This window comes from Gadus macrocephalus, chromosome 1, assembly GCF_031168955.1.
Source record: "Gadus macrocephalus chromosome 1, ASM3116895v1".
Lineage (NCBI taxonomy): Eukaryota > Metazoa > Chordata > Actinopteri > Gadiformes > Gadidae > Gadus > Gadus macrocephalus.
The window spans coordinates 12,116,308-12,186,477 of NC_082382.1; the positions used below are offsets into that span (position 1 = coordinate 12,116,308).

At 43.0% G+C, this 70,170-nt stretch overlaps 6 protein-coding genes across 8 annotated transcripts in view; 3 read left to right on the forward strand and 3 right to left on the reverse strand.

The window, feature by feature from the left end:
- LOC132448130 (cadherin-4-like) overlaps window positions 1-9,169 on the forward strand; it is a 12,590-nt gene extending 3,421 nt beyond the window's left edge. Inside the window, exons 2-6 of the mRNA XM_060039205.1 lie at window positions 2,158-2,397; window positions 3,014-3,250; window positions 5,347-5,486; window positions 6,201-6,365; window positions 8,878-9,169. Of these exons, the coding sequence (XP_059895188.1) occupies window positions 2,158-2,397; window positions 3,014-3,250; window positions 5,347-5,486; window positions 6,201-6,365; window positions 8,878-9,084 (989 nt within the window). The 3' untranslated portion in view covers window positions 9,085-9,169. The remainder of the gene's footprint in view (window positions 1-2,157; window positions 2,398-3,013; window positions 3,251-5,346; window positions 5,487-6,200; window positions 6,366-8,877) is intronic.
- Window positions 9,170-21,925: 12,756 nt separating this feature from the next.
- LOC132446959 (transcription initiation factor TFIID subunit 4-like) lies at window positions 21,926-35,374 on the reverse strand. Its single transcript, XM_060037602.1, has 16 exons — window positions 34,804-35,374; window positions 33,907-34,641; window positions 32,841-32,995; window positions 32,626-32,745; window positions 31,971-32,117; window positions 31,529-31,651; window positions 31,298-31,387; window positions 30,663-30,872; window positions 30,377-30,509; window positions 29,316-29,436; window positions 27,868-28,037; window positions 27,640-27,770; window positions 27,406-27,531; window positions 27,190-27,246; window positions 26,976-27,095; window positions 21,926-26,827 (listed from the first exon to the last, which is right to left on the reverse strand). The coding sequence occupies exons 1-16, from the start codon at window positions 35,159-35,161 to the stop codon at window positions 26,660-26,662; spliced, it is 2,964 nt and encodes a 987-aa protein (XP_059893585.1). The 5' UTR covers window positions 35,162-35,374; the 3' UTR covers window positions 21,926-26,659.
- Window positions 35,375-35,960: 586 nt separating this feature from the next.
- LOC132448548 (protein LSM14 homolog B-like) lies at window positions 35,961-38,424 on the forward strand. 2 transcript variants are annotated; one of them, XM_060040071.1, is made up of 9 exons: window positions 35,961-36,207; window positions 36,350-36,513; window positions 36,588-36,720; window positions 36,818-36,946; window positions 37,127-37,222; window positions 37,521-37,676; window positions 37,830-37,956; window positions 38,074-38,227; window positions 38,349-38,424. In XM_060040071.1, the coding sequence occupies exons 1-8, from the start codon at window positions 36,087-36,089 to the stop codon at window positions 38,219-38,221; spliced, it is 1,074 nt and encodes a 357-aa protein (XP_059896054.1). In that variant the 5' UTR covers window positions 35,961-36,086; the 3' UTR covers window positions 38,222-38,227; window positions 38,349-38,424. The 2 variants fall into 2 exon arrangements, with proteins under 2 accessions (XP_059896054.1, XP_059895977.1); XM_060039994.1 differs by having other exon boundaries at window positions 35,963-36,207; window positions 38,078-38,227.
- A 4,609-nt stretch (window positions 38,425-43,033) lies between these two features.
- mtg2 (mitochondrial ribosome-associated GTPase 2) lies at window positions 43,034-46,056 on the forward strand. Its single transcript, XM_060038932.1, has 6 exons — window positions 43,034-43,519; window positions 43,612-43,759; window positions 43,926-44,041; window positions 44,145-44,363; window positions 44,899-45,037; window positions 45,128-46,056. The coding sequence occupies exons 1-6, from the start codon at window positions 43,292-43,294 to the stop codon at window positions 45,499-45,501; spliced, it is 1,224 nt and encodes a 407-aa protein (XP_059894915.1). The 5' UTR covers window positions 43,034-43,291; the 3' UTR covers window positions 45,502-46,056.
- Window positions 46,057-53,140: 7,084 nt separating this feature from the next.
- Window positions 53,141-61,395, reverse strand: LOC132447089 (cadherin-like protein 26). Of its 2 annotated transcripts, XM_060037789.1 has the most exons (20): window positions 61,219-61,395; window positions 60,011-60,130; window positions 59,764-59,910; window positions 59,482-59,626; window positions 59,150-59,322; window positions 58,890-59,021; window positions 58,583-58,765; window positions 57,080-57,387; window positions 56,766-56,908; window positions 56,435-56,665; window positions 56,059-56,295; window positions 55,821-55,939; window positions 55,645-55,716; window positions 55,305-55,349; window positions 55,129-55,170; window positions 54,971-55,012; window positions 54,848-54,868; window positions 54,695-54,736; window positions 54,538-54,606; window positions 53,141-54,428 (listed from the first exon to the last, which is right to left on the reverse strand). In XM_060037789.1, exons 1-20 carry the CDS (start codon window positions 61,252-61,254, stop codon window positions 54,222-54,224), a joined length of 2,514 nt encoding a protein of 837 aa, XP_059893772.1. In that variant the 5' UTR covers window positions 61,255-61,395; the 3' UTR covers window positions 53,141-54,221. The 2 variants fall into 2 exon arrangements, with proteins under 2 accessions (XP_059893772.1, XP_059893781.1); XM_060037798.1 differs by lacking the exon at window positions 54,695-54,736 and having other exon boundaries at window positions 61,219-61,387.
- A 5,462-nt stretch (window positions 61,396-66,857) lies between these two features.
- Window positions 66,858-70,170, reverse strand: part of cdh26.1 (cadherin 26, tandem duplicate 1) — a 22,315-nt gene continuing 19,002 nt past the window's right edge. The window contains exons 16-19 of the mRNA XM_060037702.1: window positions 69,564-69,650; window positions 69,387-69,422; window positions 69,194-69,259; window positions 66,858-67,238 (exon numbers count right to left, since the gene is read on the reverse strand). Coding sequence (XP_059893685.1) covers window positions 67,041-67,238; window positions 69,194-69,259; window positions 69,387-69,422; window positions 69,564-69,650 — 387 coding nt within the window. The 3' untranslated portion in view covers window positions 66,858-67,040. The remainder of the gene's footprint in view (window positions 67,239-69,193; window positions 69,260-69,386; window positions 69,423-69,563; window positions 69,651-70,170) is intronic.

Below are 70,170 nucleotides of genomic sequence, written 5' to 3' on the forward strand. Positions count from 1 at the left end.
AAGAATTTACACAAACATAATTATTTATTTAGCTGGATGAAGACCCACATAATTCTCCTATCAGCAGCGGCAGGCTGCTTCCAAATGTCCCCTATAAATGGTTGGGATTAACGAACCAAGTGAACAGGGAAGCCCTTTAGTGTGTTTGCATTTATGTGTGTGTCTGTGCCTGTGTGGGCATGTCTTCCACTATGGGCTGATTAAGGCATCTACTACTCAGCGTTACTTATATGTGTATATCTTAATACATGGCAGGTATTTTTATTCAGCCCCTCTGTTGTGTCCAATTTAAAGCTTACCAATCTAATGCATTTTAGAATAACATTGCCAGAGTACCACCCCCATCTTTTATCTCAACCTCCCCTCCTCCCTCTCTCTCTCTCTCTCTCTCTCTCTCTCTCTCTCTCTCTCTCTCTCTCTCTCTCTCTCTCTCTCTCTCTCTCTCTCTCTCTCTCCATCACCCTCTCCCTCCCTCTCTCTTGCCTTCCTTCTCTCCTTTCTCTTTGTCAAATGTCTTGCTTCACTGCCAGGTTTAATTGGCAGATCTGTCGGCTTTGCATAAATCGCTGTACACTATGTAGGCCTTATCCCCACCAAGAGCTAGGTTCCTGGGGCAGGAGCCCTCCAACTATTGGCTTAGTCAGTGGGGCGTGGCAGGGAAATGGGTCCTAATTGGACGCCACCAGAATGTCTTGGTCGTTGACACACGCTTTGATAAACAGCTCAGGCTGCTGAGGAATCACTCCTCTCTCATTGCCATTTATGTACTTTGGATTTTTCCTTTTGTGAGTGAGACCCACACACACACGTACACACACACACACACAGCTTTTAATATTTTGGAGAATGTTTGGATCTTTGGGTATGTTTGTGTAAGTGTGAGCGAATACGCAATAGAATGAAACACTACGTTGGGCTGATTATAGTACATTGATGCAGCAATCACAAAGGCGGTAGTGTGGACAGATGGGGTTCCACTCACTATAATACACTCAGATTACAATTTGTGTTTGGGTTTGTTTCATGATGTAACAGTTGCTTTGTGTGTGTGTGTGTGTGTGTGTATGTTTGTGTGTGTGTGTGTGCACGTGCGTGCGTGTGTACTCATGTGTGCATGCATGTGTGTTTGCGTGTGTGTGTGTCTGTGTTGGTGTGTTTGTGCGTGTGCACTCGTCTATTAGTGCATGGACACATTCACACAGATGCGCAGGTATAAATGTGCATCTCACACTGTAAATACAGAGTGACAGAGTGTGAGTGTTGTGTTGGTGTGCGATGGGCAGGGAGGTCGTGCACAACACAGCTGTCAGAAGCCGTTCCGTCAGCAGTGCATAAAGGTGTTGCAGGCGCGCAGCTCTCCTTCAGAAAAACCTTTTCATCAACCGAGAGAATGTCAACTCTTGACCTCACAGCGGGGGCCCTCGCTCACTCAGGGGCCCATGCTGCATTCAGCTCGTTGCCTCGCCCTCACCTCTCATCCCTCTATGATTGGCCTTTCCCTTTGTCTCTGTCCAACTCTGCCCCCATCTCCACTCCTATCAATTATCCCCATTGGTCTCCCTATCTATTTTTTAGCAAGAAAGCCTGTATGTACACACACACACACACACACACAAACACACATACAAACACACACACACAAACACACATACAAACACACACACACACACACCACACTTATGGTGCAAGAACGAACACTTTCTCCACCCTGCTCATAACAACCCAACTCACATACACACACACACACACACACACACACACACCACACTTATGGTGCAAGAACGAACGCTTTCTCCACCCTGCTCATAACAACCCAACTCACACACACTCTCAGGGTATACCTGCTCGTGGCCACACAACAAAGGCCCCCCCCACACATACACACACACACACACACACACACACACACACACACACACACACACACACATTGTCACAACATCTCCCTGCTCGCACCACCCATCCACCCCCACACACACACACACACACACACACACACAAACATCCGCACAGACTTACCTTCCTCTCTCCCCACCTCCCGTCCAGACTCCTTAGCCAAACACACAGACTAACCTCTCTCCCCTCACCCACCTCGCGGTTCTCCCGCGGCCAAACACACACACTAACCTCTCTCTCCACCCCTTCCGGCCCCTCCAGGTTATCCCCCGGCCAGCGCCACCGGCACCCTGCAGATCTACCTCAACGACATCAACGACAACCCGCCGGCGCTGGTGCCACGCGAGGCGCAGCTGTGCGAGCGCGTCAACAGGAACACCAACGGCGTCAACATCACGGCGGCCGACGCCGACACGGACCCCAACGCCGGGCCCTTTGTGTTCGAGCTGCCCAACTACCCGCCAAGCATCCGACGCAACTGGACCATCTCTCGCATCAGCGGTGAGGAAGAGGGGTCACGGCGGGGGAGGAGGAGACCTGTAGCAGCGGATGGAATGCGTTGTGTTATGTTGTGTCCTTGTCCTGCACTGTACGACATCTAACCCTAACTGCTCCCGACGAGCTGGCTGTCGCCTTTCATGGTCGACACCGCCGTCGGGGTGTGAATGTGTGCATGAATGGGTGAATATTTGCGCTTTGAGTGGCCACTGGTTAGAAAAGCGCAATATAAATGCAAGCCATTTACCTTTTACATTGTGTTTACCTCCATCCACCTCCGTCATTCAGGAAATTTGTATGCTTTTGTTCACGTTTTGATATATATTGAAAATGATGATAATATTTTGACATTAGGTAAATGTTTGAAGTAGTCAAGGTAAAAGCATTCGTATTATTATTCAGTTGTTCATTATTTATGGATAATTATTTGGAATTTGTATTAGTTATTATCATTCATTATTATTTATTCATGTTTTCGTGATGGTAATGTTGCTCTGAACAGTTGTTTGACTTGAAATCTCTCCCTCCCCCTCTCTGTCTCTCTCTCTCTCTCTCTCTCTCTCTCTCTCTCTCTCTCTCTCTCTCTCTCTCTCTCTCTCTCTCTCCCTCCCTCTCACAGGCGACTACGCCCGCCTGGGCCTGCGCTACCAGGTGTACCTGGAGTCGGGCGTGTACGAGGTCCCCATCGTGGTGTCTGATTCGGGGAACCCTCCGTTGTCCAACCGCTCCGTCATCAAGGTGAAGGTGTGTCCATGCGACCGCAACGGAGACTGCACCACGCTGGGGGCCGTGGCGGCCGCGGGCCTGGGCACCGGCGCCATCATCTCCATCCTGGTCTGCATCATCATCCTGCTGTGTGAGTACCGGGGGGGGGCGCTGGCTGGTGTTCTTGATGTGGTGGTCTCTGACTCCGAAGCTGCAAGCACTTAAGCACTTGTCAGACCATCTGGATATTCATGTCATGTGATCAGCAGTGCATCAGTCTGGCCTTGGCTGGGCGGCCATTGATTGTCAAATATTGCCACAGCCTTTGTGGGTTAAAAAAGTTCAGCCAATCAAAGCGGCGCTTGTGCTTTCTTCAGTCACACGAGAAAACATATTGTAATCTGAGAAAATTCTTTTGTGCCGATTTCTGTTTCGTCTTTTAAAATCATTATTTAGTCTTTGTCAAATAAAAACAGTTTCGATTGCGACACTTTCCTGTGCTTGCCGCCATCGTTTATTTCTATTTGACAGACTGCAGCATTCCTTTTACTTGGGGAACAGAAATCCGAGCAATGAGTGGTACCATTTAAAACGTTCGAGGTCGAGGTCAGACTGATCTGCAGAGGGAAACGAAAAGTGAACTTGTAAGATAAGGATGGTCTCACTAAGAAAGGGTTGTGGTGTCAGAAAGCATTTTCCAGTCCTGCATGATGGCATTCTTGAGCTACATGTCCCTTGACCCCCCTTACTTGCTCCTGACAAAAGTGTACTGCAGATTTGGATAAAAGCGAAATGACTGTTGGGTTCCCACAAACTAAAGTAAAGTTAAGGTGTCTTTCAATGGAAATGACCAAAAAAGCATTGATGAAACACTGAAGGACTCATCACGGAGACAGCAATGAGCCTAATGGGTTCCTAAAAGTTTCCATGGTGATGCCACATAGACAGTTTAGCAAAAGGATAGAAATGATGATGCAAAATCCCAAACCACGACTCTGTATAATCCCACCCAACTGTGAATGCTCGTAACACACGGCAAATATTAGAACTGGAATCCGTAGCTCAAGTCAAACCGAAAGGATAATGTACTAACCAGGTGACTCACCAAAACCACACACAGGAATGGAGAGGAGGAAAACCAAACGTTAAAATGTCTACTCTAATCATAACAATAACAAAATAGCTAAATCAGTTAAAGGGAAGAATAGTCTGTTCACACACACCCACCTCTCCTTTGACCCTCCCTCTATCTCTCTACGGTATTTTTTGCCGCTACTTTCCAACACATACATAAATGTGTAGATAAATCTAATATATGTTTCTCACACATGGGCCTATCCGTTGCTCTCTGTGATGGTCCTAACTCCCTGCAGCACAGTATGAAGAGAGGATCATGAAACATTCACCAGAAATACATAAACATGTGCATTGCATTTTGTATTATGGATGTAGTCCTTGGCTGGTGGTTTCACACCAAGTTCTCTTGGTTTCCTATAAGGGAAAAGTGATGATCTAGATCTTGGAATGCATTATGCAGCTGGGCGACTCTTGAAAACGATTACGATTTTATGGACAGATAGACACAAATAGATGCATTCCAGTTTCCCTTGCGCATGTGTCATTAAACCACTGATATTTTCAGTATAGATTCCCAAAGGGGCATTCTTGAAATTTTATTTAAAACATGTGCGTAAGCGTTTCTTTCATCCAATTCCTAAATCAATAGCATGATATATAGTGAGTTATGAAACTATGAGATACTGACTTCCAAAGTAGTGTAAATTCTCTAGGTCGGCCATGTTGTTAATGTCAAAAGACAGAAGAAGCTGCTTGAATTTTTTCAGATTCTAGCTAATATTTTCTACCCATTTCTTCATTTGAAGTCCATGAAATGCTTAACATGTTGACTCCTCCATCAGCCAATGCTGTCCCTCCCATGCCAATGTTGATCCCTCCCACATACACACTGGCTCCTCCCACAGCCACTCCCTCCCCTCCCCACATTGTACCAAATCTGTGATATTTGACCCACAACAAGGTGTTGCCAATGGCTTAAAAAGCGACTGTTCATAGTTAAAATCATAACAGAATTTGTAGCCCTTAAGGATTCCAGCGGCACAGACAGAATAACACACAGTGAAGCCTGAATGGCGTCCACGAGACCCGGGCGTGGGCTCTGCGCGGGGGTCGCGGTGAGGTCCCGCGTAGTGACGGGCGCGTTGCGTTGTGCTGTGTGTGGCGTGGCAGGCATGGTGCTGCTGTTCGTGGTGTGGATGAAGCGCAGAGAGCGGGAGAGGCAGACCAAGCAGCTGCTCATCGACCCCGAGGACGACGTCAGGGACAACATCCTGAAGTACGACGAGGAGGGCGGGGGGGAGGAGGACCAGGTGAGACCCCCAGCACACACACACAAACACCTGCCAACGCGTGAACACTGCACATGCACACACACACATCTATGCATACACGAAACCCATAAACACTGTACATACACATGCATGTACAGTAAAATACACAAACACAAACACACACACACACATTCAAACTACACACACACACACACAAACAAATATAAACATGCATACAGTACACTAAATATACACACTCATAAATAAACATGTATGTACCATACACACTACATACACACAAACAAACACACACACACAAAACATACCTTTCACATACACATGACACAGACAGGCTGCCTACCTGTGCCGCGGTTACATCCATCTCTCTCTCTCTCTCTCTCTCTCTCTCTCTCCCTCCCTCCCTCCCTCCCTCCCTCCCTCTCTCTCTCTCTCTCTCTCTCTCTCTCTCTCTCTCTCTCTCTCCCTCTCTCTCTCTCTCTCTCTCTCTCTCTCTCTCTCTCTCTCTCTCTCTCTCTCTCTCTCTCTCTCTCTCTCCCTCTCTCTCTCCCTCTCTCTCTCTCTCTCTCCCTCTCTCTCTCTCTCTCTCTCTCTCTCTCTCTCTCTCTCTCTCTCTCTCTCTCTCTCTCCCTCTCTCTCTCCCTCTCTCTCTCTCTCTCTCTCCTCTCTCCCTCTCCCTCTCTCCCTCTCTCTCTCTCTCTCTCTCTCTCTCTCTCTCTCTCTCTCCGACTCCAGGACTATGACCTCAGCCAGCTGCAGCAACCCGACTCCCTGGAGCACATCATCAGCAAGCCCCCGGGGGTCCGCCGGGTGGACGAACGCCCCATCGTCCCCGAGTCCCAGTACCCCATCCGGCACGTCCTGCCCCACCCTGGAGACATCGGGGACTTCATCCACGAGGTACGCCCACAAACAAACACCAGCCACACAAACATACACACACCCCCAGAGCGGAGCGGTCCTCTGAGATGATTGTCTTGTCATCGTCCTGATGGGATTCCCGCCTCTGTGGAGCTCCATGAATGGTGCCTTTTGTTTGAAGGGCGATGTATAAATAAACTTGCCTTCCAGAGAACAAGGGCGTGTCCGCAAGACACTGGCTTACGACTTGCGTATGCAAGCAATATTAGGATTTCTTTCTTTTTATTATTTTTTCGCAGAGTCAAGCTTCATGAACACAATTCAGGAGCCACTGCACTAAAGCCACTCAGGAATATATAAATATATAAGAGTGAAATCTGAAGTCCTTCAGCTTTTGGAATGCAGTCCCATGTTGAGTTGTTTGCTCAATCCTTGAAGGCGTGAACTCGCCTTGATGTGATGTCTGGACCACAGCAGGGGAAAGGCTGGTCCATGTTGTTGCAGCAGTGTGAAAACACTCCCGTCTGGGCTTTCGGTGTCGGGCCTGGGGAGTGACAAGGCAGATCTCGACGGTAACCTCCCAGTGGTTCCAGCTCGAACATGAGCTGAGGGTAGCGGTGCTTTCAAGTCTGCTGGACGGTTGGGAGGGTGCATCTTGAGAAGGACGGTTGTTGCAGCAACTGTTCTGTGTTATGGCTCAGCTTGGTGAGAGCATACCCCTTTAGGGCACAGTCCTCATTCACCCCAGTGCTCTTCACTGCCTTTTTCTGGATGACTTCCAGCTGCCTAAGAGTGGTTTGAGGAGCATTTATTCCAGCAAGGCAGGAGTACTCCATGATGCTCCTGACCTGGGTTTTGTAAACGTTGACTCTGCCTCTAGGATCAAGCTTTGCTGGCCACCTTCTGCAATGCTCAGATACGTAGTATCGTAGTATACGTTGTGTTGTCCAGGTCTGCAGGTATTAGACTGTTTTCCGAGGAGTACTCTGTTAATGCACTGTCCTAGTCCCTCCATCTGCTCACTGAGCTTGATTGAAGTGTTCCCAGAGAAGTGAGCTGATGGATTTCTCTTTGTGGACAGGATCATTGCCTTACACTTGCTGGGCTCTTGGGTGAAATCCAAGCATCAGCTTGGATTTTATCATCTGTTATGAGTATGAAGATGGCGGAATCGCCCACATAGAGAAATTTGTTATTCCCCTTAAACACAAGATCATCTATGAAATTGTAGAATAATGATGGCTCTGTGATAAAGTGACATGGAACGGTACTTTGATGGTTTTGAGTTTGAGTCCCTCTTGTGGATCGGGGTCACTCTGGCAGTCTTCCATGTTTTTGTACCCATTCTACCAAGGGAACCCGGGAACAAAGCCACCCAGATCCATCGCAGCCATCTGTCATTGGAGTCTTCCTTTGTTGCCGTCTTGCCCCCTATCCTTTTTGCTTTCCATTGATCTCCTCGTTAATGAGATTAAACATGATCGAATGCTACTCAATTCGGTATGCAGGTAGACACAACAGGCAAGTTCAATTGAACTCGACAGCTGCTGTGCCATGTATGCTTGTACTACACACACACACGCACGCACACACAAACACACACCCTCACACATGCAGTTATACGTAGATATGCGCACACATGCAACGCATACACACACACTCAGACAGGTACGCACAGGTACACACTCTGCAATGTTGGCACATTCATGCGAGGAAATGCTGATTGACAGAATCATGAAAACACGTTCACACTCGAGAAGTGATGGCAGCTGTTCAGCTTTGATCCGTCTATTCCCGATTTCCACTCTCCCACTCTCTTTACATTTCTTTCTCTCTCTCTTTCTCCCTCGCTCTCTCTCTCTACCCTTCTCTCTTACAACAACCAACAAGCACATGGTTCTCCTGGCACCTATCTTACCCCTGGAGGCTGAGCCATGTCGGACTTCCTATCTCCCACGGTGGAGAGAGGGAGAGGATGTAGTGGTCCAACCTTATCCTTCAAACTAAGGGTTTTCTATAGCAAGAGGGGGAGTGTTGGCGATGGAGGGAAATGTTGAGCCTGGTGTGTTCATCCACCGGAATAACAATGCAATCATCCATGGCTGAGAGAAAATGACAGGAAACGCCTGGTGAACACTCGACTTGAAGCAGTGCAGCGCAAAATATTCCCACAAAAAAATGTAAAATGTCGGGTAGAGCGCGTACCATATAGGCTCAGTCCGGATCGCAGAGACCCGGGTTCGAATCAAGCCCGTTCTCCTTTGCTGCATGTCTTCCCCTCTGTCTCACATTTCTTCCTCTCTATCTCACTCTATATTAAAGTACAAAAAAAGGAAATCAAAATGTATCTAAAAAATTATCAAATGTCAATTTCTTTTCATTCCTTTGTTCCTCATCGAGCGTTATATCCTTGCGCTTTTATTTTCTTAAATCCATCTCTCTTCTAAATTCTGCTGTGTAACCGCCCACCTCAGCTCAAGATGACCATTACTATTATGCCCATGCATGTGAACCAATAATAACGCAGTATAACCCCCCCCCCCGGCTGCAGGGTCTGCGGGCGGCGGACAACGACCCCACGGCGCCCCCCTACGACTCCCTGCTGGTGTTCGACTACGAGGGCAGCGGCTCCACGGCGGGCTCCGTCAGCTCCCTCAACTCCTCCAGCTCCGGGGACCAGGACTACGACTACCTCAACGACTGGGGCCCGCGCTTCAAGAAGCTGGCCGACATGTACGGCGGAGGGGACGAGGATTAAAACAAAACACAAACGCAAAAGACGAAACGGCAACGGAATTGAACTACCGCGCTCGAGTGTGCACTTCGACGTCGAGAAGGGGGTGGGGTCGAGGGAGGGAGGGAGGGGGGATGGAGGGGGGGGGGGAAGAAAAGAACGTGTGCAAAGAAAAACACACACACACAAAGAAACACAGACGCGTGCACTCACATCACGCATTACCACTCCACATACTTGTTTCATAGTCGCTGGGCTGCCACACTCCTCCTGTCCCGACTGAGACGAGGTCCGAACGAGGCTCTTTGATGAACACAACGCAACCACGCCGACGGATTGACTTGATCCCCGACCAATCACATTTGGCCCGTGGATGTCCGTTTGTTTTCTGGTGAGGCTCCGCCCTCCAAACTGTCCTTAGGCTTAAACTGAGACTCTAAACTCCTTGGTATGTCATCTGGTTTGGTTCAAACTATTGTTTGAACCAGACCATTGGTTCAAACAATATTATTTTTTGACTCATTGATGTATGTTACAGGTTCATAACTTTATCCGATTTTTTCAGTAGGTTTTGCCTTTTTTTGTTTGTATGCACCTTTACTCATCTTTCCCCATGTACCTTGTGAGAGTTCACCTGTAACGCGCTGGATGATCTCCGCCATGACGGGGGGTTTGGTCCACTGCTTTGCCTCACTGCCCGTTAGGGGGGGTTGGACGGAGATGGGGGCCAAAGTAAACACAGAACAAATGTAAATGTCCCTTCCCACACGGAAGGCGTGGATTATTCTGTGGGTGAGCTGGAGGTCCTGAGAAGAGAAGCACTGGTGTGTACGAAGTGCCTTCAGTGGTGCGCATCTGGTAGACTCTCCGCCGTCTCAGGATTGTCACTTGATCCCTGACCCTTTACCGCAGACCTATCCATCTCATCGGGATGAACCCCATGCAGGGCGAGCTGTACAAACAAGGGGAGGGTGGGGGTAGCGTACTATTCGACAGACATCGTTGGCGTAAAAGGGGGCTTCATGTTGACGTTGAAGTGTGTGAAGACGATATATGTTTTGCTAACACATTACCAGTGTTCCTGTCTTAGTTCCTTAGTTCACAGCAAACTCCTAGTAATTGAGGATCCCGAAATCACAAAATGAAAGATGTATGTTCTTTTCGTCTCTCATTGCAACTGGGATTGTTGGGGCTGTTGTCACCAGCTAGCCTGGTCCTACCAGAATCTCGTACGTCATTTCATTTGCACAGAGAGTCTGGACCTAGGCCTACTCAATTGACAACGTTAACTCACTTGAAGGCGGGTGACCCACTAACATACCGCAGACCCAGACGTAGTACAGAAGGGAAATTCTAATTGAGCGGAAGTACTTAGGCGGGCGGAGCCAGGCTAGTCACCAGCCACGGTTGTCGCCATTGTCACAGAATTGTAAAGGAATCACCAGTTTTCCTCTATAACAATCACATATACAGTTTGTTTAACAGGAGTTTATTCCTTCATGTAGCTGTGGAAGGCTTATTTCCTCAACCGTAATCAAAACAATATCAACTATCCTTCATGTTCATTTTTACAAAGGATTTTTTTTATATGTTTCCATTATCTAAAACGGTGAGATCAGAGCATCAATTTAGCAGCTCCAGAATCTGCCCCCCAGGCAACGTCTTCATTAATGTCGGACTACAATTACTAAGATGTATTAAAAGTCTGTGCAAGGAGCCTCTGTTTTGAAGAAAAGGTAGCGATGGGCCCTCTATCAAAAAAAAGATGCATAACTTAAGCTTCAGATAACACTTGTGATAAGGGTTGACAGTTTAACACTACCTACGTTTTTTTTTTTTATCAGATGTTTGATCTCAACTTCAATTAACATTGTTGGACCAAACCAAACGCTTTTCCGTTGTGGTTAAATGGTTCCACTTTGTAAAATCTATTTTTTTTAACAAGCGAGGCAATGGTGAGAATATATCATACCAGAAGTATTCAGTGCTTAATGCTAAATGTTTTCCCTTCACATCTCTCGCTGCCATTTCTATTTTTGGGAGAGCGCTTTCTATCATTAAATCTCTTCTAGCGTCAGCGCTGGGAATTCTGGCCATCTATCTCTCGCTGCTCTCTCCTGGTGGATTATATTGGGATTGGCCAGAGTTGTGTGTTTAATCCACTTTTAATTAAAGGAGATGATGAATCCCTAAAGGTAAACTCTTTGAAGAGTGAGATTCGACCAGGCTCGCATTTCATAAAATGGGGCAGGCTACTCCGCTTCTCTCTCTCTCTCTCTCTCTCTCTCTCTCTCTCTCTCTCTCTCTCTCTCTCTTTCTTTCTCTCTCTCGCATTTCATCTACAACTCAACAAGGAAGCACTCACAGTGTACTGAATTAAAGAAAAAGAGTGTCGGCGGGGAGGCGGGTGTGTGGCCTTCGACGAGCGAATGCTGAAATGGTTTGATTTTCATTGTGAACAAACTAAAAATACAGGGGAGAACTAAAATCGGATTGTTAACAGAGAGTTGCCAATTCTATGTTGCGTTGTGAATAAAGTTTACAGCGCAGGTTGTCGAAGCGGTGAGGACAGAACAGAGCAGGACGTGGAGTGGTATCCGCAGGAAGCAGGCTGCTGGTGGATACCACCTCTTCTCTCCCCGTGCTCCCGCACTGCGGTGTGGCTTTGCAGAAGAAAACCTTAGGGAAAACAAATACAGCACTCACAGACGGCCCATCCTACCTATTTCAGATGTTGTGGTTGATTTTGTTTTCGATAATGTGCTCGTCGTTATGCCAATGTTCTGTACGTGTTGCTGGTTGTGGATTCACATTTTATGGCTTTAATTCGTTGGGTTTCGTTTCATTCAAATCAGCCTTTCTTGACAAAAAAATAGAGCCATGGGGTTCAGGAAGAACCGCGGTGTTCCTACATGAGCTTACAGCCATACTTCCCATGTGGTCGGTGTTCACGGTCTGCTTTTATAGTCCAAGGGAAAGGTCGCAGTCTCACTATAATCCAGCGCGTGTCATCACCCCACCTTAACCACCCTTTCACCCTACTAGGCCTTACTGTAAATACGTGGGTGTGCTTCTGTGTGTGAATCCCTTTCGGCGTCCTTCACAGCTCGACGAAGGAACGGTCACGATGCTGACCCGGCATTCAAAAGAGAAGCTTAATAAATGGTGTGTGTTTCTTTATACTTGCGTATTCAGTTGTCACATGCGATTCTGGGGGAGTGCCGCTGCGCAAGGCACGCAGGTTAAACTAGCCCACCGACCAGACCTTCGTGTGTGTGTGTGTGTGTGTCAACAACCCAAAGCCATGCCATTACCGAGAATCCGTGGTTAGCGATGAAACAGGGCGACCGTTGGACCCCGTAAGAGACACAACCTGCCCTGACCCCTCGGAATCTCTAATGTTCGATGTGGAGGTATAGAGAACAACATCACGGACAGTTTTATAATTTATTGTTCCTCGCTTTATCTTTATCTATCCATTCATCCGATCTGATGTTGGCGACAGACTCACTTTTTGTACAAACGCAGTGAAATGGAACATGTATAAATGACTACCTTAGCTTACAGCCCCAGGACCAGATGTACCTAGCAGAGGGTTGCGTTGTGTCTTGGGTTTGTGGATAGCAAGTCTTAGCAGGGATACGGGCTGATCATGTGGTCATGCATAGAGAGTGGAGAGAGGTGGGGGGGGCGGGTCCAGGAAGCAGCCGGTGTTTAGAATCTTCTGCTCCAAACAGAACCACCGACACAGCAGCAGCGGTGTCTGGTTTGAATTGTCCTTATATTGCTCAAGCCTAACTGTACATAATAAAGTATTTGCTTGAAGCTACAAAATGGAACCACTTAGACAACGTATACTGTACAACTGGAGCTTTTTGCATGTGTCTTTTTATATCGGACAGAAGAGTTCTATAACCGTAAAACCATACAATGTTTTCAATTGTGTCGCAGCCCGCATGACCAAGGTGTTTCGGTCCAGACGTGATTCTGGTGTACATACTCACATAAGATATGACAAGGGGGGAAAAGACAGACAAACAAAAAGAAAAAAAAAAAGGTAAAAAGAAAAAAAAGCTGGGAAAAATCACTGCACAGTTGTCGCGTCAAAATAACCTTTTTTGTAAAACTGTCAACAGCACAACTATTTTGTATTGTTGTTTGTACCATTTTTTAAGAAAACTAAAAAACGGAAAAAAACAAGAAAAAAAATAATAACGTGTGTTGTTTTAAGCGTGTGTTTCTAGTGCCACTGCAATTTTGGTTTTCAAATACTGTATACGACATACGCAGCCTTGCAGATCACCTTGTAATATAGTTTATGAGCCGGCCACTCCCTGCCGGCGCACCCCCATGTTATAAATAAAGTTTCCCTTCCTAATAGGAATCAGGTCTTTCTGTCTCATCTTTCTCCGCTCTGAACCTCCGCCAAAGAGGCCTTCTTTCCTTCTTAACACTCATTGCAGTCATTTCCCAAATTGATTTCACAATTATCAACTGGCTAATGGCTAATGGCTGTGTGAGCATAAATCCACACTAACAAAGTTTGAGGCTTAGTAATCACACCTCCTCCTTCCCGCCCTTCGGCTGTGCTTTCACTGCCAATTAGCATGAGTTGGTGGTTAAGCTGCAGCGTTGCGGCCCTGTGGAGGCCCATTCCACCCAACACTAACACGCTCACCGGTGATTAGAAGCACAGGGCCACTCCGGACAGCACATTTGGTGAGATGAGATGAATCAATTTACCATTTTTCTGAAGTGGACATTACGATATTGCTTGAGCTGCTCCCCCCGCGACCCGACCCCGGATAAGCGGACGAAAATGAGAGAGACATTACGATATTATCTGGTGCCTTTGTAAATGTTGCTCAATTAGAATTAAGGTAATCTACTACAAATGGCCCTAATTTAGTGTTCGGATATTGAATTTCAGGGTAAAACGATTGATTTGCTTTGCTGGTAATTGGAATGTATCAAAATAAATCGAACAGGGTAGCTTTCTTTTGTTTAGCGCTGTACTACAGTTGAATTGGTCTTGTGGAAAAGGTTGCTGTGTGATTGCAGCACTGCAACAGGTCAAATAAAGGGTAATGTTGTGCTACCTTATGAAAAGCTCTTCCCTAGTGTATAATATAATACAATCACCTATTTATAAATGTATTTATACATAATAATCACACGTAATTCTAATACAGATAATTTACGAGTTAAAGGGCTTTATAGGTCTACAAAAAGGTGAGCATTAGCTCATAAATAATTTTGTGATAAAACAAACAAGCTAAGAAATACTACAGAAGTAAAATAATATGCGTGAAGAAAAACATCTATGTAATGTTATGTAGCAATAGAATTTATCTTTGGAGAGCATCTGGCCTGGTCCATCCTTGGCCAGGAGACTGTGATGGACTGGGAGGGGTGCTTGAGGGCCAGTAGAGGGTGCTCATCCCACCGGCCTACGTTGTCTCCCCACTGCCCCAGGACATGCCATGGACGGGCTGCGTTGAACAGATGAGACGTCAAACCGAGGTCCCCACACAAACACACACACACACCACTCACTGTAAAGCGCTTCGGGCTCTTGAAAAGCACTAGCAATGCAATGAATTATTAGCATCATCATGCTTCTGTTATCATACAATTCACTGTGATATACGTTAAGCACGTCCCGTGAGTGAGATTGCGGAAAAAAACGTAAATACTACTATTCAGAAAAATGAATGAAACAATTGCTGACATTTAAGCGTGTTTTGCTGCTCAATGCGAGGTTCATTGGGCAAAGAGAGAGACAAGAGATGCAGAGGGGGAAGGAAACGAGCGAGAGTTGGAGAAGCCGAGGCGGGCGAGCAGATGACCTCCGGGGCTACTCTTTCAGCACAGCGGGTCAATGAAGCAGCAGCAGACTCCATCTCCTTCCCATCGATTGGCCTGTCACACCGTGTCAATGTGCAAGTGGGAAAATTAACCCCTGCTGTCTGCCACTGGGTGAGGCCATGAGCACACACATACACACATGCACGCAGACACGTACAAGCACGCAGACCCGCAAACATAAATGCAGACACGTGCATGCACGCAGACACACATAAACGCAGACACGTGCATTCCCGCAGACACACACACATGAACACAGACACACACATGCACGCATACAGACACACATGAACACAGACACATGGATGCAGACAGCCGCATGTAGACACTCAATCTCTCTCTTTCTCTCTCTCTCTCTCTTTATCTCTTTTGTTAATCTTATTCTCTCACTCTAGCAGTTTTTCTCTCTCTATCTGTAATTATCTCTCTCCTTTACTCCCATTAATTTAGTCTTTCCGTCTCTTTATCTGTATTTCTCTCTTGCTCTCCTTCCACCCCTTTCCTCTCTCCATCCCTCAAGGAATATCCCTGGCAGACTGGAAGAGATCTGCTCCACTAAGCGTATACTTGGAGAGCTAGGTATTAAAAGCTCCAACAGTAAAACACCACCTGTAGCCAACAGGATGGGCCGGTATTGATTGAGCCAGGTAGAAGCTTTGTGATTATTAGAATTGCACCATGTGGTATTTCTATGGATTTAGTACAAGGCGGGTAGCTTGTGATTGTATTGATCCCATCTTTCACAATTTTTAGAACACAACCCCTAATTGTGCTGGTCTTAATCCATCCTGTCAAACATAAGGTAAACATTTAAAGAGCTTACTTTCCCAAAGATGTGAACAAGAATACGTGTGTGTGTGTGTGTGTGGGGGGGGGGGGGGGGGGGGGGGGAGGTATGTGTATGTACGTGTGTGTGTGTGTGTGTGTGTGTGTGTGTGTACGTGTGTTTATGTGTGTGTTTGTGTGTTTGTGTGTGTATGTGTGTGTGTGTGTGTGTGTGTGTGTGTGTGTGTGTGTGTGTGTGTGTGTGTGTGTGTGTGTGTGTGTGTGTGTGTGTGTGTGTGTGTGAGTGTGTGTGTTTGTGTGTGTGTGAGTGTGGTGTGTGTCGATCCTCCACACTACTGCTTCTTCAACAGAGACCTTGCCTATCGGATCTGTGTTCTATAAACTGCAGTTCTATTTCAGTCTTGGTTTTTGTAGCGTTGACATGAGACCAGTATCACAACCTGGAGTGTGTGGATTTTTAGAAGAAGAAGAAGAAGAAGAAGAAGAAGAAGAAGAAGAAGAAGAAGAAGAAGAAGAAGAAGAAGAAGAAGAAGAAGAAGAAGAAGAAGAAGAAGAAGAAGAAGAAGAAGAAGAAGAAGAAGAAGGAGGAGGAGGAGGAGGAGGAGGAGGAGGAGGAGGAGGAAGAAGAAGAAGAAGAAGAAGAAGAAGAAGAAGAAGAAGAAGAAGAAGAAGAAGAAGAAGAAGAAGCATGATTTATGTAGTAATACATTAAGGTTTTCATGCCTTGAACTGGGATTCTATGGTGGCAGAGTGTTTATTTTGAATAAAATGGATTTGAATGTACTTTGTCAGTTCTTTAGACGCAAGCATCCATTGTAGCTGGGAAAGATATATTCTATATGCTGCTGTTTACCGTCTCTATTCACTGACGGTCTATGTATACACACAGCAATGGCAACTCATTTGCAGCAGCAAAGGAACTGTTTTTCTTCTGGTCTGGGAAAAAAAAGGAGTTTGTATATCATAGTTTGAGACGGGTGGTCTCACTGGGTGCATCCCTGTCCTGGGGGACCTCCACCACAGCAGTTATCCATCCATCCTATCTGTACAATTTCCCCATATTCTCCCAGTCAGTGGCTTTCATTTCCCCTCTGTTGGCCTGAGGGGTTGAGGGATGGCGTGAATAGGATGGGAGCTAGGGGGTGGAGGGGTGGGGTGGGATATGGAACAACCAAGGTGATGGGATATGCATCTGATGGCTGGTTTATTAGACAGCCTCTGGATACGAAACCCAGAGAAATACAGAAGCATTGGACTGCTCTGTACTTGCATACTCCCAACCCATACACCATCATAACCACCGCTGCAGAACCAACACACACCACACACACACACACACACACACACACACACACACACACACACACACACACACACACACACACACACACACACACACACACACACACACACACGCACGCACGCACGCACACACACACACACACACACACACACACACACACACACACACACACACACACACACACACACACATGCCTGACCAGTAATGCATTTACGACAAATGATCCCAGGCATGTGCTTCATTCTGCATAATAGGAATAAACGAATGACCCGGCAACATTGGCTTTATTGTCCTACATCAAAGTTGATTTATTTAAATTCTTAACAGCGCCTTACTATGCAGATTGGCCGATGACCCGGCGGTGAACCGATCGTTTAATCCTCTCACAGACTGATCCCATATCTGTGGTGGCAGGGGAGCGGCCTCGGGATAAATAAATAAATGAGTGAATGAAATGACAACAAGGGTTCAAACAGTCAAACAGTCCACAGTCGGCGGCGGGGGGGCACGCCATTGGAACTCTCTATTGCTCTCCCACCAGTCAGCACAGAGCTGCACGGCCTCGGCCCAGACACAGGGGGGATACATTGGGGGTCACATGGCAATCGGTCGCCATTACAAGTGCCCGTTTTTCGCAAAAGATGATTCTTATGATGGGCAGTTCCTGAGTACAAAAAGGGAGGGAAGTGTTATTTATTTTCTTCGTTGGGGGGGGGGGGGGGGGGGGGGGGACCATGCCTCGAGGATTGAATGACTGGAGCAGAGCACGTTATGGTTGAGCACGGGATGGGGGATAACGGAGTAAGGAGTGGAGCGCTGGGCGCATAACCCTGGCCCTCAATGAGATCAGTCTTCCACTGTTACATCGCAATTACATTAGGCTCCACAGTTATGTTGTCGGTGGCCATCTATCACTCACACACGCTGCCAACAGGATGCGGCGGTCTGTCAGTCCACTCAGAAACGGTGCGCAGTATTTGAGGAACGCAGGGTGGAAGACGGGGCGACAGGGCGGTCAGAGTTGCTACAAAAGTCAACTACGATCCAGCAGTCCTGCTATGGGCGGGGGGGGGCACAGAGCCAGAGCCGGAAACCAGAAACAGCAGGGGAAGAAGTTGGACTTTGTTTCCTGTTTCGTTATGGAGATATGCTTTGAAAGTAAACTCATTTGCCCAAGTGGATGAAGCTTTTAGACAAGGGTTTTAATAATTGTTTCTCTGCAGTGGCCAGTATAAATGGTGTTGACTCATCCAGATTGGTCGCGTTTACCATCAGAATTGAGATATTAATCTAAAGTCTGATTTGTGATATTTCTATAAAAGCGATAGCGGTGTCTGTGTTTCTACCAAAGCTATCTGCGATATTTGAGGCCACTTCAGGTCATTGAAAACATGCATACATTTTTAATGATTATCATCTTTTCAATTGATAAGTTATTATGTGCAAGAGAGACAACTATTAGCATCAAATGGATTTCTCTCTCAGCAGGCCGGGAGAGAAATCTCTGCTTTCAGGGAGGATTATAGAAAAGCAACAATGTGTTTGATTTATGAGATCTCAGGCGGAGAATGAATGTAACTATTGCTTTTCCTGTATTTCGAAGACATTAAATATTAATGTTAGGACGAAAAATTACATGAAGGAAGCGTTGTACCCAAGGTCTTTATAATGAGCAGAGGATATCAGAAAGTTTCTCATTATTTCTAGTTTCTTAAATAGCTCACTTTCACACCCCTCTCGTACCTTTCCCCTACATTTCCACAGTCCTCTTTGTAAGCAAGTCTTCTTGTACATACATAACATGACATACATAAATACAAACATGTGTAAGCCCGTCTGTGATGCTGTTGAGTCCTTCTGTACACTTCTCTGTGGGATCTTTTCCCATGTACTCATTAGAGAAGAAGAAGAGCATCTCGTCGTTGCATGGGGTTGCTTTCACACTCATATTCTATGTTCAGTGTTTGTATGAGTCAGAGACCTGTGACTACAGAGAGCCAGCTCTTGCAAAAAACCTTTGTTATTCATCCACTTTCTCCATAAGTTGGACAATCATATACATATGACAGTAGCCTATAACTGAACTGATTATTTTTATCCCCTAAAACAAATAGTGTTTGCAACCTAATGTCAAAATAGAGAAACATAAATTTGGATTTTTGTACTTTTTACATCAATTATTTTCACATTGTTTATTTCTCTATCTACCACCCAAGCTGTTGTCCTGTGACACCTCCATGAGCAACTCTTTTCACCATGAAACAAAAAGTAGCTTCCTGCAACGACAGTGAACACAGCTCAAGGGAAAAGGCTGTATTTGCTCCTCTAGAAAACCATTAAATCAAACTGCATCCTCACACTGCATTTATAATCTGTGAGTGGAACCAAGTGAGAGTTATGTTGTAAAAGTAAAATGACTTGATACACCAAGCTTCCTCTCCATAGGTATTTACCATTCTTAAAATAATGAATGAATAAAAGCTTCAAGCGGAGCACATAATCATCTAGAGGTGCCATTGAAGGAGTTTTACGCTAATGGTAACAACCTTCTTCATTATTTTATTTTTTAAGTTAATGACGCTATAGCGTTTAGATGACACACATTACCCATTATGGGCTCTCTGAACTGGGGTGTGGTTTGATAAAGTCTCGGCAAGTCAAGTGGACAGAATACCAGCAGCAGACCGCTCGTAATTGATGCCCAATTGGCGTGCCGGTGTGTGCCTGGCGGATGTGTAGAATCCATAAAAAGAGATGTTGCCGGTAATTACGTTTGTCATGATATATTGAAAGCGGGATTCGCCGAGCTAATCACAACGGTTGACAGCTGTAGCGTGCAGATGCTATCGGACCTCTTGTCCTACGCGGTGATGAAATGAAAGCGGGTCATTTTAACAGGTAACAGCTGCTCGTGGCTAATTTGTTCAATTACACGCAGAGGACGCATGCGGAGGATGTTTCACCGTCCCGCGGGACCTTCATTCCTGTCTCCTCCACAGCTTGCTGGCCCTCAGCGGTAAGGAGAATAAACGCCTTTTTTTTTGGTCTGGGTATGGCTTTTTGGATTCTCTTTCAGCAATGATACCAACACAATGTTATCTTTTTGTCATAATGATGGAGGTGATGGGGTCGGTCATGTGATTGGTTATAGTGAACCGGCTCATTCAATGCTCTTCTTACAATTAATAGGAAACTGGTTGAGTGGGCCTAATTGTTCATACAAGAGATAGGCCTATCATAAAGGCCTATCTATCAAATTATCAGAGACAATTATTTCTGCATTCTTTGTTTTTTGCCTCACATTATATCTTATTTTTTTCCCCTGAAGTGAATCAGGCGGATAACGTAAAAGAAAATGCCGACTAATTATCGGTTAGCAATTTATAGCTCTATTGCCTTCCACATTAATCATTAAAAACAGACCTCCCTGCGAGGCAATACTACACACACTATTAGAGGAAACAATTGATCAATGAAGTCATAACAGCCAAAGTAATGCAACAATATAAGAGCCCTTTAAGAGCCTCTGTTTGCCAGTCTCCCACTGGGGCCGGCCCAAACGTAAATGCACACATAAGCAAATCACGGCTTATATGGGTAACACAAGCCATGCCTCTTTCCACTTCCTCCGTCCTGAACACCAGGCAGCCATCGCTCGCTGTTATGGTTCCTGAGCAGCAAGGCAAAGGTGTTAAAGGGCTCTCCTCTTAGCAACATAAATCTAGTTATAAATACATAATATGACATCATATGTCCCATAAAACATGCCCTTTAAGGGCTCTATTGGTTCAAAGGTAAGGCTGATGAATCAGCACCCTGCTGAACCGGTAGTGTGTGTGTGCGTGTGCATGTGCGTGTGCGTGTGTGTGTACTGTTGGGTCTCCGATGGCAGTGAATAAAAAGGAAGCAACTTGACAACATGGGTTTCACTCTTCTCACTAGTTTTATTCAAGGAGGGGGGGGGGTGGACGATGGTGAAATGATGTGTCACGTTCACAGTGCGGTCTAGCATCTGAATGGCAGAGGACACTTCATGGTCTCACGTTGCGGTTCTCCACCAGCGCTGTCCATGGTGCTAAATAATATCTGAACGTCAAACAGCAACAACACCGCTCTGTTAATGACACATTTGTTTATCTGATCATTAAGTCATTTGAGTGACGATAGTTGTTGGATCATGTGGGTGACTGAGGATATATATAGTAGATGCTATTGGGGTGTGGATTGAGCACCTTCCTTCGCCCTTCCTTCTCAGCACACAGGTTTCATTTAAAAGCGTTTCTTAGTTATTTTGTCCTATTTATGTCTGGCCAATCACTATCGATCACACATCTAGTCATCCATAGACCATCCATAGGTTGTGTCTCTCCCCATTGAGGTTTAAAGTCCACTGTCACTGTGATAAAAGGTTGTATGGATAAAGCTGGCCTAATTCTGATGATTATGGGTTAGTAATTGACACACTGAGGAGTTTTGTTCTTGCGGGACTGTAGGACTTTAAGGCCCACAACTCCTGAAGTCCCCTGATCAGTGAGCTCAGCGTAACAGAATCACAGTGGGACCCTGGAGGGTCAGGCTGTACCGTCTCAGGCTGAAGCCCAGGAGCCGTGCAGTGCTGGTGACCCATCTATTCAGCATCAAATTGGCTTCAAGCGGGATAGTGCCTCTGGATGGACAGTTGGACAGATGGAAGGATGGAAGGATGGAAGGATGGATGGACTTTTCTTTGTAGCAAAACTTATAAACTCAAAATGAAAACCTCTTCAAAGGTCTCAATTGCTAGATAATTAAAAATGTTCCAAGTTAGGAAGTCAGATGCCTGGCAACATCTCAACAGAAGCCACTTATGGCACACAGACAAGAAAGTGACGGGAAACAGCAACACATTGTGATGCTTTAACAAATACATTTCAGCACATTCTTTTAATTTGTACTCTCTCATGCACTTTTCTCAATTGCACAATCCGTCGATGAGTCTAGCTTTTATAACTAAGTGGCATATGAGCTCATATGAAATTTTGTCTTTAAATTAATATTGTTTCCACCATTTTACCAGAACCCTCGCACAGAATTTAAACACTGAAATGTCCAGGACTGCTCTACTTAGGGACACAGCACATTAAAACAATTCCAATGAAAGACCTGACATCTGCACCGCCGCTGCGGCTGGAGGCCGCAACTTGGCTTCCTGCTACGCCCACTCAGACTCCGCTGGTTCCGGGCCGCGTCCAGATTTTCTGATTGCTTTTGGAATCACTAGCAATTGCTTCAGCTGTTTATTTCCTGCTTGGCTGTTGACGCCCATGATGTCAAAAATAATAGCGTCAGACTGTCCAGCGCGCAGCCTGATTAAACGTGGTGTAAATCCTCCGTTATCCTTTGAAACAAAATGGAATGACCATGAGCTGGCATCGGCTCCGTGGGCCCCGACAGGCAGTGTGGGCCGGGGTTACTGCGGGGTTACTGGAGTCAAGGAGATGATCTGGAATAAAATCTGATATTGTTTTATTTCCTCCTCAAAGTACATACCGAGGTCTCAGCAGAGACGGAAGTAAGAGTACACGTTGACAAGGCAAAATAAAGTGGAAGGACCTAATCCTCCACTACAGCTGGTTCCGGATCCGCCCAGCCTCCCCTGGTCACGCATGACAGTCCCGCGAAAGGGGAGGCTGCACTCTGCTTTGACAGAAATTATAAAATTGCATTTCGCGCTCCGTCAGGTATGTCAAAATGTGCATATTTGATTTACTCGTCTTCAAAGCTGTCACTCAAAGACATTATCGTATGAGCAGCCAACAGCGCTCTCTCATTATGCAAAATCCAACAAGACATTGGAATTGAGTTCCTCCACCGCAGTCCCAGAGAACCGTAAGCAAATATAGCCCGACAACTCATACCGGAGAGGACTTAGAAGTCTGCTTCGTACGGGATATCAGTACAGCAGAGATGATGATCTGGGAAACCAGAGGCACGAGTTACCTTGTCTGCAGAAGGAACAAAACAAACAACAACGTAAGCCCAGAAATCCACCCAATCTGAACGAATATGAGCTCACGATTTGGATGTTGTCCCTACACACACATAGATACCTGTGTGTGTGTGTGTGCGCGCGCGCGCGCGCGTGCGTGCGTGCGTGCGTGCGTGCGTGTGTGTGTGTGTGTGTGTGTGTGTGTGTGTGTGTGTGTGTGTGTGTGTGTGTGTGTGTGTCTGCCATTGCGTATCAGTATGCATTTGCTCACTAGAGCGTAGGAAAGACATCGTCTTTGCAATAACACAGCATCATCTACACCTAAAATCAACCCAATCACGGTCATAGGGCTTCACTCCATTGTTTACCATTGATGGAATACCTACGAGCATCCTAAGAAGGATGGAACGGCCCACCACAAGTCATCCTGCACCAAGGTAGGGTTAGGTAGAGTTCTCTTAAGACGATGGTTCATTTGGTCCAACAGTGCCCCCTATTGATATAAATACTCCCTGCACGACGGGCACATCAGAGCAGCCTTTCCATTACCAGGAGCTGTCAAAAGGGATGTGACTTTAACAGAAGAGTGCCATTCTTCCAGCACATGCAATGATGCAAGAGTGATGTTTCAAGTCAGTGAAGATGGCAAATGGTGTCTTCCACTTAAGGGGCTTATAGTAAAAATAAGTCACCAGGGATATTAAATAACGTGTCTTTACGTGACTCATTTGTATATCATCTTTGGGAAATGTTTGTGTCTAAGAGTTACACACTTGTATGTAAGCAATACATCTAGAAAGATGTTGTAATTGGAGAATTAATTGAAGGTTTAAGATATGGCATATGAAAGTAGGTTCTAATTGATGTTGAAAGTGAATTATGCATACTATGCTTGCTTTAAGTCACCAATAAGCTCCTTTATAACATTGGCAATATCAATTAGTAGTTTATATTTGATGAAGTAATGGCCACTTGTTTCGTTTTTCCCAAGACTTTCACAGACATAATACAGAATGTAGTTTGTGATTAAAAAGTACAATACTATTTTAGCTTGATTAATATTGAGTTTTAGGTAAAGAAGTAAAGCTCATTGTAATATCCGGGCTGCTTCATTCTTCAAGAGCTGGTTCCATGACTAGTTAGTAATTTGATATCACACTTATAGTTCCAATTAAATAACAAGTTACCAAAATTATAAATAACAATCCTAAGAATCCCTACAATAATAATAGGTATCCAAAGATAAACTGTGAATAACTAATAATACTTTTTTTTTTTCAAGACACCTAAAGTGTTTGTTTGTGTATGGGAGGGACACCGCATCCCGGCCAGTGTTTAGCACCCAACTGGGTGACGTGTCTGTGATCTGTTGTATCTGTTAACAGCTTTTAAAAGTGACTATTTCTGAAAGCTAATGCAGGGAACAAAACAAAAACAACCTCTAACAATGCCAGCTGTACTGGCCGGGCTGTTGGTAGGGGCCCTTGTGTTGGGGGTCTACCCTCGCCGACCCTTTATAGACTTGTCAGACGATGAGGTCATTAGCCTTACCTCAAGAGCATGGGAAATGTAAGCGTGACCAATGTAAACACCTATTTTTATGCCATGTTTGGACTCAAATTATGGAATACAGATAGATCAGTGGTATGCTCTGAATATAGCCACACAGATTTGTACAACTACCATAATCTAAGACACATTAAAGATAAAAGGACAAAATCTTTTTTTCTTTTTTCTTTAATGAAAGAGACCATTCTCCCTCCCTTGGTTATAAAATAGCAATTAGAAACTCTTAATCAGAATATTTACATATGAACAAGTAGCTGTGCAAAATGTACATGATATATATATCCATATCTATATATATCTATATAGCTCTATATAGATATAGAGCTATATAGATGTATATAGATATCCAGAGGAAGGCATGTAACAGTTAATTGGGCAATGGTGATAACACAGACTCAATGAGCATTGATCCCTATTACTCCTACATAGACAAACTCGCCAGATGTGAAAACATCTTTTAACCAAAATATGTCAAATCAATAAAAAGTATATACAGTCACAAAAATGTGTCATTTGACCTTCTCTGATAAAGCTACAAAAGAAAGTATTGAGAAATAAGTATGTGCTCTAAGAATTGTATAAAAGATATAAAGGGGGCTTTGCATTTTTTTGACAGACTAAAAGCTGATCTGTGGTGCGGGGGGGCAGTCAGTGCACTGCTTTTAATCTCTATAGTTACAAACGGCGGCCCCGCCCCAGTCAGTGATATCAACATTTGTACAACCAACATGAAGAAATTATTCCAACTAAAACTGCAGTTATTTAACTTAATATTGCCCCCACAAATCGTTGGTATTTTCTCCACTCCTTAACTCTTCCTTTGCTCATCTGATAACTTAATTTCCATTTAACAACAATAACGACAAATTACATTTCGCAAGACATTAACCAAAAATACGTGGGAATATAAATATGCAATCATGCTTCGTTTTTTGTTGTTGACCGAATTGAACAGATACAAATTAGTGCTGTCAGTTAAACGCGTTATTAACGGCGTTAACGCAAACCAATTTTAATGGCGTTAATTTTTATTTTATTTTTTCTTTGACTCAAAACAAAGAAGCAGTAGCCTGACTGCTATGTTCAAGTCAGTATGTTTGTATGTTCATCGTTTGATTGCAATATAGGATATTTTTTTGTATCGTCCTGTTTTGATCAGTATAGGCCAATGTTGTTATCAATAAAAATACATTTGCACAAGGCAAGCTGATGCACATCTCCATGTTGATAAAAGCATTAAAATGAGAATAATTAATGGGACAAAGAAATCAAGGGATATCTAGCCTAGAAATTGTTTTTTGCGATTAATCGCGATTAATCCTGAGTTAACTATGACATTAATGCGATTAATCGCGATTAAATATTTTAATCGCTTGACAGCACTAATACAAATATAACAATACTGCATTGCTCGCATCCTACAAATCCAACAAGAACATTAAAAGTAATATGGAGCAAGAAACTTTGATCCAATCGTTACAATGCGTTATGGCTTAAGTTTGGGAAGAAGGCAGGAAATGTAAAAACCACAGACACATAAAAAACAAATGTCCATCAACGAATAACCTCTGAACAATTCAAAATCGGGTCAACAAAAGGAGTGTCAGGGGAACATGTTAAATAATCTTCAGCCGTGAAGTTAAAAAAGCCCAACCTCAATCCGTCACGCGGTCAAAATTGGGACGTAATAATGTGTTATATTTTTGTATCATTTTGTTTTACTTTGCCATCCCAGCAATGGTTCTGGTGTTTTGGATGCTGCGTTTTCCAACGGTCACATGAACGCACCGCACTGGAGTTCAGGCAGCAAGGCAGCTGTGTACGAGGGTGGGGCGCTGGAACCGGTGTGTACTGGAGCAGTTTGTCAGTAGGCACAAGTATCACAGAGCAGAGTCTGTTTCCTGCCACGGTCTTAACTGTTCTTCCCCGGAGCTGGAAGGGGGCTGTAGTTTAAGAGGTTGTTGGAGCCGACATGGGGGGGGAAACACTCTGATGCTCTGCTCCATGCGCCGTTCAACCTTTATTCCCTCATTCAGGAGGGAAGGTTGATTATTGCAATCTTTTTGTGTGTAATGTACACCTGTGTGTCTGAGTGTGTGTGTGTGCTACTTGAGCAGGCCTTTATAGAGCAGGTGTGAGTGGCCGGATTCCCTCTCGTTCTCCAGGCAGAAGAGCAGGTCCCTGAGGTTGACCCTGGTGATGCGCTGGCGTGTGAATTGCCTGGACCCTCCTCCGTTTGACCCACCTGGCTGAGCGGCACCGGACCCCGAGCCCTGCGGGACATAAACAACGATTCATCCCGTTAGGCCCACATCAACCCCAGAACAACCCCCATTGAAAAGTCCAGCGATTCAACAGGAGCCGGTGGTTCAGCCACATTCATCGGTCGTTCTGTAGCCATGAGGATGTGTGTGGCCGCACCTCTGCGACGGCGCCATTGGCTGGCGAGCCCATTTTGCGTTTCTTCCTGGGCCCGATGGCTGCCAGCGCCGTGAGGTTGGCCTCCCGCTGCCGGATCTGCGCCAGCTCCTGCTGTTGCATCTGAAAGGAGGATACAGACGACACCGCAGTTGAGCGGGTTCACCGGCCAGAGCACAGATCGATGGGAGCGGCTAGCTGGAAAACAGTCCCTCACCTCTTTGGCCTTTTGCTTCAGTCTGAGCTGCTCGGGATCTTCTTGTCGCGACCGAGACTGCAGAGACACACGGAATGAAGCAGAACCGAAAAAATTATGTAAGAGGGCAAAGATGGATCACGCCATCAGCTTTAGAACGGAAATGACACCATCAACACCATCAGGACATGGTGGGGGTGGTTCGTATTTTTCGGCCGGCAGAGGCCCGGGGCTTACCTTAGCGGCCTTCATCAGGATTTCTCTCTCCTGCTCCTCTTTCCTTTGCTTCTCCATCTGGTCCAACTGCTCAAAGAATTTGAGCTGCGTTCGCACATCGGTGACCTGCTCAAACCGTTCATCTTCCTGATGGACAGAAAAGGACCAGTGGGCAAGGAGGAAAAAAGAGAAAATAAGATTGGAAAAAAAGAATTGGTTGACAAAAAGGACATTGGGTCCAGGTAGAGAAAGTACCTTGAAAGTTAGGTTTTTCTGCTGCGCCACTTCCGACACTTTTTCCAGCAGATTCTGCAGTCGCTGCTTGGTCGCGTGAGAGATGTAGTTGATGACCTCTTGGCCCAGGTCAAAGACACCAAACTTCCTCCCTATCACGGCCCAGGGGAAGCGAGACAATGTCTGACTGGACAACACTTTTTCCTCATCGCTGTGTACATTTTGTCCGGTGCAGGGCTGAACTCTCACCCATCTCCAGGACTCTCCGGGTCAGCAGGGTGGTGGTGAGGAAGGGCTGGTCCTTACACGACCGGGTAACGGTGCCGACAAGGTCCGAGTTGGTTGCTAGGATACGGGCACTCTCCTCTGATAAGTCAACTCCCGCCATGGAGGCCACGTCGTTGATGTCATCGTCATCCCTGAAGTGGACGACCCACAAGCAGCAGACAATTTTTAATATACAACTTACACATACACAAACTTTCAAGAAATCAGTTTTATAGACGCAATTGTACTGTGGATTATTTTAAAAGCTGGAGAAGGATTTCCCTTCTATTCATACAGTTGCAGGATATGTTATCACTAGATCTTTCTCTAACGTTTATAAGAGTTTATTACAATGACAATTGACAGAGTTTTTGATACTGCTTTTCAAGACACTCAAAGGACTTGACAAAGTAATGCCTGACATCATCCTTTAGCACACGCTGTCTCACACCGGCGGCAGCGTCAGTCATGCAAGGAAGCTACCAGCAGTGAGCCTCAGAAATCTCACACCAGGGACAGCTCAACAGTCAGGAGGACCCGCCCATCCAACATGGCAGATGACGGTTTCTTCTCCTCTGAGCTTCTCCTGACTCATTCGTGACAGTGAACGAGCGCTTTTCCGCTGCACCAAGTAGCACGGTACAGTACACATTGGAATACCATCCGTGTTGATCCTCAGAAGTGAGGGTAGGAGTTAAATCTTGTGATTTAGTTATCCACGCCACTAGCAGAACACTGAGCTCTGACTGTCATCTACACTCTGCTCATTGATATTCACTGTTTATGTTAGGCTTCTTTGCACTTGCTGTCGGTGTCCCCGTGGCTTTAGGTTTAGATTATTTTCCCCTCCACTCAATCACTGAAATTTTTCCACTTTCATGCCCCCTCTCTGGCTAAATGATTGCCTAAATAAATGAGTCACAGAGCACTCCTGGTACTTCGGCTAGAAGAATTATAATTGATTGACCACTTTCTTTTAAACATGAACGTTTAGGAAAAAGAACGAACAGAAGATAAGATAATCATTTATCGAGCCAGTTGGGAATTCAGGTGCCATTGCAGTGAGTAGATGATTGAGTAGAATACCATTTTTTATTTAAATCTACAAAATAAATAGAGAAAACTTAACCAGGCGCTTTGTTATAGCTCAAAGAACAGTGAACAATCTCATTCTCTCTTGATCTTGTTTTAAAAAGCGGTAGAGCCAATATAACAAATTTTTCTGACATAATGTATTATTGGTACCGACTATTCCTGTAAATTCTGCAATAAAAACCTATATGAAAAAATTAGGACGCATTACAGGCAACTAAACTGCAAAAGAGCCAGAGCCTCCTGCTTATATTGTTGACAAGTGAATCCTTTACAAGCCCCAGGAACTTAACAGAAGTGCTAAAGGTCATGGAGTGAAGCTCAGAGTTGAAGCCTACCTGTAGGTTCCTCCACCTCCTTCCTTCAGTTTGTTCCTCTGAGCTGCTGTTAAGGCAGAGTGGGCGGAGAGCACGCCCCTGGTCCCTGAAGCCAGGGGCTGCTTGACCACTGGCACTGAACCTGCAATCGATCAGGGAGATGGAACATTAGCCAAATGTGGCCAAATGTGTCATGGCACATGATGTGTAGCTCAACCTTTACTCTTGTAAAACCTGCACACTGGCTCATCTGTACCTTCCTTTGTCTTCTTTTGGGGGATTTAGTTTCCTCATGGATGCATTCAGTCCCCCCCCACTCTGTATTCACTTCAATTAGTTAACCATCAGTTACACATATAGACCACAAGATGGCGGTGTTTCTCCATCGTTCTCAGGAAAGGAAATATAAATCAGAACCCTTGCAAATGAAACAAGATGAGTATGCAAGCTCATCTTTTATTTGCCTTGACATATGCGTCTGGCCCCCCTCCCGTTCAGATATATTTCCAGCAGCCCAATCACAAGCGTTAATCTAACATGGGGATGGTTAATTAAAGTGAAGGAGGAGCGCCCTTTTTTCGTAAACAACCGAGTCACATGTTTCGTTGCTCTGATTGGTTGAAGGTCTATCATAGAGTCCGGACTCCGGAGGCAGTTGGAAAACCTCTTGCAAATCGGACAAATTCACAGAGAGGTTTCAGACTAATACGCATTTCCGAATTGGTCTGGCATTATCAGGCTAGAGTACCCTCTCAAGAGAGAAGGAATTTATATTTATTGCAATCTTTCTCAAGCAGATTGCCTTGGAAAGACACAGCACAACCGTGTACCGGTGGCCATGCTCACCGCTTTTGCTCAGCTTGAGTTTAGAGTTTACACTCACAGCTTTGCATAAGCCACCGCCGACTTAGGATATGTACAACCATACCAAATAGGATTTCACCCTTCTACTCCATTAATTACCAATGGGAGGCACACCACCAACATTGCATACCACATATTAATGAGGATGCGAGACATATTTTCTAACCACTAACTAAAGTGTGTCTGCATGCAAGAGGCAGTCTGTGGGCCACACGCACCTTGCAGCTGTTTGACTACTTGTGGCTGGCTCATGATGACGCGAGGCTGGGGTTGTCCTCTGAGCGCAACCAAGGAGGGCTGAGCCAAAGTCACCTGGGGCCTCACCGTCGCCCCCTGCTGCTGGGGTGCGATCTGTGTGGCAGCAGGTAGACAAGACAGCATGAGCCAGACAGCAAGAGGCACAAAGAACACACCCACAGGAACGTCTCCCAGTCCTCCCAAAGCCTCAGAGATGTGGCTTCTGGCCAAAGGTCCCCGACCTCTGGGCTGAAGGAGGGGACTTACCGAGCCTGCCTTGCAGTGGGGCGACTGGGTAAGGGTGACGACGGGGGTTCTGGTGGAGGCGGTGGTAGTGGTGGAGAGAGGGGGTCGCAGCACCATGGCGGTGAGGGCGGCGGAGGTGGAAGAGGGCTGAGTGCAGGGCAGGGGGAGCTGGCTCTGGTGGATGAAGGCGGTGGAGTCCGAAGTCATCTGACGCAGCGCTGGTAGACTCCTCTGGAAGCGGGGGACAGAGCAACGGAGGGATGGACCTTTGAAATGGTCACGAACTGTACTGAAGTGCTGAACTTCAGCACAGAAACGTTGTCAGCCGCATAAGTATTTTGTGTTTCCTCTCCAGGTTTATACCGGTTGTATTTCTTTCAGCATGATATTCACACAATCCTGAAGTAATGCATAAAGAAATGAGAATAGAGATAAATCACCAGTTAAGCTAAACTTTGCAGTAGAATGCCTCATGATGATGTTTACTGCTGTATCACGTTCGTATTAATTACACTAAACACACCTTAAACTAAGATGAATACCATAGTGTGTGTGTGTGTGTGTGTGTGTGTGTGTGTGTGTGTGTGTGTGTGTGTGTGTGTGTGTGTGTGTGTGTGTGTGTGTGTGTGTGTGTGTGTGTGGCCGGTGGGACTCACCTTGAGGAAAGGCACAAGGTAGGGCTGTGGTGAAGAGTTGAGCTCCTCATACAACCTACTGGTGAAGGCCTCTGGCTCAATCTTCCCCTCCTGCACAGTGGCAAACACACGGGCAGGCTAAGATCATGCAAATCACCCGGCAGAACTTGGCTATTAAATCACCTGAAGGTTAAGAGAATTGCAGGTGAGTAGAGTCCTGGGAGAGAGACAGAGGGCGAGGAGGAGTCATACCAGCAGGTTCTTCACCAGCTCCTTGACATTGGCCGTGGTCTCGGGGGTCTGCTTCCCGCTAGAGGCCAGCTTGATCAGAGTGGACAGGAAGTTCCGACACTTTTTCACGTTCTCCAGTGTTTCCTGCGAGCATTTCAATGTATGCACACACAAAAACATGAAGACACATTTCAAAAACGAAACCTGATTTCATCGTCATCGTGCAGGACCCATGAAGTTGAGCAGGAACTAAAAAGGCCCTCATCGCGCCCGGTTCACACGGCTTTATGTCGCGCACCTCTATAATGTTGAAGCTTCGCAACCAGAGTGTGCAAACTGCGTGTCGACAGCCTCGTTACAGTGACTATAAATCGTGCTTAAGAGTGGGAAAATGAACACATATATACTATATACTGTAAAATAACTTCCCTCGGCCCTGAAAAGGGACGTTTGTGTCTCTCACCGCGGAGATGGGAGTAGGGCCCGGGGGGGTCCCAGCGGGGCCTATCCTCTGGGTGACGGCGGGGGCAGCAGAGCCGGGCTGCCCCGTGGTGGCGGTGCCCAGTGGCTGCCCCGGGGTCGAGGCACTCCCTCCCAGCATGACGGTGTTCTGTTGGGAGTTAATCAGTCTGTTACCGTCTCAACCACCCACTGGCTGCACAACCCAACTACTAATTGTGTCGACAGCTAGGACCAGGATGTGGGTCGTGGCCCGTGTACACTATTAATTGTGAATAAGAGAGAGGTTTTAGACGGGTTAGGCTTTTAATGGTCAACAACCGATGGCGCCATGTATCTGTAAAACAAATATTCCCCTTTTGACTGAATCAGCCACCCCTCGTCACAACGCCAGGGGCCAGAAAGATGGATGGACACAATGATGGACACCAGCAAAGAGGCTCAAACGACCAAGAACCATTACATTTAATTGCGATTACATTTTTATAAACCAAATCTTAATAATCCAAGATTTAGTCTAGAAAAGTATCTCAAAAATGATGTCTGGAAAAAGGGGGGAGGGGTGGTGTTATAATCTGGTTTGTTCGGGGCAATACTGTTTTTGCACAAAGAGAAGACTCCCTCTGTTAGTCACGACGCCGAGTCCTCGGGCCAGGTACCTGCAGGACGGGCGGCCTCTGGAGCGTGGTGGTGGCCTGGACACTGGTCTGGACACCAAGGCCCTGCTTGATCAGATTGTTTTGGGTCACCTGGCGAGCCAACAGGGAGCCCCCGGGAGCCTTGAATAATGAAACGAAACAGAAAAAGGTTTGATGCAATCAGTTGATTTGAAAATACATCAGGAAGATATGGATCACGTGTGGAAGTGCAGTACCTGTAAAGAGGCTAGCTGGACCGATGGAGTGCTGGTGGGGGTGGCGGGGCGCGGCGTCATGGCACTCTGGGACTGGGACTGGGCCTGCATCTGGGCCAGGGTCTGGTGGTGGATCATCAGGAGCTGCCCGCTCTCACTACGCACCAGCACCATGCCTGCAATTAGCCCACGCCAGTTAAAGGGTGAGAGGTGAATAAAGTGTATTGAGGAGTGCTTGGCGGTAGCAACATCTACCAGTGTAAATATGGTAGCATGCCGTTTAAAGACTAAGCAAACACTTTGGTTGCTGAGGATGGAAAACCAAAAAAATTGATAGCTTTTTGGCTACAGCATTGAAGCAATAATTCAATAGTTGTTGGTCTTAAAGAAGCAGCAGTTGAATATTATCTATATACTAATGCTATATAGTAAAAGCCTATTGTGCCATAATGTCTGCATTCTGTATTGATGTGAATTTTTTGACAATTTGAAGAGTAAATCAACAGACAACTGTTTGGCCCCTTTTATGATGCCATGACGAGTAGCAATTAATACTTTTGTTGATAAAGAAAAAAAACACAATAATAACATAATTATAATTATCCTATTAATTATACTTTTGAACAGAAACAGAAACAACAAAAGCATAAAGAAGACGCATTTTCAAATAAACAAAACAATAGGGATCCAACCTGTTGGCTTGGACCCCTAACTACTTGCTGCTATCTATCAAAAAAAGGGGGGGCACATGTGGATTCCCGTTTCAAAACACTGCTCGTGACTGTCCCTAGAGCTCGCAGTGAGCTGCAGGTCTTTCATCACTCCAAATTTCAATCAATCATAAAACAGATGGACGCAAAAACGGTTAGTAAATTGTAGGTGTTTTAACTTACACCTATACTATTATTCTTGTTTAGCTGTCATAATGCTCTTTATCTATGTTGTTACTTGTTACGGATTAATTCACATACATTAAATAAATAATAAATAAGAATATTAAAAGATGAACATAAACAACACATGCATTCAATTAATCGATAAATACTTCAAAAGATGAACAAGTAAACAGCAACAGTGCTGCTGGTACCTGGCGGCAGTTGAATGTTCTGGACGTTTGGGGCGTTGGGTTGTTGCTGTCCAATCCGTGGGGCCAGCACCTGAGCAGCGATGGTCCGTACCGCAGCTGACCCGGGCACTGCGTTGATGGAGGACGGCACCGACGTCCGCACGTTCTGCAGAACGGTCGGGCTTTTGACAGCTACGGTTGCTCCCGTCGGCACAGCGGATACCATGGATATCGGCGCCGTGGTCTGTATGATGGTTTTGGGTGACTCTAATGTGTTGATCCCAGCACCAGGACCTTGAGTGCTGGTGACACTGGCCACTGTTGAAGTGGAGATGACAGCGCCCTGAGAGGAAACCGAGGGAGTTTGCATAGGTGGCCTCACCAGTGTCACTGTGGGCACACTGCTCGTAGAGGACTGAGGGGCGATCACCGTCGAAGCGACAACATTATGCGCACTGGGTAAATATGTCGGATTATTAGTGTTCGCAGTAGTGGACAGAAGCGCATTTCCTTTAGGCACACAGGGCACGCCTCCAGGAATATGCGAGATTGTCACCAAGTTACTTCCATTCAAAGTTTTGACAGCAATCGCTGCTGGTGCACCGATCGCTGGATCGGTGGTGTCCGTAGCAGCATCACTGACGGCGCTGGTCTTGGTTGGATTCGGACCGGCTGTCATACCCGATACCGCGGCCGCTGTGGTTCCGCCTGCTCCATCCATGGGTGAACCGCTGCTGATGACACCTCCTTGCACCCCTGTGCCCACAATCATACAACAACAACCACCACACAAATGTTAGCTTTCTTATTGCTTTTCCAACACATTGGTGGATTCAAATACTTATTAAAATGCATTACAAGAGTCAAAGGGCATCAAACATGTACAGAATTCGCCATCTGGAGTAATGTATGTGTTACCTGTTTTTGCGAGCTCTTGTGAAATTCTGCTGGACTGGACATTGGAGTTTGCTGCTGCAGCAGAGTTTCCGACCTGTTTTTTTGTGGACTGTAAACTGGCAGTAGCGCTCGTTTCACCCGCTCCTGTGAGTTCTGACTCTAGAGAACCAACTAGATCACTAACTACTTTTTCGTCCACCTCTGTGTTGAAAACATCATCCAGGCAATCGGAGCCCGCCGCCATCTTTGCACAGCTACGCTCTCTCGTTCGACAGAAGCGCCGATTGGATGAGTCCCTGCTGACGCGCCGTCGCCAGATGCTGTGATTGGTTAAGCTGAGACATAAAGCTGGAAGTAATGGCGGATGGTTGCATTTCATGAATGTCTCCTCTGTAGATAAACATGAGTGCGATTTTAGACAGAGGGCTGCTTTCGACAGAACTTGGTTCTTTCGGGACTCGTTTTTACACGGAGGTATTCCAAATAAAGTATAATCATATGCTCGACCTTCAGTGTCTTTTTATGATTCATAAAACGGACGACACAAAATGGCTGCGTATTTTTCCAAGCGCCAGCTGCCGTGTCCAGTACCGCAGCTAGCGCTGCTGGTACTGTCAGTGCTCTCTCTGCACCACCACAACCCCCTGCGTTCTGGGCTGGCTTTCAGATCATTTGAAAGCGTGCACCATATGTCGGGAAAGCCTGCTTAATCGTGTCCGTCACATAAAATAATACTATTTTGGTTATACCTTATCACTTACTAGTTCAGACACAAATAAATAAAAACGTCTTCTGTAAATATTTAAATAGATAATTATATATTTCAGGAACCGCCAAATGGGTGAAATGTATGCATCCATGATAAGAAAAAAGAACGAAATAAAGCATAATTATAAGGCTAGGACGGGATGAATGTATGGTTCAGATCATATGTCTTTAATAGACCTCTGAAGAATAAGTCCCGCCTCCGAGGCTCCTGCATGGTTCCATCGGTCAAATGTCTATGGGAAATAACATGGGGTTTTTGAATGATCGTACATAACCAACTCTGTAGTTGGCGAAGAGGTTCGCGCAATAGACATTTGACCGATGGAACCAGGAGCCTCGGAGGCGGGACTTATTATTCAGAAGTCTATGCCAATCAATTATGACCAGGTGCGTAAATCTTGATAAATGGGCGTGGTTATTGCTCATGCGTCGAGTTGCAATTTTATAAATCTCGCTGTGTTGGTGTAGTTAATCATACGTTTTTGTCGAATGAGACAAATAGGGAATTTTATTGGTCTAAAAACTTGTTTATAACTATGAGCAGTGGAAAGCCCTACATTGGATGCAAACTGGGCCTAATTTCAAAGGCTCAGAATCGTTATGAGGGCATTTTGTTTACAATTGATACTATTAACTCAACTATTGTACTGGAAAAAGGTGAGTTATATTGGACTCCTTCTTGGAAAAAAATTGGCAACACCATTTTGTATCTACATAAAAATGGCAGCAGTGATAAGGGTATAGGCCTAGTGTTTGATTGCAGTGCTTCACAATCAAATGCACTGCATTTTTTAAATAGTGAAGTGTTTTGGAACAGAGGGGCGACCAACACACAAGCCAATTCCTCCCAAACATGATATCTTTGAGTTCATTACCTTCCGGGGAAGTGACATTAAAGACATCAAACTGTGTGAGCCTCCAAGGTCACACCACAGCCTTCCACATGATCCCGCAATCATACAGGTAATTATTGTCTGTTTAATGTAAAAACTTGTGAGCTGTATTGGGTCTAGAATCTAAAAGTTATTTTGGTCCAGTCATCAGATGGGATCTCATCAGGAATCTACAACCCACAAGAAGGGCCGTTCAGTCCCCTAAGGATGCCCTCCTATAACCAGCTAGCTAGTAGCTGTCTGCTTAACCAACAGTTGGCGGCTGTGCATGGCTTTGGTAAGAAAATAAGAACACATTAGATATAAAACACATTTCCATGTTAACTCGTTTGTCGACTATGATGGCCCCTATACTGGACCCTTTCGGTACACAGGGCAGGTTCCGGGCCAGCTCGTCAGAAGGGCTCCCATGGTGGAAAAAGCCGTCCAGACCTCGGATGGCTGGAGGCCCCAGGGAGCAAGGCCGATGCCCCCTAGGGATACTAGGGACACTAGACCCCCAAGTAAGCATGCAATACAAAGCGAGACAAAACAATCAATGATGCCAAATAAAATCCTAACTAAATATATTATAGAAATGCTTTTTAACATATTTGTTTTTGAAGCATGAATGGCTATTACAATCCAACAGTCAAGTGCAACTTGTTCAATCTTTTTTCATATATTTTTTTTATTGCTAACAGGAAGGAACCCAACCCCTGTGTCCAGGCATCAGGAACAACCTTATCGAGGACAAAGTGGATATTTTGAAACTGGACCTCCACCAAGGAGAGGTCAAGGTGAATAGTAAAGTGTATTAAAGAGCTTATTCCCGCTTTTTTTCTCGGGTATGTTTTAGACTAGGGGCTTCAGTCTTTATTTTCTTAAGGAAAACCTGTGGTCGGCTTTAAATATGGCTGGTCTGTAGAACTCAATGTCATGCTAATATTTAAAAGGAGTATTTTCTAGAGATTGTTGTCCATATCTTTGTGCCGTCACTCCTGAATAGCACCTTGAACAGTCTTTCAACCATTTCATTCAGAATTTGGAATGAAAGTCTTGAATTACATAGCCCTCAATCTTTGTATCATATTTTAGGTAGGCGCCGAAACCAGGGGAGAGGCTGGGAGATGGCTGAATTTGTTGCGTCTAGCACCCTGAAGTTTGATACCGACTTTGATTTTGATTCCGCAAATGCACAATTCATTAAGATGATGCTGGAACGAGAGATGCAGGACTGGTTGAATAGAAAAGGTTGGTGGCAATGTCAAGTAGAAAATGCCTGCGCCTGAGCAGATTTATTTTGAAAATAATCATAGGAGTATGGAATTAAGTCTTAAAGCAGTTACCCAGTTCCAGGGTTGTTATCTCACATGTTTCCCTGATACGTTTCTATAACTCATTCAGAGGGGAAGGAAAAGGCTGAGCAGGATTCCCAAACCGATAAAAATCTGGAGGATCCTATTGGCCCAAAGTGCTACTATGACAAGGGAAAGTCTTTCTATGACAAGCTGTCATCAGATAATGACCTCAGGTAACCATAATAGTCCACTCATTTCAGATCATCAACATATTATGGGCCTGGCTTTCCTTTTTAGGGCTACTGTGTCTTGCCCTCCTGTTTGTATTATATCAATCTGAAATGACTCAGGCAGTCCTGGGCAGAGGAGCGCAGGAGGAACATCGAGACATTTGGAGTTCCACGTCTGTTTCCCCGGGGACGAGGATTCCGAGGTGGATACCGTGGGCCAAGGGAACCGATGTTTCAATATCGCCGAGGCGGGAACAAATTGCTATAAGATTCAGTATGTAATGCTTTATCACAGCTTCTCCCAGCACATCTGATACGGCTTGCTCCTTAATCGTGCCCCATATTGTGGTTTGTTCTTCCCCATTTGTGGCCAACGCTATTTGATCTGTCCTCAGGTGTCAATCCGGCAACGTGTGAAGTCTCTAGCTGGTCCAGTGAATCACTTGATAACATTAAAGGATGATAAGCATGTTTACCTTGTCAGCATTTATGATCAAATCATTCTTTGTAAATATTACTATCTATAAAATCATATCTATTCAAATATTTGCCCTATATTGTTCTCTAAGATTCCTACATTTAAACATGAATCAATGCATGAAATTAAACTAACCTACGCCTATGTTTTTCTGGGTAAGTATTATACATAAACTGAATCAAGCACCCTTCACCCTTAAAAATTGTGTCTTTTATTGTTGGGGCCATAAAGTAAGCTGAGGAGGGGTTTTATTCCAGTTTATATTTTTACATCAAAGTTGGAATTTTGTTACAAAGATGTTTTGTTCACCTGTAAGTGCAGATCCTGCACATAAACCTTATTTGGGTACAACAGCAGACTAACCAGAACATGAACTCTGGAATATTGATAGAAGCTCCTCACTTGTCATTACCTCGCCCTATACACCATAATCTCAGATGTCAAACTCTAGCAACCATCCCCACCCTTACTCTGAGCCTCCCAATTCAAATACGTCGATGGGAATCGATGGTCTGGGCAAGAACTAGACCACCCTCAGAGCAACCCAGCTACGGGAATGGCCCCTGTGTTAAAGATGCAGAGCTAAACCAGCAATGGTGATAGAAGTCAACAGTGACGTATAAGGACAAATAAGTTTTTACTTCATCCTTGTCCCTCTGTGCTCCATAACTGTCTGCTGCAGTAGTCTAGAGAAGTCCCCGTTTCCTTTTTTCTGATGTTCACAAAAAGTGTGAGTAATGTTGATGTAATTTGTCCCTCGCTCTAACCACAAAGTGAATTTGGTTCAAGCAGGAATACAGCAGTGAAATGCATCTGCCGGCTCCTCTAACTATGCATATGTTGTCAGGTCAACGCTGTCCCCCCAAGCAGCACTAGCAGATCCTATATAGTAAGAACTTTTCAAAATTAACCTCTGCTTTCCTTCCAAGTATAAAAAATGCATCAACAAGCTATCACCGCAGTACTCCTCAGCCCAGAATGGCAGTGAGCATGCGGCCCATGGGATTATATTGCTCTTCAGGTAGGCAGTGTTGTGCCTGAACGCGTTCATTGAACGATAGTTCATGAACTCGTTCATATTTTCGGCGAACGTGAACTGAACGTACTGTATTACTGCCTGATGAACGTTACTGTGAACTCGTTCATTCTGGTGTCTGTGAACGGCACGCGCACTCGGTTTAACTTCGTTCAATTGGGGGGTTATTTGTTTATCAAAACGGCGGATGCGCGCGCAGAATGATTTGTTTGACCGGTTGCCATGGTTATCTCCGTGTGTTTCATTTGCAGTTGCGGCGTTGTCAGCTTACTGTTACATTAAACTGCAATCAGAAAATGCGGTTATATGCTATAGACCCTATAGTGTCTGTGGTGTAAAGGCTGGGACGAATTAAAAAATATAAATACACTTTATGTTGAAAGTATAGACCGTCCCGATTCCCATTGAAACGAATGGCGCGGTGATTATTCTTCAGAACGAGATCTGTTAAATAGTGAAAAATGAATCAAACTGTAATCAGACAACACGGTTATATGCTATGGACCCTAGAGTGTCTGTGGTATAAAGGCTGAGACGAATTTCGAATTATAAATATGTACAATCCATAACGTTATCTCCCGCTGGCTCATAGCTCAGCGGACTAGAATACCTCCTAGAATCATTGCTTGTTGGCCGGAAACGTAAATGGGGGCTGTTTACGTTTGGTTGTAGTCTTTTCACTCGGTTCTCCGACTCAACAGTAGGGCTAGAACCGAGCGAAAAGACTACAACCAAATTTGAACTACAACCAAACTAGTTCCCTTTCCGCTTCCGGCCAACGAAGCAATGAGTCTTCCAACATAAATCAATGGGATTTACAAAATGCGCTAAATGTACAATACATTTTCGCTACGATGCTTGATTCAACCACTCTATATCATCCTAGACAAATCACGAAGTGGGCTCGATGTTCAAAATACCGGAAAAAAATAATAGCTCACACAGCAACATATTGAAAAAAAGAACTATGAACTAGTTCATTTTTTGGAACTGTGAACTTAGTTAAAATCTTTGAATTATGAACGTTGAACTGAACTAGTTCATTTTAAAATTTGTGAACTGAACTTTGAACTAGTTCACGTAGAAAGTGAACTATCCCAACACTGCAGGTAGGTGGGTTTGTAGGTCATTAGGCCTACTTATCGATGTGAAAAATTCCTCATAGTCTAAGCATTGGAGATCATTCAGTGTCTTTTTAGGTACAGGTTTATGAGCCTTTAATGCTTTCATTGAGTTTACTATTTGTGTTTAATCATGTGCCAAGTGCCCACACACATTTTTTGTGAAATACTTCTGTAGTGGTCGTGCATGATAATCTTGCTCATTAAAACAGAAGAAAAATATACATATTTTTGGATTCATGTGTCCCCGGGGGATGGGGTCAGATTCCGGGAGAGTCTGTTTACACGTGAATATAGAGGCGTATCTTGGACGAGTTTTACTGACTTCAATTAGTACTGTTTTGCGATGAAAAAGATGGCTAAGGATATTGCCGCTATAGCTTATAGCCACCTTCAGAAGGTGGCTGTTATAAGCTATAGCGGCAATATCCTTAGACTGGAGAAATGTGGCTCTTGTGTCGCATTTAGTTCTTGTCTGGGTGAATCACTTAACCTATGGCGTTTCAGCAAAGGCCTAATAATAACTCACTGAAAGAATTGCTAAAGGCAAGCCTCATAGATTCCAGATAAAGATAGCAGAGTCTATTGTTTACCTTGACCCTGACGCTAACATGTTGTTTGATAACCCAAGGTTTTTGTATTCTCAGTAAGGCTTGAATATGTGCTTCATCTCTGGTTTGTCCTTTTGGATAATTGGAATTGGTAAAACAAAGTCAAGGCGGAGGGATACGCAAGACAATCCTTAAAAATACTCACAGCAGCTGCTGCACACCCGTTTTTTCTTGGAAATGCAATACAACTATTCATCAAATATGCTTCAATAATATAGTGTTGTGTATAAAAGGAGAAATTAAGACGCAAGTAAAGTATTAGAAGACCTTTTTCGATTTTTTTTTACCTTGATGTTCGTATGAACACATTCATCGTTATTCATGATATGTGATCAGAGGAACTCCAATCTCTACAATGCCCCAATTATTCATGCTTTTGACGATATTATATTGCCAATGCCAGCTCGCAGGCTGAACAAATAGACCCGTGACACTCAAGGTGGACCATTACAAATATAAGTTCTAGTTAGATATTTTAAGCAGCCTAACTCCCTAATGAGAGGGGCCTAGCTCACACACTTGCAGCAATACAATAGGCTAAGTGTTCTAGCACCTGATTATAATCATCGCAGTGGCCCACGTCTTGCTGGATCAGCACAGCAGTACAGTAGAAGATGGTTCTAGAGAGAGCAGTATGGACACTCTCAGAGCCCCAATGATCCCATAAACCAGCAGCATTTTGTGCGTGCTCATTATTCAGATACTGTATCATGGATTGGACAGACAACTAAGGAGATGAGAAGTAGCTAGAATTCTTCTTTTTGTTTTATTCTATGCTTTTAAACTTTCTCTCTTACCAATTGAAAAATCGACTTAAACATGTTACAATAAACATGTGGCCGAGGTTTATTATGACTAAATATCTGCGCAAAATGTTTCATTCTGAACTAGAGGAGGGATGTGTATAGAGGTGTTGTCTATGTATGTGTGTTTTGCCCTCCAGGGGGCGCTCAGTCTACACCAAGCCGCAGGGCCAGTACCAGCAGGGCTCTGACCAGCAGCTGTTGTCCCCTACAGAGGGCTACAGTGGACAGGCACTGGGATACGTTAAAACACACACACACACACACACACACACACACACACACACACACACACACACACACACACACACATCACAAGTCTTCATTTGCACAACACATACAGTATACATTGATTACACATATAAGGATGAATCCATAAAGCTGCTGGCAGCAGTGTAATTTTGAACTACAAGTCCGGGTATCGGAAATAGAGACAATTCACCTGGGGTGAGGCTTAAACAAGGCCTCTAGACGTGTACCTCTGTCAAAAACCCTTAAAGTTTGTCTTCCCATGATCATTCGCTATCACTTCTTTGCTGCCAAGAAGTGTCCTTAAATAAGTAATACTTTATCCGTATGTATGTTCTCGTAAATGTAGAAAAGTAAATGTTTGCATTATCTAGGGAAGCATACAAATTTATACATTTAACATATTGCCCATTTGTTCTACATTAACCTAAACATTTAATTAGAATTGTTGTTTCATAACAGCCTTAAACAGGCACAAGCACATTAGACTTATTACAATATTTAGAATTTTGAGTTATATATTGCATTATCTATCTATTTGTATACCTATAGGTTTCTTAATGTGGCATGTGTGTTATGTGTTATTATTAAAACAACCTTTCAATATTGCTGGCCATCTGCCCACACAATTGTCATATGCCGAGGTTATGTTGTTTTAAGAATGATCCATTTGATTCATGAAAATTTTTAACATTATCAAGATTTAATTATTTTACAACGCTTTCTGAAATACTATATTTAATTCTCCACTTCCTGAGAAATATTCAGCAAAACCTTTTCGGACCCTTCAGTGTTTCCGTAGTCGTGTTTGGGCTTGGAAACAGCATCTTTGAAACTCTAACTTGGCTGCTGGATACATAGCTTAACAACATTTCTTAAATTAAACATACGTTACTTTTCTACTTAAGTCAAGATAAAAATCTTCGCTTTGGTGACATGTGCAATGTTTGCAAGTGGAATTTTATTGTGAATTTGAGCTGTTCTCTCTTCTCTGCTCGATAGGTCACATTGGTAGCTAGCTAGCGTTGCTCAATGAGACCATGTTGAAAACATTGTCGAGAAGCTACAATGTGCTTTCAGAAACACTACTACAAGGACGGAAATGTGAACATGAAAGCAGAAGGACCTTGTGGACTCTTTTAAACAGCTTTCCACAATCAGCGGTACAGAGGAACGCAATAGAGATCAGAAACCTCAGCACTACAGCTAAGTTGTGTGCCAAAGCCCGAGTGGTCGTGAAAAAGAAACCTCTCTCTGAGAAGAAACTGGTATGCTGACATATGTATGCAATATCTAGACGATAACAGCACTTTGTATGTAATGTAATCCTCCAATTTTCTACGATGACATGTTTCCCCAGACACGTTACTTTATTGACTACCGCAATGTGAAGCTGGCGGCTGGGTCAGGTGGGAGAGGAGTCTGCTCCTTCCTCAGTGAACCCCGAAAGGAGTGGGGCGGACCTGATGGAGGGAATGGAGGTGATGGGGGTAACATCATTATCAAAGGTAAAGGGTAGGCCCAGTATAATTGTGATTAAAAAATGCCCATATAATTCATTCAACATTGTACTTGTATGTACATTTTTCATATTCATAATAATATATATTAATATTCATTAATAAATATAGGCTTTGTGTCAAATCTGCCAAAACAAAATGTGTCTGCTTTCAGTTGACCGACTTATGAAGTCATTGGCACAGGTGGTACCACTGTATAAGGGAGAAGATGGCCAATCGGGCGGCAGCAAAAACTGTTATGGTCGGAACGGCAGCATAACCTACATTTTGGTGGGTGTGTGTGTATTTGCTTCTAAAATGTATCCACACATGCTTCTATTGATATATCGTCTACCTAATGCATTTCCATCTCTGTATGTCTCTATGTTTGCAGGTCCCAATCGGCACTGTGGTAAAAGAAGAAGGAACAATGGTAGCAGATCTCTCTCGTCATGGTCAGGAGTATCTTGCAGTGTTCGGTGGAATGGGAGGAAAGGGAAATCGCTTCTTTCTTTCAAATGAAAACCGCGCGCCAATGACGACCACTCCTGGAATACCTGGTCAAGAGAGGCGCTTACAGCTTGAGCTACGCACCATGGCTCATGCTGGGCTGGTAAGCAGTCCATTTTCTGAATTCAAAGTCTTTATAGAACAGATGTGTTACAAGGATTTTGCACAAAAGGGACGTGTTGTTCTAAATTAAGAAAACCACATTGGTACAAGAAGATGACCTATTTACAATAAGGCCTAAAAAAAAAAAAAGTTTGGTTCCTGTTGGTTGTCAGTTGAGGTCATGGGTAGGTAGGGATTTTTATTTTTATTTTTATTTATTTTTTTCCAGCGGCAGCGAATGATAGGTAGGTTGTTTTCATTTAAAAACGAGAAAATTTGCTCATCCTTGTACAGAATGAAGAGGTGCTGTACCAAAACGTAATTATAGTTTGCATTTTTTTTTTTATAAAGCTCATAAAATAATTTGGGTCGCACATAAATTGACAGGGTCGGTCGGAAACCGGAACCAAACAAAAAATTTTTTTAGGCCTAAGTCTCCTACTGCACAACCATGAATAAGCTCCTTTTAGTTTTGTTTTCAGTATGTCATTTTGTTGGTCAGATTATGAACAATAAAACATGTGTAACCCCTTCAGGTTGGGTTTCCAAATGCAGGAAAGTCCTCGCTCCTGAGAGCCATCTCCAACGCCACGCCCGCCGTCGCCGCTTACCCCTTCACCACGCTGAACCCACATGTGGGCATCGTGAAGTACAGGGACCACGAGCAGATAGCAGGTAAAATGCTTTTCTCACGCTTCCCAGAGACTGGGGTATCTTGCACGCTGTCGCTCAGCTAAACAAACGGGTGCTTTTACTCTTGTCCAGTGGCGGACATCCCAGGCATCATCCAGGGGGCGCACCTGAACCGTGGCCTGGGCATCTCGTTCCTGCGTCACATCGAGCGCTGCCGCTTCCTGCTGTTTGTCCTGGATATGTCCTCCCCAGAGCCCTGGACTCACCTGGAGCAGCTGTGCTATGAGCTGGACCAGTATGAGCCGGGTCTGTCTAAACGACCCCAAGCCATCGTAGCCAACAAAATGGACCTGCCCGAGGCCCGGGGCAACCTGGAGGCTCTGAGGAGCCGGGTCACCCAGAGGGTGATCCCTCTGTCGGCGCTCAACGGACATAACACAGAAGAGCTGATCCTGCATCTCAGAGAGCTGTACGACGGCTATGACGGCCCGGCCACTAGGTGGTAGTAAATACTCTGCTCAGCCTTTCATTGACTTGGTGTTTTATAAGAAGTTATATCAATTTAAATTATTCAATAAATATTTTTGAAATAAATGAATAAAAAAGGCTTATTTCTGAATTGTTTTCACAGACATGTTCAATGAATGCACAATGAACATGATTTGGGCAACTTAGGGCAGTAGAGAAGAGAAGCAAGTGGTTTTGAATGGCTGAAAATTAAAGATGTATCCTTGTTTAGACTAACGTAAAGTAGCTGTGAATAATGAAACGAAAAAAATATTGGTCAATTATGTCAGGGTTATTTTGACATTCAAAGGTTGTTAAAAGTCAAATTTGAGCAATTTGACTTCTAACAAACTTTGACAAGCAATGACCCACAAGCTAGTTTATTCAAAGGGATGGCCCTAGGACCCTTGATTCCATTTAGCATCTAAAGTTCTGTAACCGGTCTGCCAAATTAATAATTACATTTCCGTAACATGAATAATCTATAGATTTAATATGATACAAATGTGTCACTACTGACAATTTGTAAAGAGAATAAACAACTTGCCACATTGCGTATGACTAGTTAATTTATTGTTGCTCAATGATAAAGCTGACTTTTATGAGTATATCAAAGCATTTACATGATCTATGTTATTAACTTTGTCCTGACTTTCCAGGCATCCAAATTGCTGTGGTAATGAGATTTGCCAGACTTTCTCACGCTTCAACCTGTTTTCTGTCCCCACTTAACCCTAACTTACTGTCAGGTAACTTCAATGACAGAGAAGTAGCACGTAAAAAAGGTGGTACAAAATATGGTAACAAATAACAATAACAAACCTGCTCTGCTTGACTTGAGGCATGGGAGTCATGTGGTTGGAGTCATTCAAGGTTAGAAACAGACTCGTACAACGTATAAAGAATGTAGATATAAACCTGTTTCCAGTGTTTGTTTACTATAATCAAGGACTGTCATTGGGTCAGACAATAGAGTTAGATAGTATAACAAAATTTGTTTTTTCGAAGGGTGTAATGACTTTGTTCCGGCAGAGGTTAGAGAGGTCCTTCGACAGCAGAGGCTGAAGATCATGTAAAGTTAATGTTTATATGACCTTACCTCGGCCAGATATGTGAAATCGTATATTTTCTATGCATGCTATTATGTTTACGGCTGCCAACTGCCAAATTATTTTCCAAAAGAACCACAAAAAAACGTTTCACATGTTTTCAGAAAGCCATCAATGGCAGTAATTAATAAGTAAGTATATGAAAGCATTTATTTTCCATAAAGGAGGGGGTGGGGGGTTAAAAGTAACTACAGGTATTTGTCTAAGAAGTGAATGTCCCCGCTTGGAGGAAATCTCCAGACAGACAGGTTTCTACCTGCTGTTGCCCCCTCTTGCACTGTCACAGAAATATTATGAGAACATCGCTGTTGTTGTCACGCTACATTGACTGAGGTCGGACACACAGGCGCCACTCGCTGGTGAAAAGACCATTCATTTGTTGCGACAGAGACTTTCATTCAGGTCTATATACAGAGACTGCTTTGCATTAAGGGCTATATAGTTTTGTAACCATTTTTTTCAATACATATTTCCTCACTTTTACTGACAAATTATGCTGCCTGGTCGAACAGGTCAAGAAAACGCTGTGATGGATCACCTTGAGTTAGAATTGTAATAAATATATACAAAGAATATAGGATATTTAATTTAACCACACCGATGTGGGCTAAGTTACACTCAAGTTGCAATGCGCTTCTTCGCGCACTATAAGTATTTAATATTACAGATGAACTGAGCGTTCTTGAGACACATCACAATGCAAGAAGAGCATAGCTATTTTCCGATCATTATGGAGGCACCAATTCTGCAATTGAAAGATGTTGAAGGGCCACCCATGCATTTCGCTACGGCTGTCTCTGTGTTGTGTTCCTTTGCTCGCAATGGACAAATTAATTACCTCAGCATATTTTTCCGGCCTAAATAAGCTGACAGGCTCAGCCCATGGCTCAGACTCTCTTGTGACACTTTGGTTATACAAGATAGTGTTGGCTCGTTCGTTCGCGAACCGGTTCGAATGAACGAGTCTTTAGGACGAACGAACCGAACCGGTTCGTTTCTCTCGTTCGTTTGTTCGTCTCGTTCACCATTCGAATCACCGGAAACCTGACTGAACGAACGAAGGAGTTTCCGGTAGCACTAACTCCACTGAGTCTGACTGACTCAGCGGAGAACCGTGCAATGGCGTGCATTCCATGATGCGATTCACCGCTACCGGAAACTAGGCTGATTCGCGAACGACTCCTCCACCGAGTTTCCGGTGAATTGATTCACCGGAAACTCGACTGAACTGGGAGGAGTCATTCGCGAATCGTTTGTTCGTTCAGCCTTGTTTCCGGTAGCGGTAAATCGCATCATGGAATGGACGCCATTGCCCGGTTCTCAGCTGAGTCAGTCAGACTCAGTGGAGTTAGTGCTACCAGAAACTCGACTGAACGAACAAACGAACAAACGATTCGCGAATGACTACTCTTGGCGAACTGAATCACGTGAACTGGGTCATGGAAATGAATCATTAAATCCACCACTAATACAAGACAGCCTGGAAATGAGCGGTGAATAGGCCTCTGAAGAATAAGTCCCGCCTCCGGGGATCCGGTTCCCTCGGTCAAATGTCTATGGGATATAAAATGGGTTTTTTGATTGATCGTACATAAGAAACTCTGTAGGTGGCGAAGAAGCTGTGCCACGTTTTGAACTACACACTTTTTCCATCTAGTTTCGACAGGGTTTTTGGATTGTTGGTGCTGTTAAATTATTTTATCTATTACTTTAACAGCACCGACAATCCAAAAACCCATTCCTGAGATGAGTCAAGGGGCGGAACAGGCAGCTTGATCGACCAATTGCAGGCTGTAACCAAAAAACTGAATTCAAACAAATGAGAGAGCTAGACCGGTGTGGGTGTCAGGGCTGTGTCCCAACTGTGGCCGAACGAACGTTTTTGCCCGTCTGCCCTACGGAGCATTTCAAGTTTGCGTAACAAGCCGTTAACACCCTTTACCTTGCGTGATGACGCGCCGCTCCTGTCACCTAGCAACCCTGACAGCTGCGGTTAGAACCGGACGACGGAGGAGAAATATGGAGCCGTTTTATGCAACCCATTCAGAGATGTCCACTTTCACTTAGATTTCCACTTTATTCTTACTTTTATTTTATTGTATTTTATTCATAATTTTCTATTTTTTATAATCTTATCTTCTATGCATGTAATTTCTATTTGCACGGAGCACCTGGAACAAAACAATTTCCGATTGTTTTCTGATTCGGATTCTGACTCTGATTCGGTTATATAATAATTATACAAAATAAAACGTTAATTAGTTTAACGTTATATGGTTCGTGTTAATGAAATTGAACTTTGACCATACATTTACAAATTTAAAATAGTCCCAACTTTATTTTAATATAAAAAAATGTCGTTTTGTCATTGAATATGTCATTGCATTTGCTGCAACTGCCGCTTCCGCTCTCTCTGACTGAAAAAAATCCAACGCGCAATGAATCTTGGGATTCGTTGGGCCGTGAAGGATACATCTGGTGTATCCTTCAAATCATAATATGTTCAAATGTTCAAATGTTCAAATCCGGGAAAAGAAGGCTGCATTTGTCGGCCGCATTTGAAGGAGCCTTCGAAATGGGACAGCCCTTGACGTGTCGCAGTGACGCTATCGCCCTTCGAATGCAGCCTTCGAAGGATGCGTCCCGGTGGGCGTGCAAGATGGCGACCAAGGCTGACGCTTGTCTACGCTTGTCTAAGCTAAATTAAAAGCTCTGTCCCATAACAACGACTTTTTGCTTCCCTTATTATGTTCTAAAAGTCTTGTGAACTACAACGTTCCATCTCCCGGCCTTTTAACACCGTAATTCACCCTATTAAAGTAAGTTTGTAGCGTATTTGCCGCAAAGGCTACTACAGCATCATTGCTAATCCAGCATCATTGCTAATCCAGCATCAGCTAAACTGCCCACGAGTGAGGAGCCTGCACTTTCACAAGCAACATGGAGCCTTCCGATAAAGGAGCAAAACGGAAGGAAAAATAATCAACGCGCCCGACTGATGGTATGGTTTTTGGTGTACCTATTAACTCTCCCAAGACACATGCTAGCTATGCAGCTACAACCTCAACTGCAGCTAACCCCGACCATGGCTATGCTCACGCCCCTGTCCGCAGCCGCGAACAGAGCCCAGATGCTATGCCGTTGCCAGATTCTGACCCCAATACACCAGTCAAGCCAAAAGGAAAAAAGCAGAGAGCAGAAAGGTCTGCATAAGTTACAGAACAACATCGTTGGGATAATCTCAACAAAAATTAATGAGCGGCAGATAACCTTGAAAGCATGATTAACCATAACACAGTGAGCACTGACGCCCTGAAGAAGTCTATTGACTTTGCATTTGCGGAGGTTGATTCTTTGAAGACCGATATGAAGGTGGTTAAAACTACTACTGAAAAAAATTAGCAGAAACTGTCAGAGTTAGAACTCAAACTCAATGACGCTGAAAGATACCAACGAAGATGGAACCTCAGGCTCCATGGCGTCCCGGAGGAGTAACAGGAGGACATCAAGGCCAAAGTCATCAACATCTGCTGCTCCACGGTGCCTGACGCCCATGCAAAGATCAGAGAGGACATCGACATCGTTCACCGGCTTGGCAGGTACCAGGAAAATATGAGGAGATCCAGAATGACCATCATCCGCTTCACAAACAGATCCACGCGGGACCTCCTGTGGAAGACGGCGAAGACCTGCGAATACCTTACAAAGAATAAGTTGAGGTTTGCCGAGGATCTGACTTCTGCGGACAAAACTTTATGAGACAAACTGTGGCCCATAATAGAAGCTGCGAAGAAGGAAGGGAAAAAAGCACACTTTGCAGGCGTTCTTGTGATAATCGATGGAAAGGAGGTACGTCCATCTTTGCCCCCAAAATAAACACGTCCGGCCGGTCTCAAATGGACACATCTTCCTAAGATGATGCATACCTTGAACTAACTACACCACTCCTCCTGTTTTCACCTAAGTGCTGAGCATTTATTACCTTTTTGTGGGTAAGGCTTATTTTTTCTCTTTCTTACTGTTAAAAGGTTCGGGAGATTGTTTAACACTGTTACTTAGAATATATTTTTTATTATTAAGGGATAGAAATTGTTCGCTGTAATTTCATAGCACCTTTCATTGTTATACTGTCTTTTTCTGTTTTTTTCTCTTAATGCCAGGGGGCTGAGACAGAATGTTAAACAAAAGGCTTTATCCTTATTTACAAAGCAGCAAAAAACAGACTTTTCTTTTTCCAGGAAACGCATTCAGTTATAGATGATGCATCTTTATGGAAAGCACAATGGGGTAATGACATTTGGTTCTCGAATGGTACAGAAAGAGCAGCTGGTGCTGCTACTTTAAAGAACTGTTTCGATGGGAATATTTTACATTCTAAGGATGACCCAAATGGTCATCACTTTATTTTGATTGTTGACATAAATGATACTATAATTTTACTCGTCAATATTCATGGGTATAATTCAAAACAAGAGAATGACATTTTATTTGATGATTTGGAAATCCACATTTTACATTGGTTGTCGAAATATCCAAATATATTAATATTAATGGGAGGTGACTTTAACATAGCATTAGATAGTTTATTAGATAGATATCCTCCTCGAACTAACAATTCTATGGCCTTTAACTTGACGCACTTTATGCTGAAATTCAACTTGAAAGATATATGGAGAGAAAAGAATCCTGGAATGAGTTCATATACTTGGAGTAATAAGGCTTGTACTAGTTTATCACGAATAGATTTCTGGCTGATTTCCAACTGTTTAGACAATAATGACATTAAGGTCAATATTCTTACAACACCCCTTACTGATCACAAAGCTATCTCAATAAATACTTCACTGAACAATAATATTTCGCAGAGAATGGGTTCATATTGGAAATTAAATAGCTCCATCCTAACGCACGAGGTTGTGATCAAAACAGTTCAGTCTTTAATTGAACGCTTTTTGCATAAAGCTTTAATTGATAAAAGATTTAGTAGTAGTTGGGAACTTTTTAAATTTGAGGTGTCAAAATATTTAAGAGCATACAGAAGTTCTATATTTAAAGCTAAAAGAGCTGAGGAGGAAAAAATAATATCAGAGATAACACAGATTACCAAAAAACACCAGAAAATGTAACTGAAAGTGAAATTGAGTCTTTAATTATTCAGCAAAATAAATTGCATGAATTATATAGAGGGAAGGCGGAAGGGGCCTTTGTAAGAAGTACGGTGTCTGCGTGTGGGACGCTGGAAATAAAGTGTATCGCCCCGTTCAGTGAATGGTAGGGCTGTAACGATACACAAATTCACGATTCGGTTTGTATCACGATTTTTGACCCACGGTTCGATACATCCCACGATTCTTTTAAATTTAAAAAGCATTTTATTGAAACAACACTTAAATACCAATTATCTTAATGTAACATTTAATAACAAATAATTTGGAACACTGAACAGATTTGAACCGAAAGAATACTATTAAAGTATAGCTAGATTAATAAAGAAATAACCAAAGATTGCAGTTGGAGGATGCTTTTTGCTGGTAGGCATAATAGGGCCCCTTTAACTGTTTGGTTGGTTTATTCAAATATCCTTATTAGCGCTTCTTATTAGGCTATGTAGCTTAAATAATGACATAATCAGGCCGTATAGAATGCAACATGTTTAATAGCCTAACTTTCAATAGATGAGGAAAAACATGAACGTCGCAATAACGAGGCATAGTGTTACGAGTAGCATATGTGTGTGCGGGAGAATGGCAGTGTGCGTCTGCGTGTGTGAGTGACGTCAGCGAGTGAGTGGACGAGCGAGGAGAGCGAGCGGTAGCGCGTGTGTCTAGTGAAGAAGCGAACGAGTCCGGTAGAATAAAGTACCCATCCTGTCAATAATCGGTGGCCGCTTCATTCCGACCTATAAGCAGACAAACTGCCAGTCAAATCACACAAAACAATAGAGACAGGATCACACAGGCAATTTTTTTCGCGCTTGGCCCACTCTGGATAAATGTCGTTCATATCGCATATGAGGACTTCGACGGCTGTGGAGAAATGCAATCCTCCGTAGCCACGGAGAGCTGTGATCACAGAGAGGGCATCTCGTCACATATTTACGGCATCGATAGGAGGGGGCGCTGTCAGCAGACTATTATTTAGACAAATTATTAGCAAATTTCAATCTGACAATTTGACCGAAGAGTTAGAAAGGGCATATCGCGCTTCTGCCTTCTCACACCGCGAGACAGGTTCGTGGCTTTGAGTATCGCGATTTTCGGTTTGATACGCGTATCGTTACAGCCCTAGTGAATGGAGTTAGCCGATTCTTCTTTTATGTATAACCCAAGTATATGCATCAATAATTTGTACATTCGATTATTATTCATAGATTAGAAAACAAAAGATCGTTAATACTTGGGAATAACATGGGAATGAATGAAACGCGCATGCGCATTTAAAAGAAAGAGTTTACAGGAAGTGCGTCATTATTGCGCATCTAGGACCCCGAATCGATCTGGCAGCCGAGTCAATCTGACACCCACACCGGTTGAAGTCACACTTTTTTTATTTTTTTTTATGAAAGTTTCTTTGTATACAAATATGGTTATAGGCTGAATAAGACATTCGACTTTTACATACTTTTTTTTTTGTTTTGCACAGGTTATCAGGGGCTCTAAGCCTAATTATCATCTAGTTAACAGGGTAGAAAAACTTAAATTCCTCCAAAAAAAACAGACCCACTAGCAGAGTAAAAAATGTATGAAATGATGATGAAAAATTGTCACTTTGGGGCTCCCCAGCTATATTGTAATTTGCCATGCGCCCCATTTACCACAATCTCACAACACAGACAGGACTAATTGTTGCTAAGATTCCATACTTGGCAACATATGCATTACATTCAGATGCTTTTTTACACAGTTGCTTACAATAACAGCCCATAATAAATAACAAACCTACACCCAAAATTAAAGTCCAGCTACAAAAAAGAGCTTCATGACTAAGTGTCAAAAAGAAGCAACAACTTAAAATATTATAAGTATAGTTATCTCTGTTTTTCTGAAATACATAGATAATATCAAGGTTTCGCTCAGATAAGTGCAAGCCACCATCTTGGTACTTCCTGACCAAAAATGCTAGAATAACCATGGAACCAGTTGTGTTTATTGTTAATGTTATGGTGAAATGCATCAAGATAGTTGCAAGGAATGTTCACGCGACAGGAAAGCACACAGAGCTTTACACTAAATAACTCTACACTACACAAAAAATAGACATATATTTCAGTACATATATCTTAGTGATTTAAGTCATTCCACTTGGTGGAATTTGGCAGTCTAAGAAAAACTATTAACTTGTCACACTATGTTTATCAAACTATGTTAAACTTCTTTTGTCTTACTTGGCCCAATATTTCAAACAAATATTTGGAAGTAATTCATTCAATAAAGCAGTGTATTACACACTGTTGTTCACCTTGGGCTGTGGGAGTTAATTAATTATTAAGTAATTTAGTCAAATATTTACTTAGAAGTTTATCCGTTGGCTCCGATACCAGCGTGTTATGTGTGTGGGTGTGGGTGGGTGTAAATGCGTCTATGCATGCATCTGTGTGCTCACGTACATGTTTACGAGGATTTAATTTCGGGGCTGCAGAGGGAGGCCAGCGTGTTGAATTTTGTGTCCAGGTACTGCAGCATGTCTGGGTGGAAGTGGACCTCCTGGATGGGGATGGGCTCCAGCGGTTGGCTGCTGTCTGGGTGGCCCTCCTCACCGTACAGGTGAGGGGCGTAGTCTCCCAACTCCTCCCCTGGGGACTGGAGGATCCCGACTCTCTGCACACAGACGGCCAAAGCATGTTGTAACCAATCAATCAAGCAAGCGCTTCATACAAGTCAACATATGTAATATAACTAGATCTTTTTTAATTAGTATCATTATTACCCTGTCTATAAATTGTTGCAGGTAGTTGCGTTGCTCTAAAATGTCTTCCAAAGCGGCATGATGTTCGCCCTGCATGGGAAGAAATATGACCATGTTGTGAAAGGTGTCAGAAAAACAGGAATGCCAAATAATGGAGGGCTCATTCATTTGTACATACGTTGGTCCCTGTGTAGCCGTTCGAAGTTCCCCGAAAGGAAACCTGGAACAAAATAACATTTTGAAGTTTTATGAGATAAGTGACTTTTGACTTGTATTTGATGCAAACATTAATTAAATAAGATGGTTATTTTATTTATTCATTAGTACATACGTTTGTTCTTCTCATGGAAGACTGGAGAAATAGAAAATTATATTATATTAGGAGAAAGGTTAACGCGTTGTTTTTCATGCCAAAACATGATGTTTGTGGTTATTTATATTTATTTGTACATACGTTTATCCTAGTTGAGCCATTTTGAGCTCCCCCCATGAAAGACTGAAGAAAGAAGAAGAAATAAAGAAATATTATGAGAAAAGTTTGCATGAAAAGTTTTTCATGCCAAAATGGGATAATACACAAAAAAGTCATTGCATTTCATTGTGTTTACATACGTTTGCACTTGTATAGCCATTGTGAGTGTCGCAAAAGGAAGTCTGGAATAAAATACGATTTTGTGAAATATTATGATAAATGTAGCAATAAATGTATTTGTACTTTATTATGAAAAAGCATAATTAAATTAGATAATAGAAGAGATTGTTCTTTTATGTATTTATTTTTTACGTACGTTCAACTTTGGAAAGACATCGTTATCCAAATCAGCAGTCTGGAACTAAAAATTATAAAATAGTACGAGAAAAAATTATTCAATGTGGATATCATGCATAATAACGGTACAGTAACGGTAAATGTGGACAGGTTTATTTAATTATTTTTCATAAATTTTTCCTTGTAAAACAATGATCAGTTTCATATTTGGAAACCTAGAACAAAAGATAAACCCTTATTAAATATTATCAGAAAAGTTAACCTACATTTATTGTATGCAGCCATGAGATAGACTTAATGGAGCCCAGGGCTCTATTGAACAACAGTATTAGTCATAAATAATCGTGTAAATGAATGACCTGGTAGCCAATGTCGGGCACGCAAGTCCTCTGGATCCTGTCCTCCCTCTCGTGTAAGGCTTTCAATGACATCTGTCAATATAATAGGATGTTGTTGTTCATGACTCACATTCATATTAAAACACTTACATTCTTGTTAATCCTTAACTAATTTGTGTTGTGTCAAGTATTATAACCTTGCAGTCGCTTCCCCGCTGCTCTGAGTTTGAGCAAATCAGGTTTTGTTCCGTCCCTTCATCTGGCATGAGCATAACCTCTTTCTTGCACGATAGTAGAAGCCCCAAAAGCAATATACCTGAGATAGAACACAACAACAACAACAACAACAACAACCACACAGCAAACATTAGTATCACATCAGTCAGTCTTGAAGTGCAGTAGTGTAATAGCAGTCTCTCTCTTTTTATTTTTTACCTAGTAGGAGAAGAATGGCAATAAACCCTATCGGAGCGGCTCCGCTGAAACCGATGGAGCTGGAGCGTTGGCGTTCCAGACAGCTGGGCATACCCCCGATGTTGGTAGCCGCGCATTCACACACAATCACGGTGACGTTGTGCAGAGCAGAGTTGTCCTGCTGATCAGACACCTTCAGCTGAACCACATGTTGCCCGGTGGGGATCCGGTCCTCCCGGAAGAGGTTGACAGAGTACCCTGTGACACAGCCGGGGGGAACCAGGAGAGGACAGGCGCCGGTTCACACGCTGAACTCTATGGATTCTCTTTTTATGTCTTCAAACATGCCTTTTTTTAATGGTACATTTTCATATGCTCATGGGAGGGGTGCAGTTACCATATTCAGGCTCAATCCTCCACTTGTCCTCCACGTCTCCGAGGAGTTTGAAGGTGAAGGGCCCGCCGAAGGGCTCCACATCATGATCAAAGGCAGTGATGATTGCTTTGGAATCCGCGTCGTTATCGGAGATGCATATTCCAATCGATGTGGCGTCCAGTAGGGGAGTGTTGTCATTTCGGTCTCTCAGGTGTATGAACAGGGTTCCGGTTCCAGTTGCCGGAGGCTCACCTGTGAATCATAGAGAAAAACAAAACAACCAATAGATCTTCGGATTTGCTTACAGTTTGGATGGTGGCATTTTATTGGACACAACTTCAAAGGTTCGTACCGTCGTCAACACCAAACACAGTGACTGCATATATATCTTTTTTAACATCAGATGATTCTCTGTCTAATGTTTTGACCGTTGTTATGACACCGTTCTTTGGATCCACAGTCACCCATTTGGCAGGATCCTCTCCTTTGAAATAACTGGAAGACATAGGATATTGTCAGTAAGTTGTTTAGTAATTAATCATCAATATTTTATCCTCATTCAAAAAGTAGCAAAAGCTCCTAGTATTAAGACATGCAAGGGGTCTCTCAAAAATGAATTTTCCTATATGTGGGTATAGAAATAGAGGATGTATGTTTCAAACTCACCGAATCTTGTTTCCATGTGCCACATCCCTGTCAACTGCTGTCATAGCCCCTAGATTATACCCAACAGAAATGTCCTCATACACCGTCACTGTTTTGTTCTTGGGTTTGAATACGGGTGGGCTGTTCACATCTAAAACATTCAATATTACAACCTTTGTGGACAGCTCAGGCTTCTCATTCGTTGTCAACACTTTCCAATGACCAATGCTGTTTACATTCTTGTTCACAACCTTGCATGAAAAATATTTCCCAAAATTCTCCACACTAATGGTCAAGTTCAAAAGCGATTGGTCCTCGTAGTCCAAGGGCTGTGAGAAAAAAAACGAGGAAAGAATGGATTAAGGTGTTGTAGGTACGATTCTAGACCTGTAAGGTTGAGAGTTTTACAACTCAACAGATTCATGATTTTTTTACATCAGCAAAGCTCCATAATAGAAAAAGGTAGCAGATGGTTTATATTTACTACAAGGGAGCACTTTGTGGAAATCTATATCTGTGTATTCAATCCTTTGTCACCTATGGCAACACATTTTGGGTAGTGAACAAAGGTAGAGCATGGCCAAGTGTGGGTCGAGCAAGGCCTTCCATGTATCAGCTGGACTGCCCTATACATGCCCTGTTGCCTCCAGAATCATAGCAGATGGATGGTTTGATAATAAGGCCTTTGATATGCTAGTAGTTTATGTAGTGGTTTAAGAATTGGTATGTCTTTGCCTTACCAATTGGTGTTACGACTCATCACACAACCAATGTGATGAACAAATTCTACCACATCTTTGTTTCAGCGATCAAAAATACCTTTAAATACCCCTCAGTTTCAGTTCTATAATCAGGCAGTATTGTTTACACTTCAATGTAAACAAAGTGTAAACAAAGATATTTCAATGTCTTTCAGGGCCTTCTGCTGTATGCGAACATTGCACATGCTAAACAGCACCTTATATTTAACTGTTTTTGTTTAACTAAATTCTGCTCTTTGTACAGATATTTTTAGTAGTTTAGTTTATTTATCTACTTTTATTTTAAGCATATTTTGTGTGAAGGGAACACGCAAATTAAGAATTTCATTGCCCAGTGTAATCTATGTTTCCATTGTGTATATGACAATAAACGATCTTGTATCTTGTATCTTGTACAATGTTCAAGCTGGCAGCTCGAAGTACACACACTTCCGTCCAATGTTTTTTTCCTGCCAAGCTGTGAATGAATTATATTCTGTGCACTTGAATCCTGTATATGCAGTATTCTTCTTGCACATTTGTGGATGTATGCAGCTCTGTGTGCACAGTTTAATCTAATACATTTGTGCTTCAAACAAGATCTTAATAATAGCTAAATAAACATGTCATTACATTCCATACTAAATCATGCTGTAAGCTAAACAACAACATTCTCTCTATGCCGGTAAATGATTGGGTAGAGATCTGGGGCAACATTGTGTCACACTCTGCACTTAAAAAAACAAACAATGTATTAGAAATCTATCCGTAAAAAGCAAAATACCTTTATCACGGACAAGACCCCTTCATTTGTCTCTGGATCTGTGACGATTCTGAAGTTTACACCACTTTTTCCATGGATGACATAATTGACCTTCCAGGCATCTGTGCCCTTGGTGTCTCTGTCCGTCGCTTGCATGCGTAAAACCTCCACGCCTACTATCCCTTCTTCCAGAGTTGCACTTTGCTGAGATTTACAAATGTTTGACAAATCAAACAATAAAAATTATAACATATACTGTATATTATATGTAACACAACCATTGAACTTTGACGCCACAAGGGGGGCATAGGAAAGAGAACCTGCTGACCGAGGGCCCTGTGAAGACGGGAAGGTGGTTGTTTTCGTCATCGATATTGACAACCACGGTGCAGGTGCTTGACAGCTGAATCGCTTCCCCGTGGTCTTTCACCTCCACCAGGATAGTGTACGTCTTTGATTTCTGAGTGTCGGAAAAAAGAGTTGGTCCAAAACATGTCTGTTTGTTTGTCTGTTTCTTGCATGATAAAAGATTATTATTCTTTTTTTTTTTTTAAAACCTGATATAATGACATACTAAACGTCTATCACCTCATAGTCCAGACACCCTCTAAATGAGATGTTTCCATAACCACTGTTCTTTTCCATGTAGAATTCCAGGTCAGAGGACTCTGGGGTGACGGACACGATCTTGAAGTCAAACGTGCCATTGTTGCTGTTTCTGTTGTCTAAATCCGTGGCAGAAACAACGATCACATATGAACCTAGCCAAATTGGGAGAAAGAAGAATTGTGTTTAAACTGCCCAACCATATATATATATATATATATATATATATATATATATATATAAATGGAGGTTATATATTGCAATTATGTAATGCAATGTATATCATCCTTACATGTAATACAGAATGTATTTACCTTGTGGGACTGACTCTTTCATATGGACCATATAATACGTTTGTGTAAAAGTAGGAACATTGTCATTTACGTCCAAGATTTGCACCTCAACAGAAAGTTTGGTGTCCACGACGTTTGTAAGCCTGTCGACTGCCTCAAATTTCAGCTGAAATGAAAAAAAAAGTATATATATATATATATATATATATATATATAAACATATGCAAAGTTTTCTTGCCACATATTGATGTCCTAAATAAGAACACATATCAAAAAATAAGCACTTTATGAATTGAAACAAACCATAAGTTTTTGGTTTTTCTCATAGTCCAATTTGCCGAGCACGGTGATAATCCCTGTGTTTGGATCAATTTCCAGTTTCCCCTTGGGCTCCTCATCGACTCCCTGACCATGCAGCTTCATAACTGCGAACTTATTCTCCAGTTCAATCTGAGGAAGGTGTCAAATCAGCAGAAAATATGAATGTCTCACTGCATCACTGTGCTCAAAAAAGAAAGTAGCCTATTGTGTTAACATCCATTTTACTCACTTTGCCGAGTACATACGGATGAGTTCCACTGTATTCCTCTTCGATTGAAAAAGTATCTATTATCCAGGTTCTTTTCTGCCGATGCAAAATATCTGACGATGAATAGTTTATTCCTAGAAACTAAAACAAAAGCATTCTCAATCGGGGCTCTCAATTCACCCACGCATTTCAACCCATGCACACGCTCACACGCAGAGAAATTACCAGGATAGCCCCCACCAATTTGCGCCGCTATTTAACAGTGGAACAGCAATCAAATGGGTTCCCCGTACACATTCAATTTGAGTTGCGTTTCTCTGGGTAGTTCACAAACGAGTTAGGCTACGCCCTCTCCTACTCCGTTCTGTTCTCTTTGCATTGGTGGAAGTGACTTTAGAGCAGCGGTGCCCAACCAGTCGATCGCGGTCTATCAGTAGACCGCCGACAAGATTATTGATTATTGTTGAGAAGGTGCCGTGCGCAGACGGAATGAAACCCCCACTGCAGTCCGTGCAGTGTGAACCCCCCCCCCCCCTTAGGTAGGAAGGTAGGTTTTCAATGTTCACACTAGGCTGGTAGATCTCGGGAGGTTGGCTACTTGAAAAGTAGATCTTGGGTCAAAAAAGGTTGGGCACCCCTGCTTTAGAGTTACCGTCATGTTTTGTATTTTTTTTTTTACCATTATTGTTTCTTAGGGACAAATATTAACAAATTTCTCCTACAGGGGATTGATACAGTTGTTTCTATTGAACAGAAAGAAACACTTGGTCATATGTTACACACATTTTACCACAGCATGGCCAACTGAATGCCACATATATATTTTAAGCATTGGACTGCATGCCACATAAATATATAAATATTTTTTGCATGTTTGCAACGTTTACAAGTTCAGGGAAAAGTATATGCCTCTACTGGTTTTGCTTAGACCAATATCCTTTTGAGGCAGTGTAGATTATGATTACTAATGTTATGGGCCAATAATGCTTATTATCATACATTAGTCACCATGTCCTTATTAAACGACGTCTGGCTGGGCTCAAAACATACGCAACTGGATATGCAAGAGCATTCCTGAGGAAACTATGTACAATGTTTTAATGCGCTTGAATGCCCTCCACCGTGCCATGGATGAACTGGAATGCATATTATAAAAAGCAACGAATGAGCAGTGTATAAACTGTATGCAAGTTATTGAACATACTAAGGAACAGACTCTACAACCTTACCAGGATGACGAGGAAGCTGGAAGATATTGTGTCCATGTTGGGAGTACAGCAGAACAGCACTAAAGCTTGCTGTGTCTGTGTCTTTGTAAAAAATAAGCAAAGATATATGAGCTGCAGAATATATTCACATGGGAGGAGCAAATGCTGATTAAGAGATAAAAAAATATATGAAAGGATGGCTTGTGTGTGCGTGCGTGCGTGTGTGTGTGTGTCTTGTTGGTTTTATGGGAAGTCCCGTAACTGTTGGCAGAGAGCAGTTGTTTTTACTGGTCCATGCTGGTGCTGGTAATCTCCTGTATCTGACATATGTCATGCTTTAAATCCTACAGCAGGGAGCACCAGAAAAGAGTGGAACCATACCGAACCATACTGGTAATTGTATTACCAATACATGCAATACATTTAAATGACTAGAGTGATTCCTGACCAGGAAGTGAAACCTGGAAGTTGCGTGTTTAATGCAGAGCAGAGGGGCTGACTATTGTTTTTATTTGAAACGTTGCAAAAATGTCACATGAGGCTGTAGAAATTGTGATTTTAAAGAAAACTTAATGTCACTGTAAACGTGTCCTGATTCTTCCCTCTGACAACAATGTTGATATATTTACAGTACTTAGCAGTAATGTTGAATGAGAGCACTTGTTTTAGCCAGCCAACTCACCAGGATTCAGCTGCAGTGTTTTCCACCTGTTGTCCAAGAGCAACTAATTTGTTTTAATTGTGATACATTTAAGCGTGTCTGCACTTGATTAAAGTATGAGAAAGCCTATGGAACATATTTAGCTAATAACTCTATTAAGTTTGTATGTATGTATGTAAATATGTATTATTAGTTAGTTTGTACTGACCATAGATGCTGGCAGACATTTTCTTTCCGTTTTGTTTGTCAATGCTTGTTTACAATTTGCCCATTTATGTAAAAGTATATTTTGTGGTTCTGCTGGCTTGCTGATAACACACGAGGGATGATAATCACCAGTACAATTACACACAATGGATTTGAATTCACCCGTTGGTGCGTTGCCCCAAGAATACTGCATTGCTTAAAAGACATCCACTGCAAGGCTGTCTTGCACCAGACTGCCGTTATATGCTGAGTATGACACCGACAGAGATTGGTCAAGGTCTTTCCAGCCTCATCGCTGTAATGAAAAGCAAACAACCATATCAACCAATAACACCACATCCCCCTCTCGGTCGCCTACTGGGACAATGTGGCATCACATCCCAATGGCCGCCTCCACGAATATAGGAATGCTTTAGGACGGTAGTCATGGTGTTTTGGTCATTGTTTAGTCATTAATCATGTATGTGTCCTAATCGGGAGAAATCATTGTGTTGGACACTACCACAGCGTTTCTCATGCGAGACATGGCAATAATAAGTCATCTTATTAGCCTAGGATACATTATATACTACAACTCTCTCTCTCTGGGAGTACAGCAGATCAGCAGCTTGCTGTGTCTTTGAAAAAAATAAGCAAAGATTAAATTAGCTGCCTGCAGAATATATTCACATCGGACGAGCAAATGCTTATTAAGTTATCAAAAACTACAACAAAAAGCGATGGCTTCAGCGTTGAATTGTATGTAGCCTTAGTTACGGTGTGTGCGTTGTAAGTCTCGCACTATGTTGGTACTGTATGTGTGTGTGCATACACGTGTTTGTTTAATAGTGATTGACGTTTTACTTGTGAACCCCGCTGCCATATAATTATTGGCACGAGAACACTTGTTTTTACTGTTGCATGCTGTTGAAATCCTGTATCTGACATATACCATGCTTTAAATCCTTCAACAGGGAGCACCAGAAAAATGTCAATAGGCAATAAAAATGGTGATCTAAAATGAAACCTAAATTTCACCGTGAATGTTTCCTGCTTCTTCCCTCTGACAACAATGTTGATATTCTTACAGCAGTCATTTTTATTGAGAGCACTGGTTTAAGCCAGCCAACCCACACAACAGCTTCAGTGTTTTCTACCCGTCCAATCCCAACGCCTCCATTTTGGAGTATCGGAGCATTGGATTGTTATTGGTAGTAATGGTATTTTGGTCATTGTTTAGACATTAATTGTGCACTTATTTGTCATTATCGGCAGAAATCATTATGTTTGAAACTACCTCAGCATTTCTCATGCAACACGTGGCATTACAAAGTTGCCTGATTAGCCTAGGATACAATATATACTACAACTCTCGTGAGTCAAACAAAAATCCAATGATGCATTCTGATGTAAAAGCTCTATTCAAGCCAGATCTTCATACTGGGGTAACTCACATACTTTTCCACAATTTGGGATTACCATCCATCTGTCTACCAGTAGGCAACCTACCCTGCCAACATATTTTCTTGAGTCATGATTACACAAATATTGGGCATGGATTTATTTGTTCTGTTATTTCATGGTTGGTTTAATTATGCAGCAAAAAGAAGATCAGATAACCCTTGATTAACCCCTGAAGGGAAATCCAGGTATTAAGCTTGTGAAACTGCACATATAAAGTCTCTCTCTCTCTCTCTCTCTCTCTCTCTCTCTCTCTCTCTCTCTCTCTCTCTCTCTCTCTCTCTCTCTCTCTCTCTCTCTCTCTCTCTCTCTCTCTCTCTCTCTCTCTCTCTCTCTCTCTCGATATATATATATATATGAGCTATCCCTGAGATTCAAAGCCAGTTTCAAAACTGCTTTCGACAGCGGACTGGGGAAACAAATTGGTCAGATGACTATAAGGAAGCAGACCTTAGAGATCAGCGTTTGATAGTGTTCTTAGGAAAATGCCACCCACCATATAGCCTACTTGCCAAGTCACGCCCACCTCTTCTTTCACATAATCGAGTCAACGGTGGTAAATGAGAAAATCAATTGCTAATATTTTATTCTGAAACTCCTTAAAATAATCTTGGCAGGCTTTGGGTGATATAATATAATTTTCTACATCAAAAACTATCCAATTAAAAAAAAAATACAATTATGTACCTACAGAAAATGTAACAGACTTTAGAAGGTGGCTGCTTTCTGCTCCCTCCTCAAGCCATTCTTTATGTCAGTTAATAAATATTTGTTGTGATAACGGGGCAAAGTGTAATTAAAACGTCAGGCGGCAGCACCTCTCTTACGGTTGAGTTCACCTATAGACAAGCACAGAACAAGTTCAGTTAGTGATGTGCCCCTTTCTGGAATGTTTAAGTCATGCTTCACATTGTGTTTGCCTGGAACAAATCAAAGCTCCTTCAATGTGAAATAAGAAGCCTCCCTTTGACTGACGGTACAGTGGGCATGACGCTACATGCCCACTGCACCGTCAGTCAACGGACGTGGGAAGGTGTGGCTGACGGATGGGGGAGTAGTCTTTGCAGAGGCATCCCTCAGCCAATCAAATCGCTTCGCCGGGTTCTTCCCGCTTCTTCCTGCTTGTTGCGATGCAAGATGACCCGCTTTCCCGCTTTCCAGTATCGTCAGAGCCCGAGTCGCGTCACAGTGCTTAAATTTGCATACGCGATCTGATTGGATGACGGATCCGTCGCTGCCGAAAAAGTTGAACATTTTTCAACTTTTTGACGAAGCCAAAGGCTCCAACGGAACGGACGGATCCACAATGCATTGCGCGTCCGTCCCCATTCAAAGTCAATGGGGATCAGTCAACGGACTGAAGCAGTGGGCACGAGGCTTCACTCCAACTTATCCAACTCCAAGGCTAGGCTGCTTCACTAAGACCACAACTAACCACAATCCCTTCATAACCATGCAGTATTCCGAAATGAGAATCAATAGCAAACCGCTAAAATAGTACCTACTTTTTCGTATTACATTCGGTTTTGTGATACCTAACAACATTAAATACAATGGATAACAGTTAAAATCTTTATTACCGACAAGCAAATTGCACAAATTCGTTGGAAAATAAACCCTGCAACACAGCCTTTAATCAAAATTTTAAATTCTAAATATCTGATATAGCCTACATCTGAAATCTGATAATCTTTAATGAAAAATATTTGTATCTGTTACAAAGTCATGTAAGGTTTAATATGATGTCAAAGACATCTACCTCAGTCAGGATATTTAATAATTATTCACCGAAGACGAAGTGAATAATTGTTTTAGTATATACTACACGTGAACACTCCAAAAATAAACAAGATAACACTTTTTTCGGGATTTTTTATTTTTGTTATTAGCAAACAACGCGGGTCATTTTGAGATTAATACAATATCCCGAGTTTGAGATCTCAATCATGGGATATTGCTCAATCCCTAGACTGGGTAGCCCCGCCCATTTTGCCAGCGATTTTAGTTTGCCCTGCAGAAGGGTCTAGACAAGAGCAATACATTTCTTTCTAGGTTCGATACGTTTTTGCGGGAGCCTATCACCAAGCTGGCTTTTCCCCCTGGCGCGCAAAGACGACAGGAAAGCGACGGCAAGCAGCCAATTGCGTACAGAGTCTTTTGAACTAGGCCCATTGATCACGTCTCTTCTGCAGAAGAAAATGACAGCAGCTTCCAAAGTCGAACGTGCAATGTACGATTAAACTTGGTCTTGCCAGGCTACAATATCCCGAGAAAGCGAACCAATCAAATTGCGCCACTTTAGGAGGTACACGTGTAGCATATACTATAAATTATTAGGACCTAATTGTGATCTTACTCACATCTATACCGACACGTTAACATAAGCTACTACTTTTACTTCTACTACAAAGAGGTTCTACTAGGTGGTTCACGTGTAGCATTTACTAAATAGGCCTAATCAACCTTTCCATGTCAAATCACACTTGACTTGGTTTTCATGCCAGCACAACTCCCCAAAGCCCAACCTCTCCCTAGACTGCAATGTTGAGGGAGTCTTATATGCAAATCTTAATTTAATCACACGAGTTCTAACAAGAAATGCCCAGTGTACATCTTTCCGCACACAAAAGGTCTGTATCGTATGTATCAGTATGTGTCGTTTTTTGAGTTACAAAGAATTACTGATCATCCCGTAAGGAACTTACTGGAGGAAGCATCATCATAAACATAAAGAAAAACACATGTCAGTGCAACAACCTGTAAAACCTACAAGTAAGTTGAATTTAAGATCAAACCAATCATCAAAATATTTGCATAATGAAAAAAAAAAAAACATTGCAGAGCTTAACCGATACCATCCGAAAAGCAAAGTAAACACATGTAACATTCTTTTAAATACCACTATCCAGACTTCTTAAGTTCATGTGGGCCATGGACGTTGATAAAGTGTAAGTGATCCCCCCGGTTTCAGCCTAATTTGGGACACAATGAGATTTGGGCTGAGTTTGGGGGAGGGGGTGTTATCCTGCAGCACCATGACTGTATACTATAAGTGCCCGAAGAAGCTTAACCCGCTCGGAAACAGGCCATCAACGTGGCCGTCTTATTTTAGGAACTGACAATATAGTGCTGAAGAGGATAACATAAGTGCTACATTTAAAAAATAATTTGGGTTCACTTTATCTGTACAAATCTTTACAATATTAGTTGGATTTATCCCCAGTGCCCCAGTGCGGGGTCTCTCTCTCTCTCTCTCTCTCTCTCTCTCTCTCTCTCTCTCTCTCTCTCTCTCTCTCTATATAAAAACATATATATATATATATTGTACTGCACATTTCTTTGATTATACTGTATATATATATATATATATACATATATACAGTATAATCAAAGAAATGTGCAGTACAATATCATCACAATATTCTATTTTCCTTTGCTTCTCCTTTCAAGGTGAGAAAGTGATGATCCCTGTTTTCCAAAAGCTGCATCAAAGGCCACATTTTCTTTGACAGACATATCAAAGTTGTATGTTCTTTTACTTTACGTTCTTGTCACAGAGGCCTCCCAGGGTCTTGAATTTGGGGCCCAGATCGCTGAGAAACTCAAGGTCGTCCCCCAGGTCCAGTGACAGGTTGTCCAGCGACTGAGCCCGGCTGCCTTGGCCCTCGTGGGTGAACACAGTGGGCCTGTACATCGGGTAGTCCCCAGGCACCTCCCCTAGCTCATACAGCTTCTGTAGGATCAACCAACAAGAGGGCATCTCAGAGGCGTCCTTCAAAGCAACTTCTAAATAAATACTGGGGTCTCCAAATCCGTTAGCACTTGTCTCCTCTTGTATTAGAGAAAGGAGCCCACGGTCGGTCGGTAAGCCACGACAGACAGCGGCATGGTAATGAGCGGGAAAGGGGATGGAGGTTAAGGGGGCCATGAGAGGGAGAGGCCTCTGTCTCATGAACACTCAACATTTTAAATAAAGCATTGTGAATATTATTTGATCTACTGAGTGGGAAAATGAACGCAGTGCCCTAGTGTCTGACTGCCACTAGTGACAGGCGCCATGTCAAAAAGTCTGCCAAAATCTGGTTCCTACAGTTGCTTTCATCTGGATCACAATGTCATAACGTGCCAGTACATAGCCTTGTGTCTTTAATTAGCAAAGGCGTGTCGTTAATGTTTTAAGTTACCACATAATCACAATTGTATGCAAATAAGCTGAATCAGGCATGATATTTACTTTATTATAGGTAAAACTAGCTAAAGTATTGTTTCTGATGTGTATTATGTTGGCATGTGTCTAATATCCGGTAATAAAGTTCAGTCATTTGTCATTGATAACCCATCTGTTATTGATTGATTGAACTTATATATGGTGGATAGGTCAGGTTTCCCTTCAGTGGATAGTACTGTGCGTACTGCGTACCATCATATAGGGGACACTCCCACTTGAGATTGTCCCTAGAAGGATGATTTTGACATTGTTTTATAATAGACAATCAACACCACATCTGAATGTGGTCAAATATGGGCCTTTAACATATCCTTAATAATATATAACTGTATATGAGTGTTTTGTTGAATGATTAGTTCATCATTAACTAGTAAAGCTTGTAAATGTATGTTATTTTCAAGATTAGTAAATAATTAAATAAAGGCTTATAATATACTGTATGACTGAACAGTATTATAAAATGAGACCTTTTAGCCTGGTTAAGAACTATATTTGGAAACGTGTAAGTAGCATGATTTACTCAGGGATTCTATCTAAAAAAGGATATGATCTCTTCTGCAATTATGACCCTGCCTTAATGGGCCTGCTCTATGCCCTGATTTATAACAAATCTAGTCCTTTCCATCCGTTTTTTTTATTTAAAGGTGCAAAACCACCCATAAAAGACAAACGATAATCCCCTTTATGGCAGACCATACATTTTTGAAACACCTGCTGTGCATGAGAATGGAAGAGTGCATCTTCCTGAGATTTCCAGGTCAATAAGGACAACCATCAGGGGCATTTACTATGAAATGTAAAACACGTTTTACAGCACATGGCCAGCACCATTTATATGCCTGGTTCACTCATCCATATAATGTCATTTATTTGCCTTTTTATAAGCATGTTTTGTTAGTGATTTCAGTGGTGTGATTGTACACAGTCTAGGAAATGTGAGCACTGCCCATGAGTGTATATTTAGGCTATTATTATAGTTAATACATGTATAATTAACCTATTAAGCAAACAAACCTTCAACTTCAAGTTTAAACTTAATCTTTAAAAAAAAAAAAAAAAAAAAGTAGTAGCTTATGTTAACTTGATTGTATAGATGTGAGTTAGAACACAATTAGGTCCTAATAATTTACGTTGTATATACTACACGTGAACCTCATAAGATTGCGCAATTTGATTGGTTCGCTGTCTCGGGATATTGGGTAATATCCCATGATTGAGATCTCAATCATATTGTTCGTCTCGCTAATAAAAACAAACAAATAAACCGCTGATAAAAACAATAAAACCTGGCAAAAAGTGTTATCTTGTTTATTTTTTTGAGTGTTCACGTGTAGTATACACTAAAACAATTACTAAGGCCAAACTAAACGAAACTAGCCTAGAATTGGCGATTTAGTGCAACATAACAAGTTAGAAATATAGGATTATAGCACCACTGGGCATTGGTAAATATAACTTACGGTTTCTATGTGTTCTGCGATGAGCTGATCCGAGAGCAGGGTGGAGGCCTGTTTGCGTGAAACACTCTTAAAAAAAGAGGGATGGACAGAATTGTGATCAGAATTTATAAGGTTTTTAAGAACAAGAAAAAAAACAAAGAAAAAGCAATAAGAAGCAGGCACTTAAGTACCAGCATTAGTGAACGCAACTTACCCTGGCGGACATCATCCTGGAATTCCAAGTTGAGGACTGAAAGTAAGTAGAAATCATGATTTGAAAACGGTTACGAAGGTCATCATATTTTTAAGGATCTCGTCCTAATGGATGACTTCAAGAAAGGGTAGCCTATAGCGCACTCCTGTGGACATAAAAGACACTGCAAGCGCCTACCATGCTCCGACCGCCATTGCTCCTGTGAGACTCCCTTGGGTCTCCATTACGCTGCTGCCCCTGTCTCAGACCTCGGAAGGAGTTTACCTGGGGGGTTGAAAGGGGTTTGGGGGTTACGGTTGTGTGGGGGGTTATGGGTGTGCTCAGTGCCGCTGCTAGCTATTTTGGGGCCCTAAGCATAACTCCTTTATGCCCCCCCCCCCCCCGAAAAAAAGAATTGGTTTCTGCCAGTTTAACATTTTATTCAAACGCAAAAGTTAAATCTACTTTGTAAACACAGTTCACAGAACAGCCAAAACATACATACAGTACACACAAGTATTGGAATGTCCAAAATCTTTTAAATTAAATAGTTATCCATAAATACAAACTTAAAACCAGAAGTATACAAGTAAGAATTATTTTTTTTATTTTATTTTATTTTATTTATTTTTTTGGGGGCCCCCTCAGGACTTGAGGCCCTACGCGCAGCGCGTAGTGCGCGTTATGGGAGCGGCGGCACTGGGTGTGCTAGAACTGTACTTGACAACAATCCAGCAATGTGACAAAAAAGGTACAGTTAACCAGCAACACCGGTTTCGTGATTTGTTTCAGTGTGATGTATGTT

Excerpts from the sequence above, each read along its gene's own strand:
- LOC132448548 (XM_060039994.1), top strand. The coding sequence starts at position 36,087 with ATGAGCAGTGGAAAGCCCTACATTGGATGCAAACTGGGCCTAATTTCA. Across the intron at positions 36,514-36,587 it reads ATGATCCCGCAATCATACAG|TCATCAGATGGGATCTCATC; the intron begins GTAATTATTGTC and ends ATTTTGGTCCAG. Across the intron at positions 38,228-38,348 it reads ACAAATTGCTATAAGATTCA|GTGTCAATCCGGCAACGTGT; the intron begins GTATGTAATGCT and ends ATCTGTCCTCAG.
- LOC132446959 (XM_060037602.1), bottom strand. The coding sequence starts at position 35,161 with ATGAAATGCAACCATCCGCCATTACTTCCAGCTTTATGTCTCAGCTTA. Across the intron at positions 30,873-31,297 it reads ACCTTGTGCCTTTCCTCAAG|AGGAGTCTACCAGCGCTGCG; the intron begins GTGAGTCCCACC and ends CCCCGCTTCCAG. Across the intron at positions 27,247-27,405 it reads TCCTGATGAAGGCCGCTAAG|TCTCGGTCGCGACAAGAAGA; the intron begins GTAAGCCCCGGG and ends GTGTCTCTGCAG.
- mtg2 (XM_060038932.1), top strand. The coding sequence starts at position 43,292 with ATGTTGAAAACATTGTCGAGAAGCTACAATGTGCTTTCAGAAACACTA. Across the intron at positions 44,042-44,144 it reads GCAGCATAACCTACATTTTG|GTCCCAATCGGCACTGTGGT; the intron begins GTGGGTGTGTGT and ends CTATGTTTGCAG. Across the intron at positions 45,038-45,127 it reads GGACCACGAGCAGATAGCAG|TGGCGGACATCCCAGGCATC; the intron begins GTAAAATGCTTT and ends ACTCTTGTCCAG.
- LOC132447089 (XM_060037789.1), bottom strand. The coding sequence starts at position 61,254 with ATGGACACAATATCTTCCAGCTTCCTCGTCATCCTG. Across the intron at positions 55,171-55,304 it reads ATGTCTTTCCAAAGTTGAAC|ACTTCCTTTTGCGACACTCA; the intron begins GTACGTAAAAAA and ends ATTTTATTCCAG. Across the intron at positions 54,607-54,694 it reads ACGGCTACACAGGGACCAAC|GGCGAACATCATGCCGCTTT; the intron begins GTATGTACAAAT and ends CTTCCCATGCAG.